Source organism: Haliotis rubra, unplaced genomic scaffold (assembly GCF_003918875.1).
Source record: "Haliotis rubra isolate DU_JTF1 unplaced genomic scaffold, ASM391887v1 Scf55, whole genome shotgun sequence".
NCBI lineage: Eukaryota > Metazoa > Mollusca > Gastropoda > Lepetellida > Haliotidae > Haliotis > Haliotis rubra.
Genome location: NW_025767246.1, coordinates 2,614,307 through 2,675,254, shown reverse-complemented (window position 1 = coordinate 2,675,254; position 60,948 = coordinate 2,614,307). Strand labels below are relative to the sequence as shown.

At 39.9% G+C, this 60,948-nt stretch overlaps 1 protein-coding gene across 2 annotated transcripts; it reads right to left on the bottom strand.

Annotated features, from left to right (window-relative positions):
- Positions 1 to 1,775: 1,775 nt before the first annotated feature.
- On the bottom strand, positions 1,776 to 52,075 carry LOC124253725 (QRFP-like peptide receptor). 2 transcript variants are annotated; one of them, XR_006892268.1, is made up of 7 exons: positions 51,069 to 52,075; positions 22,186 to 22,307; positions 20,379 to 20,502; positions 15,017 to 15,219; positions 7,919 to 8,048; positions 2,731 to 3,563; positions 1,776 to 2,612 (listed from the first exon to the last, which is right to left on the bottom strand). XR_006892268.1 is itself a non-coding variant. In XM_046687547.1 (6 exons), the coding sequence occupies exons 1-6, from the start codon at positions 51,309 to 51,311 to the stop codon at positions 3,174 to 3,176; spliced, it is 1,212 nt and encodes a 403-aa protein (XP_046543503.1). In that variant the 5' UTR covers positions 51,312 to 52,075; the 3' UTR covers positions 1,776 to 3,173. The 2 variants fall into 2 exon arrangements, 1 of the variants encoding a protein (XP_046543503.1); XM_046687547.1 differs by having other exon boundaries at positions 1,776 to 3,563.
- Positions 52,076 to 60,948: the final 8,873 nt, after the last annotated feature.

Below are 60,948 nucleotides of genomic sequence, written 5' to 3'. Positions count from 1 at the left end.
AAGAGAGGTACCTCCGTCATAAAGGAAGGGGGGTAACGTTTCTTTTGGCGTTTAGTGTATCTGTATATATGTGTTTTGTTTTGTTACAACAGTTAATTATTGTACAACAGTTGTATTATTGTACAACAGTTGTATTATTGTACAACAGTTGTATTATTGAATGCAGTTGACAGTCCAGAAATTGCACGTGAAAGTTATATAATAATACATGATATCTTCAGGTTTGTTCAATATTTTGGAGTCATATGGACTGAGTGCAATCAATTTTTTTCTAATAAAGTCTGTTCGTTAATTATCATTAGGTATTGCACAGACATGCCGTCATGTTATAGGGTTCCGGGTAGTCTATGTCATTGCCTTGGATTCCATATTTCATTTATTAATGGTGCTGTAACCATATGTAATCAGGTGTATCGTTCTGGTACCGAATCTTTGCATCATTAATTGAGCTGTGAATTTCAGGGCTCAAAAGAGTGTAATATAAAAACTGTACAACAAACAGCTAACTATCAGCGTCAATACTTTTTCATAGCATACTTCTTTTATATTAGGCTTGATATAATCAAGAACCAGTAAGTCAGGTTTGTGATATTTTATGTAATGTACCTGAATATGGCTTTGCTTTGCACTGGAAGACCACTTAGACAACTTGAAGGCAACGTGGCCACACCCCAATTGTGTATTGGTTTGCATCCCGGCGTTTGGCCTTAGGTCACTGCTATTACACAAATGGAAAACTATGGTGGCTGATATGGGCCATCGCTTTCTCGCCTTCGAATTCGTGAAATTTGCTTGTGTGCGGTTTTCATTTTCACACCACCACCACCCGACACACATCCCCAAAAAAAAATAAATAAATAAATAAATAAATAAAATAATAATAATAAAAAAGCAACACTGACAACTGGGTGATGCATGATGACTTTCAAAATTAATGGTCTACAGTGATTAATCGACCTTCTTGAAAACCGTCAAAATCAAGAACGACACCCCATGCACGTGCATTGGGCTACTGCGTTTTTCCCATGCGTTGTGCTTAGGGGTGATAATGGTAGTGAGAAATGGTGGTGCGTTTATAAGATGTCTGTCTTTGATAAAGTTTGTTAAAGCTTATACTTCCTATCCAAATTGAAAGTTCAGGTTCCCTACTTCTTTTGAAGAGTATATATACTACGTGTGATGAAGTGAGGTGTATGTTTGTTTACTCTTCAGTTATCAGTACTGTAGATACATCACCGAGATTTGAGCAGACAGACCGGTGGTTGATATTGTGAGAAGCGTTCCACGCCGTTGGGCGTTCGGTGACATCATAGTGACAAGAACGATCACTGTTTTAGTCGACCATTGCAAGGGGGGGTGAAGTAGCCTAGGTGTTAAAGCGTTCGCTCGTCACGCTGATGACACGAGTTCGATTCCCCACATATGCACAATGTGTGAAGGCCATTTCTGGTGTCTCCCAGATGGGAGCTAAAACGCCGTAAAACTAAACTCAGTCGACCTTTGCGAGAGGCCTACGTCGCTGGGGATGCCCCATCAGGATACCCCACAAAGCAGGTTCGAATCCATGGCCACCGGGAGAAACATGTAGGGAACCGGGCCCGAACCAAGCAGAGAAACAAGCCAGTGCTCACAACACCTTGCTACCCAACCGTCTACATTCGCCTGACGAAGTGATCGTTGAAAGTATAGATCACATTTCCATGTTGAATCAATTTGGATCAAATTGAAATATGTTTGTGAACTTTTCTTCACAAAAAAATTATAAACACATAGAGTTCATGAAGATGGAACTTTATAATGCTGAAGTAGTAACATTTGTCTCAGGTTTTCATGTTTATCACATCCTGGTACCTCCAAGCTTATCACATCCTGGTACCTCCAAGCTTATCACACCCTGGTACCTCAAAGCTTATCACACCCTGGTACCTACAAGCTTATCACACCCTGGTACCTCCAAGCTTATCACATCCTGGTACCTAAAAGCTTATCACACCCTGGTACCTCCAAGCTGATCTCTATACTAACAAGAAGGTACATATCTCCTGGCGAGAGCGTCTATGTTATATTGAGCAAGAAATGTATAAACAAAGTGGCACATTACAACATCTGCAACAGCATCAAAACGTATTCATGCATCGGACATCTTTTATACATTAAGAACAAAACTGTTTGGTCATGTATTCTTTAAACTGTTCAGCAAACACTTCTTTAAACTGTTCAGTAAACCCATATGTAAACTGTTAAGCAAATTGTTCTGTAAAATCTTCTCTAACCTGTTCGGTAAACCGTTCAGCACACCGTTCAGTAAACTCATCTGTAAACTGTACAGTAAACTGTTCCGCAAACCCTTCTGTGTCCTGTTCAGTAAACTTTTCAGTACACCGTTCAGTAAACTCATCTGTAAACTGTTCAGTACACCGTTCAGTAAACTCATCTGTTAACTGTTCAGCACACCGTTCAGTAAACTCAACTGTGAACCGTTCAGTAAACTCATCTGTAAACTGTACAGTAAACTGTTCCGCAAACCCTCCTGTTTCCTGTTCAGTACACCGCCCAGTACACCGTTCAGTAGACCCCTCTGTGAACTATTCAGTGAACTGTTAAGTAAACTGCTCAGTAAACCCTTATGTGATCTCTTATGTAAACTGTTACATAACCTGTTCTGTAAATCCTTCTGTAAACTGTTCAGTAAAACCTTCTGTGAACGGCTCTGTTAACTGTTCAGCGAACTGCTCTGCTAAGTAAACTGTTCAGTAAACCCTTCTATTAATCGTTCTGTAAACTGTTCAGTAAACCTTTCTGTACAATGCTCTGTAAATTGTTCTGGAAACTGTTCTTTGGGTTGTCCCTGCTGCATCGGTGATACATTGGGATATTTTCCATGCCAACGACATGCGATACCATTCCGCAAAACCGCTGCTTCACGAAACATTGGTCCTTGGACCATTAAACTTCCCCGATTCGTAGTCTCTTTGGGAATACTGAACACTGTATTGATGCAATAGGTCAAGTGTCTCTCTGATCAAGTTGACTTGTCGCCTGCTTCAAGAACAATGTCTCATTCATCATGAACCATACTGCAAATGATTCCCAAAGATCAAAGCGTTGCGCTTCTGTTATCTATGTCCAGTTTATGACCACATCACACGTCTGAAGCAATCCTTTGACAACGCTCATACAAATTCCGGTCTACAAGCTCCATAAGGCGACTCCAGTGACGACATCTGGACACTGTCTTGGGCACAGTAAGCTGCGTGTGACGATCTTGTCATTTGGGAATTCTGTCGTAGAAAACGACTCCTCCTTTGAAACTCCCTCCCCTTGACGCACATACACAAGGACTGGTAGAACGTATCTCTGAAGTGCTTCGACATGAAACCGTAGATAAAGGGATTCATAACACTGTTGGCGTAAGCAAGAAGGTAGAAAGTCTGCCTCATCGGCTTCAGGTAGCCGTAGTTGAGATGGTGTATGACCCGAAACGCTGTCAAGACGTTGCTGATGAGAATGGGGGCCCAGCAGACCACGAAGATGAGGATGACTGCTACTAGCATCTTAATGACCTGAAATTGGAAATAACAATAATATAAACCATTAATTATTTCCATTAATTGAAGGAAAATGTACAAACACAGTGCTGTAAGGCAGGGAAAGTTCTTCTCAATGTTCTAGTTGTATTACATTGATTTAGGTAAGATTCACTATTCAGGAGAGCATTACTATGTAATGTAAGCAGTGGTGGGGGTGTTGTAGATGATTTTGGTGTCAAGTGTAATCCGGATTATCCTGGATCAGTGAAGAATAATCCGGTTTGTGTGGAACTTTCTGAAAGGTGTTTTTACTGAACCAGAAGAAGCGCACGCCTCTATCATCTCCTATGACATCAAGACCAACGGTTTACCAAAGATCATATTTTCATATTTTGGCAGCTTTATCAGTATTGCGGGTAGTACATTAGTTAAGTATTCAGACATCAGTTAAGTATTGAGACCGGAAGGTATATCAATACGGAAGTACATAAAAGACTATGTTGTGTATGCCACAAAGGATTTGACCAAGACGAGTACCACTTCCTTTTAATATGCTCCTCTTATAGCCAGTTACGTGAAAATTATATACCCTCAGTATAAGTATCACTTATATCCATCTAAGTCTACGCTTAATATCCTGATGTCGACCAACGATTGTACCCTAAGTAAGAATCTTGCAATGTATATTTACCATGCAATGCCAATCCGTCGAACACTAACTTGAATGTCAACATTTGATCGAATTGTAACACTTGTCTACGACATGTAGATACATGTATGTAGTTTTGGGCCTACACTAACGGGATAAAGAATTGAATTGAATATTCTCAACAGTCAACACTGACTTTATTGCTATTTTCACCTATTTTAGACTTTATGCTGCTTTAAGTAATTGTTATTTTCACTTATTTTAGACTTTATGCTGCTTTAAGTAAATGCTATTTTCACTTATTTTAGACTTTATGCTGCTTTAAGTAATTGTTATTTTCACTTAATTTAGACTTTATGCTGCTTTATGTAATTGTTATTTTCACTTATTTTAGACTTTATGCTGCTTTAAGTAATTGCTATTTTCACTTATTTTAGACTTTATGCTGCTTTAAGTAATTGCTATTTTCACTTATTTTAGACTGTATGCTGCTTTAAGTAATTGCTATTTATACTTATTTTAGACGTTATGCTGCTTTAAGTAATTGCACTGCCATTGAATTCTGTACTGCCACGTTATTGTGCACCGGCTTTGAAAATGCTCACCATTGATTTCTAAACCTGGTTAATTGTTAATTAGAAAGAATTTAAGAGATGTGAAACTGTTAGACTTTCAATATAAATTTCTGCACGAAATTGTTTATACCAAAAAATGAACTGTTTAGACTGAATCTGGTGGACAATACCATATGTTCTTTGTGTAATGATTCTGTTGAGACCTTATGCCATGTATATTGGGAATGTGATGAAACCAAAACTTTCTGGAAGAAACTTGAACAGTGGATTACGAAACGTATCCAAACACTTAATTTGACAAAAAGTTTGATCCAGTTTGGCTTTTTAGGTAAGAACCCATTACTGAACCACATAATCTTATCTGCTAAGATATATATTTACACTTGATCTTTGAAAAAAACAATTCCAAAAGTTGATAATTACTTATATTGATATTGAATGTACATAATGTACTATATCTCTATTGAGCCCACTAGCTGCTATGTACACATATTCCTCTATATGCTTGTACCCATCATGTTTTTGTACTCATCACATTGGGAACAATAACACACAAAAAATAAAATAAATTTGTAAATTATTGTTGTTAAATACTAGCATTTCTATGTTGTTTGATGCTTTCGAAGTGAATTCATTGGCGTATAGATCTCTAGCTGAACGTGATTGAGTTTAGTTTTACACCGCTTTTAGTAATATTCCAGCACTATCACTGCGGGGACACCAGAAATGGGCTTCACACATTGTACCTTATGGCGTGACGAGGGATAGCTTTAACCAATAGGCTACCCCACCGCCCTCTTCCCCTCCCTCGAAGTTGGTTGTAACAACAATTATTAAAGTCTTTTAAAAAACAAAGGAAGAACCTGTCCGAGGGATCTGAAACTCCCGGACCGATATTTCCTGTCACATGGTACATTTATCCCGAAGCACGACTGGAAACATGTCACGCGACGCCGTGCCTGCTGAGCTGGACGTTCTCTGACATGGCATCAGACTGTTATTGGTTCGGGATTATTCAAGAATAAACGAGAACATTTCTGCAGATGCCCTCACCAAAGATTTCTTTACGAGTATTAGTGGATTCCGGTACGAAATGGTGAAGTATGTATTTTTACCCCTTAGTGAGTGATAGATCTGTCCTCACGTGTGTGAAGCCCATGTCCGGTGTCCACCGCCGTGTTATTGCTGGATTATTGGTAAAAGTGGCATAAAATTTATCTCACTCACTAATAAACCTGTCAAATAAACTCTGCAATATTAGATTTAACATGTCTAAGTTTCGATATACCTGATTCAGGGGAAAAACTATGAAGAAAGGTAACAAAGTACTTCTGAAGGATTTGTATACAAACGGTTTCTTCAGTGATCTGATAAATCCTGAGAAGAATATTTCATGATAATCAAAGGAATATAATCTGAGGTTTATGAATAATGGTAGTCAGTTCTTGATTTTGAGCGAAAATGGAAAAAGATCTACTGCAATCCAAAATAAATCTTGAATGAATACTGTATAAGATGCTTGATTGGCATTTTAGAAGACGCTACTTGATGAACATTGATGAATTTTATGGATTTCATCTTCTTTTTATTCTTTGATACAACGTTTCAGTGCTTGTTCTGGCCCCATCATCAGGTAAAAGCCCTGAAGCGTTGTATCAAAGAATAAAAAGAAGATGAAAAATTCTCTATGTTCATCGAATACTGAATACTCTACGACTCCAGGAATAATGAAAAATTAAATTGAAAATTTAAATTAAATGAGGTAAAAAACCTGGCGAAGAATGATGACAGATGATTGACAATGCCAGTAGATTGATGTTCATAATAAGCCCACGTTGGATTAAAACACTGACTTTACACCAATTCTACAATTTAAAAACGGTTTTGCCAAAGTTATAAAACTGGTCAAAACAGCTTAGGAATCAATCAGTCATATTATATTGACCGACGACAAGTAATACCAAGATGGTCAGCCATTAGGACTAATTTGGACATGAATCCGTACCAGATTGGAGAGTGCTCAAAGATGATACAGTTTGGCCAGGTTAGAGGTTGCCATGACTGGACTAATCACCGGTCATTTTGTCGGACCAGACTGATTGATTACAGGTTAGCACAAAATAGACACCCGGTGTCATAAGTGATTTTCAGTGATCCGAACACATCATTTTCACCCTATTTAGCCGTCAACGTCTGGTGGAAAATCTTTCGGTAGATAATCAAAAATGATATTTTCCTGATCTGTCGTCAAATATTCAATTCATTCTAAAAGCGGCATTTGACCGGGAGATCGACCTGGGGAATACATTGCAAGAGGTTTCAAATTTTATTGATCTGGCCCATAGTTTTGAAGATAAACGAAACCTTGCGTGGGCTTGTACCAATAAATAGATATTAAGATGTCATGCAAACTCCCAGATCCCGTTCCTCAACCCACACATGCCATTATACATTTCAAAATGTTTTTGGTTAGTCAGGTGTACTTGGAGTTTACTCGTTATTCCGAGGTGGCGGGTTCAAGCCCCAGTATGGGTACAATATCCTCGGCCATGATGTTATTGAATAATGCCAGAAGCGACGTAAATCTCACTCATTAACATTATTAAACAGGGTTGTTATTTCTAATCCAAATCCCAGACATAAAAATAGGAACAGATCACCAATGTCCTTTTCACAAAGACAAGAATATGATTTCCATTGTTTGCATCTCACGGTTCGATCATTGTTGTCAATGTCCTTTTCACAACGACAAAAATATCCTTTATGTATATATCTTACGGTTCGATCAAAAGGTTATGGCTGCAACGCCTAAATCTCCAAAAGTAAGTCATTCTGTACACATGATCCTTTTCTCATATCATTTCCGATGTATGTTTTCAACGTAACCGGAAACATTCTATTTTGCCCGGATAAAAGTCGTGATCATTCGTAGTCCTAGTAGTTGTTGAAAAACACATGTTCGGCAGTTGTATGGTGGTATGTGAGGGACATAAAATTGACAGTTTGTCTTTCAAAAACATAGATGTCATTCTAGGGAGAATTCAACATATTTGTTGGTTGTAGCAATAATTTATTCAGACGCCCACATTTATTGGTTAATATATGGTTTTAGATGGTGTGCTTTGACAAAACAGTATTATTGGAATCTAAATGATTTAACCTACCTGTTTCCTTGTGGCATCATCATCAGTGGAGAACTTCTGCTTCTTCATCACTGGGGTCTTTTCTGACGTGACGTGGTAGGGGCTGCTTTCAGTTGAAGGCGGTGACCGGAACGTTCCTGTAGCTAGAACTCTGCCAAATAGACAGTGATTCGTTAACACGTATGTAGTCCTGGACTAGACCCACCACAGAAACAATGACTACTGGATGTTGCCAACGTAAGACAGTCAAACGCCGATGCACCAGTCACTGTAACTGATGTAGACGTGCCTGCAATTATACTACTTTAGATTTGGCAACATTTAAAGTCCTCGAACTTTGCCAGTGGAACCGTCAAAGTGACTACTGTAGACGTGCATACAGTTAAACTAATATAGATTTGCCAACAATTAAAGTGCTCAAGATCCCGCCAGTGGAACCGTCGCTGTGACAACTGTTGACGTGCATACAATTAAACTACTGTAGATTTGCCAACAATTGAAGTGCCCAAGACCCAGCCAATGGAACCGTCACCGTGACAACTGTAGACGTGTCTACAATTAAACTACTATAGATTTGTCAACAATTAAAGTGTTCAAGATCCCGCCAATGGAACCGTCACTCTGACAACTGTTGACGTGTCTACAATTAAACTAATATAGATTTGTCAACAATTAAAGTGTTCAAGACCCTGCCAATGGAACCGTCACTGTGACAACTGTAGACGTGTCTACAATTAAACTACTACATATTTGTCAACAATTAAAGTGTTCAAGACCCTGCCAATGGAACCGTCACTGTGACAACTGTAGACGTGTCTACAATTAAACTACTACATATTTGTCAACAATTAAAGTGCTGCCAATGGAACCGTAGATTGTATATTGTAATGTGTCCTCCGATATGTAATACCTATCGATCAATACGATCCATCATAGCTCCCCAAACGTAATAAATGGCAACACTTTGGGAAATATGTGATTTTTTATACATTACATGATGTATGTGATAATGGTGTATAAATAGCTATAATTACATCAAACACACCCATTATTTCCTTCAATTACCTATATCCAGATCATAAACATATCTCCCAAGACATTAACATGAACCAATACTGAATAAGCAGATATTAATCATTTGACAACTGATCTCTTCTTATACAAATAAGCTCATCTTGCAGCTGAATACCTGGCGTCATCCCTATTTGATAATGATTCTTCAACACATGCTTATAATACTGTCTGAATCGTACGATCGAACCTACTTTAGCAGAGGCTTATGATTAATATGGAATGGGCTTAAACGCTTCTATTTGCCCAGACTACCTTAGATGCACTGATGTATTTGGTTTGGGTTGCACAGTTTATATCACCAGTGAAGGAGATTACAGTGTACTACTACAGTGCTTGCGAAATATTCTGCTACTTTTTTTAGTTGGGTTTAACAACACTTTTCACAGTATTTCAGCTCAAGCTGAAAACATATTATTTAACTGCCTTAAAACGCTGAAGCGTCATCACGTAATTATTCTGTGGAAGGAGTCTTCGACATTGTATTTCAGCTAGTGGTGTTCTGATGATCGAAAATCGATCGAAAAGGGATTAAAAATAATTATCAGTTGCAAAATACATATTTTCGAATAATCGGAATTTAGTTGTATAAGTATAACAAACTTGAATGAAGTAAATTAAATTAAATTTGAATATTCAGGATACTCATGAATGATAGTATATATATTTAATGACAGAGTAGAATAATCAAGTAATGAGAAGATGACAGAAAGTATTGTAAAATTTAAACACTTTTATTGTTTAATCACAATTCCAGTGTCTTTCACTGTATAACAGTATTAGTAATAAGAAACATTAATTGAAAAATTCCGGGGAAAACCCTTAAAATTGGTGATTACAATAAAAATGTATATACTTCCATAATAATCGATAATCATTCACCACAAGTCATCCGATAATCGACAATGGATTTGGGTTCCGATTCCCAACACTAAACAGACAATAAATGCCTGAGAAAATATTATACAGAACTTTTTTCAACCACTTTCTGTAACAAATAATATTTCAAAACACACATATTCAAATCTATCTAACTCCCCGATAAATGATATACATATATTATAGAAGGTTGTGATGTGGAGTCTGTGTGAAATCTACTTTTGTTTTACTTTAAAGAACTGGAATAAATGTGATTGTGATGATACTGAAACTGATTTCTACGATAATAATATCTAGACATACAAGGTTTACCTGAACAGACGTTGTGTGCCTCCATCCATGAAATATAGTACATCCAAAATGTAACAAAAGTGTGTTTGCTTATTTTTTACTGGTTGTTTCACACAATCAATTGATTGACGTCACGCACATTGACGTCACGACGTGCATCAACCGAGTCAGCGAGCCTAACAACCCGATCCCGCCAGTCGCCTTTTACGACAAGCGTGGGTTGCCGAAATCAAGTTCCAGCTCTGTTCTCCACGAGTCTGCAAAAGACCTACTTGGAATTTTTATATGGATATTTCTACTCTTGAATAATTAGTTTATAGGCACATCAAAGCCATTCTGTGTTGATTTCTCTTTATGACCATCCAAATTGGCCTTCTAAAAGTGACAATATCTCAAATAGCAATTGATTTTTGGACAGCTGTTTTGCAGGTATTTTCTCCAACACATTGATTGGCACATCAGTCCCCTGCCGTCGTGGGAGCCTTTAATTCACTATCAGGAAATATGCAGGATTATATTATAGATGAAATTTCCTTGTAATAGCCCTTCATTGGGAGCCATGTCATATCATGCTGATTCGTTTAAAGACCTAGAAATAATGAAGACAGTGTGATCAATGAATATGGCATGAAACGCAAGGAACAACGGACGATTCCTGGAGTGTATGATATGAATAGAAGGAGTATCACTGGCCCAGAAAAGGAATTTACTTGCTACTCAAAGATGAAACAGCCGTAATATCACTGCTCTTACAGAACCTGTTGTTTAAGATATAATTGTAAACATCACTACTCATAATGACTCTCATTTTCAGTATCTAATTAAACGAGAACACATGAAACGGTATATCTTCCCCATTCAAGCTAATTACAAATATATAGATACAAACGGATGCAAGGAGCTCTTGGAAGAGAAACTTTCTCAACTTGATTCACTACTGATGTGGATTCTGACATTGATTCAGCTTATTGTGTTCCGTAATGGCATCTTTAGCTGCAGGAGGTGGCATGCAATTATATAATTAAGTTTCCACATCTTGAGGTATCTTTTCGACACTGAATTTCAAGAGAACTCATAAATGCAAGAACGCTATCAAAGACTGTCATAAACAGGATCTGTGTTATTTTCAAACGTGTCTACAATTAAACTACTACATATTTGTCAAAAATTAAAGTGTTCAAGACCCTGCCAATGGAACCGTCACTGTAACTACTGTTGACGCGCCTGCAATTAAACTACTAAAGATTTGCCAACAATTAAAGTGCTGCCAATGGAACCGTAGATTGTATATTGTAATGTGTCCTCCGATATGTAATACCTATCGATCAATACGATCCATCATAGCTCCCCAAACGTAATAAATGGCAACACTTTGGGAAATATGTGATTTTTTATACATTACATGATGTATGTGATAATGGTGTATAAATAGCTATAATTACATCAAACACACCCATTATTTCCTTCAATTACCTATATCCAGATCATAAACATATCTCCCTAGACATTAACATGAACCAATACTGAATAAGCAGATATTAATCATTTGACAACTGATCTCTTCTTATACAAATAAGCTCATCTTGCAGCTGAATACCTGGCGTCATCCCTATTTGATAATAATTCTTCAACACATGCTTATAATACTGTCTGAATCGTACGATCGAACCTACTTTAGCAGAGGCTTATGATTAATATGGAATGGGCTTAAACGCTTCTATTTGCCCAGACTACCTTAGATGCACTGATGTATTTGGTTTGGGCTGCACAGTTTATATCACCAGTGAAGGAGATTACAGTGTACTACTACAGTGCTCGCGAAATATTCTGCTACTTTTTTTTAGTTGGGTTTAACACCACTTTGCACAGTATTTCAGCTCAAGCTGAAAACATATTATATTAACTGCCTTAAAACGCTGAAGCGTCATCACGTAATTATTCTGTGGAAGGAGTCTTCGACATTGTATTTCAGCTAGTGGTGTTCTGATGATCGAAAATCGATCGAAAAGGGATTAAAAATAATTATCAGTTTTTCGAATATTTTCGAATAATCGGAATTTAGTTGTATAAGTATAACACACTTGAGTGAAGTAAACTAACTATTAAATTTGACGATTATTCAGGATACTCATGAATGATGGTATATGTATGTAATGATAGAATAGAATAATCAAGTAATGAAAAGATGACAGAAAGTATTGTAAAATTTAAACACTTTTATTGTTTAATCACAATTCCAGTGTCTTTCACTGTATGGCAGTATTAGTTATAAAACACATTAATTGAAAAAAAACCTGGGGGAAAACCCCTTAAAATTGGTGATTACATTAAAAATGTATATACTTCGATAATAATCGATAATCATTCACCACAAGTCCTTCGATAATCGATAATGGATTTGGGTTCCGATTCCCAACACTAAACAGACAATAAATGCCTGAGAAAATATTATACAGATCTTTTTCAACCACTTCTGTAACAAATAATATTTCAAAACACACATATTCAAATCTATCTAACTCCCCGATAAATGATATACATATATTATAGGAGGTTGTGATGTGGAGTCTGTGTGAAATCTACTTTTTGTTTTACTTTAAAGAACTGGAATAAATGTGATTGTGATGATACTGAAACTGATTTCTACGATAATAATATCTAGACATACAAGGTTTACCTGAACAGACGTTGTGTGCCTCCATCCATGAAATATAGTACATCCAAAAATGTAACAAAAAGTGTGTTTTCTTATTTTTTTTACTGGTTGTTTCACACAATCAATTGATTGACGTCACGCACATTGACGTCACGACATGCACCAACCGAGTCAGCGAGCCTAACAACCCGTTCCCGCCAGTCTCCTTTTACGACAAGCGTGGGTTGCCGAAAACAAGTTCCAGCTCTGTTCTCCACGAGTCTGCAAAAAAGACCTACTTGGAATTTTTATATTGGATATTTCTACTCTTGAATAATTAGTTTATAGGCACATCAAAGCCATTCTGTGTTGATTTCTCTTTATGACCATCCAAATTGGCCTTCTAAAAGTGACAATATCTCAAATAGCAATTGATTTTTAGGACAGCTGTTTTGCAGGTATTTTCTCCAACACATTGATTGGCGCATCAGTCCCTGCCGTCGTTGGAGCCTTTAATGCACTATCAGGAAATATGCAGGATTATATTATAGATGAAAGTTCCTGTAATAGCCCTTCATTGGGAGCCATGTCATATCATGCTGATTCATTTAAAGACCTAGAAATAATGAAGACAGTGTGATCAATGAATATGGCATGAAACGCAAGGAACAACGGACGATTCCTGGAGTGTATGATATGAATAGAAGGTGTATGACTGGCCCAGAAAAGGAATTTACTTGCTACTCAAAAGATGAAACAGCCGTAATATCACAGCTCTACAGAACCTATTGTTAAAGACATAATTGTAAACATCATTACTCATAATGACTCTCATCAATTACTTACAACAGTTTCAGTATCTAATTAAACGAGAACCCATGAAACGGTATATCTTCCCCATTCAAGCTAATTACAAATATATAGATATAAACAGATGCAAGGAACTCTTGGAAGAGAAACTTTCTCAACTTGATTCACTACTGATGTGGATTCTGACATTGATTCAGCTTATTGTGTTCCGTAATGGCATCTTTAGCTGCAGGAGGTGACATGCCATTATATAATTACGTTTCCACATCTTGAGGTATCTTTTCGACAATGAATTTCAAAAGAGAACTCATAAATGCAAGAACGCTATCAAAGACTGTCATAAACAGGATCTGTGTTATTTTCAAAAGGATATAAAAAGCTGGAAATCAACCACTTTTAACTGACTGACTTTTTCTTAAACACAGTATATTTACTTGAAAGATGTAACAGCCAGAGAAGTGAGTGAGAGAGTGACTTTAGTTTTACGCCACACTCAGCAATATTCCAGCCATATGGCGGCGGTCTGTGAACAATCCAGTCTTGACCAGACAATCTAGTGATCAACAGCATGAGCATCGATCTGCGCAATTGGGAACCGATGACATGTGTCAACCAAGCCAGCGAGCCTTACCACCCGATCCCGTTAGTCGCCTCTTACGACAAGCATGGGTTACTGAAGGTTCATTCTAACCCGGACCTTCACGGGTGAACACCCAGAGAATTTCACCAATTTATGCCATAAAGAACTCCTTCCAGAGTAAGGTTTTAGGCCGCTTGTAGCAATATTCTTGCAATATAACGACGGCGGACACAAGAAATGGGCTTCACATTGTACCCACTTGGGGATTCGAACCCGGGTCTTCTGCTTGACGAGCGAACACTTTAACCACTAGACTGCCTCACTGCCCCCCTTCGGGAATTGAAACTGGTCGGTCTTCTGTACACTCTGCCAAGTTATGTTATTGCTCAGAAGGACATCCGCAGCCAACTCTTTCTCTGCTTGGGATACTGTTAAGACACATTTCCAATTTAACCCTCCAAACACCCATTGTCATTTATTCTTCTTAGGGAACAAAACATAAAAATCCTTTGAGACAACCCGCATCCAACTCTTGGTCTGCTGGGGATGCTGTTGTCATATTTCAAATAAATATTTCAACAAAGAATTAATGCTAATTGGTTCAACAAAAACAGGGGGCGGTGTGGTAGCCTAATGGGTAAAGCGCTCGCTCGTCACGCCGAAGACCCGTGTACGATTCCCCACATGGGTACAATGGGTACCCATTTCTGGTGTCCCCCGCCGTGATATTGCTGGAATATTGCTAGAATCGGCGAAAAACTAAACTCACTCACTCAACAAAAACATGTAAAGCATTCCCATCCCTTCCCAACATGTGATTATTTCATGCTTGACCCCAAGTAACTATACTCACAAGCCGCTCCTCATGGCCGACCTCCTGGTGGTCATTATCCACAGCTCCAGACAGATGCTGACATAAGCGAATGTCATGATGGCAACAGGGAACACAAGCATAATGCCCAGCATGAACAGTTCGTATAGACTGCTGTAGAGCGTCTGGTCCCAGTCCTTCACGCACCAATACCCCTTCCTGTACACCCCGACCTCCTTGTGGATCTACACAACAAAACACATCTCAGTGTCATCTGTAGGTTGGAGATTTAAAGGCACTGTACCATCGTCACTTGGTTGGTTTGTTGTTTAAAGCCGCACTCAGCAAAATTCCAGCTATATGGAATATGGAGGCGGTCTGTAAATAACTAAAATATTGATCGTGCGGCGTTGAACAAATTTGACTAAAAAATTCAAAGGTAAAACATGGTTTGAATGATTGACATAAGTGTTTCGATTTCTGGACTGGGTTGGTTGGCTTGTTTGACGCCGCTCTCAGCAATTTTCCAGCTATATGGCGGCGGTCTGTAAATAATCCAGTCTAGACCAGACAACCCGGTGATCAACAGCATGTGCATCCATTTACTCAATTGTGATACGATGTATCAACCAAGTCAGCGAGCCCGACCAACCGATCCCGTTAGTCGCTTCTTACAAGCATGGGTTACTGAAGACCGATTCTAACCCTGATCTTCACGGTTCGGTATGTGATACAAGAACACTATAAAAAGGTGGTTCGCTGGAACCAGCCAATGATATTTTGGAATTATCTTTCTTGACATAAACAGTGTTTATATGTGATGGTAATAGTATATATACTTATGTATATACTCTTTAAAGTAGGAGGCCTGTCATTGATACAGTATTCATGAAACACGTGGCGGTGGTGTAGCTTCGTGGTTAAAGCGTTCGCTCGTCACGCTGAAGACCTGGGTTTGATTTCCCATATATATACACATATACATATACATATACATAACATATAGTGAGTGTTTTAAGTGAGTCTAAACATTTGTTGGGAAATATATATTAAGTTTTGAGGAATTGGAATTTACAGTAACAACCTAAAAAGTTTAAAGTACAAAATTAATGAAGACTAAAACAGCAACAAGTAACGAACTGTCCTAATTCTTGTCCTCTTAAATCACTAGAAAGCTATTGCATTAGGACAACCTCATCGCGACCGAGCAATATCGAACAAAAATGTCATTAGGATGTTGTATTTTAGAACGTCATACTCCCACATTTTACCCCGAAGAAATCTCCCAGTACAAGAGAAAAGTCGTTGTTGCGGAAATACACATCACGAATCTGGAAACTGATACTAATTTGCTGTCTTCAATGATTTATTCGAGATGAAGCCATCGAGTTAAGTGTGGTAATTCGTGTTATTTTTATTTCCTAGTTAACACTGAGTGCCATTTGGAGTCTCGTTATCACTGTCGACACCTTGGCAAATTGATTAATTGATTAAAAACATTCGACATCAGACACCTAATAGCGCTGTTCTCACGAATCATGTCTTAATTATAGCTACCTACATTCATTTCTTCACCTTATAGAATCTTCCAGAGTTTATACAGTTTTGTAAGATGGAAGTCTTTATCCACAATACCGAGGAAAGAAGCCTTCGCTGACTTCTTGGTGTGTCCACAGAAAAAAGAAGATTTATTGATCTGAGAAAAATCGTCTAATATTTCGATACTTAATTTACCCTCAAAGGGTTTTTAGTAGTAAATAATCAGTTCAATGTGTCTTCAGCTCAGTGTATTCTTAGCCCTCGACGTAATTGCTAGCGGTTGTCTCATCAGGATATTTCGTTCCAGAAGCTGCTCCGTAATTTGACGAGAGGAAAACGGTTACAGCGGTTACATTGAATAATTTCCTTGATATGTATTTTCGGCTGCGATCTGGATAATCAGCTTCTGATCCGACCTTGATGAAGTCACATGCAGAATATCTCACTTGTTTGTTTATGTGAGTGTAAGTGACCGATAGTCGCATCTTAGGTTTGTTTGTTTGTGTTTTTTGTATAATGCCGCAGTTAACAATGTTCCAGCAGCGGTCTGTAAAAAATCGAGTCTGGACCAGACAATCCAGTGATCAACAACATGAGCATCGATCTAGGCGATTGCCGCATCTTGGGGTTAGTGAGTGAGTTTAGTTTTACGCCGCAGTCAGCAATATTCCAGCTATATGGCAGTGGTCTGTAAATAATCGATTCTGGACCAGACAATCCAGTGATCAACAATACGATCATCGATCTAGGCAATTGCCGCATCTTGGGGTGTTAGTGAGTGAGTTTAGTTTTACGCCGCACTCAGCAATATTCCAGCTATATGGCAGTGGTCTGTAAATAATCGAGTCTGGACCAGACAATCCAGTGATCAACAACATGAGCATTGATTTAGGCAATTGCCGCATCTTGGGGTTAGTGAGTGAGTTTAGTTTTACGCTGCACTCAGCAATATTCCAGCTATATGGCAGTGGTCTGTAAATAATCGAGTCTGGACCAGACAATCCAGTGATCAACTTCATGAGCATCGGTCTTCGCAAATGAGATACGATGACCAAATCAGCGAGTCTGACCATCTGATCCTGTTAGTCGCCTCTTACGACAAGCATGGGTTCCTGAAGATCAGTTCTAATCCGGATCTTCACGGATACAAACATGGACAGCTAACTTCCCGGCTGCGGGACATAAGACAGAGTTTGTCCAGTTTGTCAAGTTTCCTAGAGTCACGGTGGTCAGTGTCTTGGTTGCATTGTGTACATTGACGTGCTGATGAAGTACTGTATTAGGACGATATTCAATCTTTTTCGTTGTTACATTTCATCTTATCTTACCTCACACATAAATGTCGCTTTCTGATTGGCTGAGCGCTCTCCTGTTATTTTCAATGTACCCCGCTTACAAGCGAGTAACATTTCAATGTACCCCGCTGTCAATGGCAACTCATTTGGTACTTCATGATAGTAATTCTTTATCTCGAATAGCATTGAATCACGTATGATGAACGGAAATTACCGATGTTTTGCGAATGCAAATTTATGAAAGGGAGATAACTCTAAATCTATTTTTCTTGTCAGCAAAATCTAGCGATGGCTACAAAAAGATTTGTACCCGTGCTTCAAACAATTCAAAATTAACATTAAGGTGTTCGGTAAGATAATTCCTTTGTTCACCGTTCCTCTCAGCTAGGGCCCATGGGTTGATGTACCCGAAGAACATTTGATCAATTTTGCTTATATTTCAGCGAAAAGTGGAGACATACAAATGAAACAAACTATCGAGGGTACGTCAACCCAGTGATTTAGAACGTTCCCACATTTACTTTCCAAACTTCTACAGAAGCACATGGTAGCCACTGGTTTAATTTTTAGGGTGAAATTGCAAAACTATTTGTAGTACAGACATATATCGTCGCCTGAAAACCGGTGTTCTGTCCACTTTTGGTGAAAATTGAGTCAAGAAGATCAGGGTATGTTTTTCTGCATATTCAATCTCCATGCAAAATTTCACCGTGATAAATAGCCTAGAACTTGGGTTTATATTGTTTTAACTCCATAAAATAACACAATTTGTTAGTTCCAGAGTATTCTAAGTGGCTATTGGACCAATCAGCAAATCTAGTTTGATCACGTGACATGGAAATGGAACAGTATGGAAGTTATTATCATCAGTATAGACATACAAAGGGAACATTGGAACATTGCCTACATTTATGATTTATTTAATATAAATCGTAAGCTATGAAACTAAAACAGCCAAAATACAACCTAGTACGGGAGAGATAATTATACAGCAATCGCACAACGATGATTCAGCTCCGTTTCTGATACACAGAACACTCTGGTTCTGAACAAAATTACGAATCTCTTTCGCCAGGCGTTTTTCGTTAATTTCTTATTTATTTCAAGAACTTAAACATACTTTTAGTTATTTGTGCACAATTCCAAAGAATTTGATCGAATAGTTTCGAAAATATTGTTGTTCTAAACTTCAAGATCGGTTTTCTCGAAAATAGGATTTTGGGACCTAGAACACTTTGGTTTTCAGGCGACGATATGGTTCCGGAACACAGACGGTTTCAATTTGAATTATTGTCCATTATATCCAAATGTTAAAACCCGACTTAGCACTAACAGCTTCGATCTGTTATCTGCTATCTATCTAAAATCAAGATAAAACGACCATTATGTTTAAAGGTTGATGGTTTTAAATTCTGGAAAGATTCAAAAGCATTCAAAGTTTTGCTCGGTTTAATATCCGACAAAATCTCATTTGCCTTTATAACCAAAAGCCATCATGAGTATCCATGGATGTGACTTTCAGATGAAATCGTTAACAAGCGAGCAGTGCACAATAGACAAGGACAGGAGCAAGCTGTAGGCTGTACAGTTAATGTGATATCATGCAATCTGCTTTGAATGTTAAAGGTGAGTTTCTACAGGTTTGAGTTGAGTATTTACCTGTGATTTAAGACAGATAGAGACCTCGTGTCAGAACTTTATTATGATTACTACATTCTGTCGCGAGAACAAAGGTCCCGGTCAGTGCTTACGCGACAGTACGTTTATACCACGATCCAATACTGACATTGGTCATCTATCACTTGACTTCTGCATTTGAGCAAGTTTCGTCTCAATTTGTCGCTCAATACTTCGCAAAGTGGTCTATTTAAGTAACAGGATAGATGCTAGGGAGATATTAAGCCGCAAACATAGGGCGCTGCTCAGCTAAAAAGTTCTTTTAAAAGTTTTAGACTGAAGGTATGTTTTGTTGATTGTTATATCAGCAAGTTCACTAAATGTTCCAGCTGACAAACCAAACAAAACATTAGCTGTTGATATAGCTCAAAACTATGCGAATTGTTCTTAATTACGTGCTCGTCAATTGTATGGAACTTTAGAAAATGTTCAACAAATATTTATCAAAATGTGTATTTGCATGAGATTAAGAAATTTTGTCATGAGAAATCGCTACAATAAGTATTGTTTATTATACGAGACTGAGATTGGAAATGCTACATAAAATACAATATTTATGCAGTGAGAAAAACGTAAAATACAATCCTTATATGATCGGGGCAGAGAATACAATATTTATGTGAGCGAAACACAAAATACAACATTTGTATGCGGAAGAAACATAAAATACAATATTCATGTGAGAGAAACAAAAATTACAATATTTATGTGAGAGAAACAAAAATATAATATTTATATGAGCAAGACATAAAATACGATATTCATGTGAGAGAAACAAAAAATATAATATTTATGCCAGAGAACACCTAGTGATTTGTTTGTTTCTGAATTGATTATAAGGTGAATCCTGTAGGCAACTGGTGGCACTGTTTAAGGTTCATGAAGTTACTTACTCTTTGGAAAACAATGGGTACTGCAAGGAGACCCGACAACAGCCATAGCACAGCTATGACACGACACGCCTTGCCAACGGTACACGTATATTTGGCTCTCATCGGGAACATGATGGCGTAATATCTGCAATGACAACGAACAAACACATAAAAGCAATGTGGCAAAGTGTAATCAGCTATAAGGTATCTATATATCTGCAAAAAAATATGTCAAATCACAGCATTTTATCTTTCCCGGTTTTATTTTTCCCGGTTTCCATAGAAACGATTTGGACTTAGTCTCAAAGGGAGGGTTGGGTTTCGTTTCCGGAGCACAACTTGAAAACTTCTTACTATGTTTCAGCAAAAAATTGACAGATATATGAGGCAGAACCCTTAGTGGTGCCTTTTGCTATTTGCAATTTTTGTCATTTTATTTTTCCCGGTTTCCATGGAAACGATTTGGACTTAGTCTCAAAGGGAGGGTTGGGTTTCGTTTCCGGAGCACAACTTGAAAACTTCTTAATATCTTTCAGTAAAACTTGGCAGATATATGAGGCAGATCTTGACTGACTGACTGACTGAGTTTGGTTTTACGCCGCTTTTAGCAATATTCCAGCAACATCACGGCGGCGGACACAGAAATGGGCTTTTGACATTGTACCCATGTGGGGATTCGAACCCGGTCTTCGGCGTGACGAAACGCTTTAACCACTAGGCTCCCACCGCCCCAGGGAGGAAGTGGTGCCTTTGCTTTTTGCAGATTTTTATCATTTTATTTTTCCCGGTTTCGAAAACTTAGTCTCAATCATTTTTCAACAACTCGAACCGTTCAACAGAACCTGGCAGATATATGAGGCAGATCTTGAAGTGGTGCCTTTTGCGATTTACAGATATTGGCATTTATATTTTTCATGATTTCCATGGAAACGATTTGGACTTAGTCTAAAAAAATCAAGCTTGACTTTAAGTAACTGTCGGATGACTTGTTCTTTCAAATATGTGGGGGCCGGGGGAATATGTCATCTTCTGATGACTCTTGTTGTAGTGGTAGTGAGTGAGTGAATGAGTAAGTGAGAGAGTGACTTTAGTTTTACGCCACACTCAGCAATATTCCAGCTATATGGCGGCGGTCCGTAAATAATCGAGTCCCGACCAGACAATCTTTTGTTCAACAGCATGAGTATCGATCAACGCAATTGGGAACCGATGACATGATTGTGTGTCAGCAAGCCTGACCACCCGATCCCGTTAGTCGCGTCTTACTACAAACATGGGTTACTGAAGATCAATTCTTACGAGTCTTCACGGGTCAATAGTAGTAGTGGTAGCAGTAGTAGTAGTAGTAGTAGTAGTAGTAGTAGTAGTAGTAGTACATCGTACACTAAGTCGAAGACGTAAAGTAAAACGGGTCCCTTTTTCCTTTTCTGCACACACCAACATTACAACATCTGGATTCAAAATATTTCGCAAACAATAAATCAACAGAGTAATCTGCCCTACTCCTACACCCAAAATCGTATATACTATTTAATGATGGAATCACTCAATGCATTGTTTTGGGAACACATGTTGTCTTCATTCATAACTATATGTTTGAGTTACTGGTCTCGATCATATGTCTGAGGTTCCCGTCTGGATCATATGTTTGAGTTACGGGTCTGGCTTAACAGAAAGTGTTTATGTTGCACGAAAATAACGGTAAAGTATATATCAGTATCGATGCGGGTTAGCCAAGCAATTATTCCATGTCAACAGAACGTGGGTTGTATCGGCAATATGGAAACAATCTCAGTCGGCGATATCTCTACTGCGCAGTTGTACAAACCTCTCCAGACTCATGGCTGTCAGGGTAAATACGGAACAGATGGCAGACACATTCTGAAGATAGTGGACACTCTTGCACAGAAACTCTCCGAAGGTCCAGGTGAAGGAGAAAAAGGCTGCTAACTGCAACAGATTCAGATCCAGACACAGTTAATATCTAGGAAACTATCCTGTAGTACACAAGAATATACAAAATTACCTTCATCTTTAAATCTCTTCGGTGATACAGATTTACAAAATTACAAGTATATTTTGGCATTTACAGATTTTTAGAAAGAAAATTAACTGTGATTTTTTTTATGTGACTGTTTGTTTAGTGCATGGGGTTGAGAAGACGAAACATGACACATCCAGTTTGTTTATTCGCTCAGTGCAAAACGGTACACTACTTAACGGTAGGTTGTAAATAATCGAATCCAGATCAGACATTCGATCCATCGGTCGATACCACAAGGAGTAGGCACTGCCCATACCAAAGCAGAAGTTGGTAGGTTGCAATTACCATGTTCCCGCGGGGCTGGAAAATATTGATTTCATGAGACCCCATTGGTGATGATTCATGTAAGTATACATCTTAGCTCTTAATTAAACCGTACAGATATCATGCACCGAAGGGCTTCTGGGCAACAACTGTTGCAGTATTGACATACAACGTTCAGTTAAAACTTAATATTTTTCTACGTTTTAGAGATATTGGGCAGTTGGAAGATCAGTGTATAATTTTTCTGTGAGGTGAGGTGAGGTGAAATTGGGTTTAGCGTCGTGCTTGAGAATATTTCTCTCATATGACGACGTGCATGCGTGTGTATGTGTATGTGCGGCTGCATGTACTAGCCCAGACTGAAGCTCGTTTTATAGTGCTAGCCAACTGCGATACCATGCCGCAGTGAAGCATGAATACCCCACTCAGACACATTATGCTGACTCCGAGCCGACCAGTCCTTGTTGTACCCATTAATGCCGAGCGCCAGGCCCTTCCGCTCTCCGGGCGGACGCTCTAACCACTACACCACGGAGGCGGTCTTCTGCGAAGTGTCTTTTCTGTGATATTTATGTTTTAGTAAAATAAAACTTGTAAGAGTGTGTGGATATGAACACACTTTATATGCAAAAGGTAGCTCGAAAAATCCCCCTCCGGGTAGTTAGTGTAAGATGTTACGTTGATTATCACCATTTTTATGTAAGTAGGGACATTAATGTATCTATATTTGTTGAAGGAATTTTAGGACGTTTTGTGTAGATATTTTAGCTACCTTGCAATTGTTTTGGCTGGGTGAGCTGCAAACCTGCTCGTGTGGGGTTAAGCTATATTCCATATAAAAGTATGTGTTTATAAACCATCGTGACAGTTGTCATCAAAGACTGACTGACTGACTGAGTTTGGTTTTACGCCGCTTTTAGCAATACTCCAGCAACATCACGGCGGGGGACACCAGAAATGGGCTTCACACATTGTACCCATGTGGGGATTCGAACCCGGGTCTTCGGCGTGACGAGCCAACTCTTTAAGCATTAGGCTACCCCACCGCCCTGTCATCAAAGAGCGATGATCCCATATTGTAGGAACATCCCAGTTGGCACAAACACAAACCAGGGCAACGTATTTGTTCACATAAACATATCGTGAACATCGAAATAGGGGAGTGCAGAGGACGTCATTTCCATCCCTGCTACGTCAGATTGGGAAATGTCCTCCATATGTCTACCTTAACAGCCTTTGAAAGCTGTGCCGAGGGATTTGATATAGTTATCATGATCAAACAACTCTTGAGGAAGAGTCATTTGACACGCTTTGAAATCTTCGCAGAAAGAGCACCATTGATTGTAACTCTATCGCTAGTTGTGAAATATAGACCCAATTTGGACGCTTTTCTGAGACCTCCAATTTAGTTACCGTGATCAAACAACAAGCAGGGTTGCGGGTTGTAAAATATAGAAACCAACTCCTGGAGCTTCTGGAATGTTGCTCAACGACTGGCGGGTTGACTTGGGTAGCTGAAGTCATCCCTCTTGTCATACAATCTTTTCGTGAGTTCTTGTTATTGTGGTTCCCGACCCACAAAGCGTTCGTAGCGCTACGGCATTCGCACTGGTGGGGAACTTGGTTACAGTGACAGTGGAGTGGTTGTGATTTTTGCGACGGAAACTTTGTGATATGTCACAGAGTCTTTGTGATTTTAGCATCAGCAAGGTAAGGGTAAGGTACAATAAATGGCCTGTATACCTACAAAATCAATATTTCAAGAGAGTTGAATTCACATTTACTTACAGTAGGTTTCCATCAGTAACAAGTAAATATGTGTTGTTCTGAAAGTTACTGATAATTATGTAAAACCATTAATTGTCACGAAATTCATTCTTTTTGATAAATACCGGTATATTGTGACAAATGATCCCATAAAGAAGTGTAAAAATAATACAAAGTGTTCCGTTTAGAGATTATCCTCTTTCATCATAAAGCATGTGCTGTTTTATCAGCGAAAAAACCCGAACATATTAATTCCCATGAATTGGTTTAATGTCACAGAAACTTTGTGAATACGAAATTGATGTAACGGAAAATTCCTTCATTGTCATTATCTATGCAACATATTGACGTGCCCCAATAAATTACAATTGTGTAAGATAACATTATGCGGTGATTTAAAAAATACGACCTAAAATAACCAGAAGGGTAAAGCTATAATTACCATTTCGTCTTGTCAAAACTCATCTCAGTGCAAAGATTCTGTGACACATTGCAAAGTTTCCGTCGGAAAAATCACAAAGACTCCACTCTCACTGAAACCAAGTTCCCTACCAGTGATTCGTAAGCTTATGGTAAACTATAGAGTTACGACAGGTTGTAACGTTACGAACGGTTTGTGTGTTTTGACACTGAATCTTTTTGCACTGATCTAAATGTGAAAGAGATAAGACTATTGCTTTTCGGGAGGATTTTCGAGTCCTGGTGGATGCATCAGTTGAAAGGACTTATTTATTTCACCAGTATTGGACGATATCAGACGATCTGTATACCTGAAGCTGCAGTTAATCTTCTTTAGCAAATACCATGTTTGAATTTTAACAAGCTCAACAGGCCTTCCGGTTAATACGCTGAAGAAACCTTTCAGCATCAACTGATACCAAAGGCGAGGCTTGTTTTTGCCGAAGTGTCCTATCTGCAAATTCCACATATATGTTATCAGTCAGGAAGTCCAGAATTTCAGATATTCCTTTTTCAGCCTTAGATGATATTTGCTTTCATTTTGCACAAATTGGTTTTAACCTCCTAGGAAGAGCTCTATCTATGGTACCCACGTTTGCTAATAAAAGCCTCAGGGCATTGGGTTATGAGTCAATCTTGTCTAAAATCCTATGGCCCATCAAAGCAAAGCATTGATTGTAATAAGTAATGGAAATGGCTCCAATCATTTCTAGAGGGATAACTACCCTTAAAATATCGCCAGTTTGGCTGATCAGTAATCTGAAAAGTAGGAACATGGTATCAAAGAGAATTTGTTCAGTTATATGTTTCAAGACAACAGATTACATAGAAAATCAATAGTCCTGAAAGTGTTAAACCATCAACTCTACAGTTTTTGTTTGGTTAACATATCTCGAAATATATTCATGAACCAAGGTATACATTGACATAAATCCTAAAATTGCCCAGGAAAGGTAAAACTGACAGAAAAGTAAGCTAGTCTGGAAAATGTCGTCGCTTTTCTATCGCGCTAAATGGCTTTTAAAGTTCTGTAAATAATAGTGTACTTGTTTGAGTGTCCTATATAAATGCAATATCGATTATGGACTTGAAACTTCCGTTCATGATGAAGTAAGTTAGGTTAAGTTCAAAATATTCATTAAACGGTTAGAAATTGCCAAAATAATGTTCCCTGTGCTAGGGTTAAATCGATATTTTACAGACCACGAAGAAAATGGCAATTACTCGAGAACTTATACCCCAAAGCCAGGTTGCTTTTCAAATCTCCGTCTGACAAATGATAACACTAGATCTGAAGGTTACCTCGATTCATTCAGAGTTTCACCAAATCCTTTAAGGGATTCAGGCTAATGGGAATCAACCTCAGTGTTGAGGGTTATTTTAGGTTTTCGAATCCTTCAAGGAAAGATTCTTTTGCACTGGCAAACACTTAGTCATGTAACAGGTTCAAAGAAACGTTTAACTTCTGTACATTCTCTTTTATTTTATTTTTCTTTCCTTTATGTTTCATTCATTGAGAAAATTACTGAAAAGGTACCTGCTTCATAAACGTTATCTGTTGTATGCAAACGATATGTCCTGTCATCTCGTCTTCAAACCAATCAATGTTAAGGTTAGGGACGTTTAAATCATGATATGTTTCAATATAGAACGATTCTGATGGGTTATCGGCAGCCTTTGTATAGATCGATACGTGATCTACAAATGCAACCACGCCTATGTTCCTTTATATGAAAAGGCATACTTTAGAGAAATCAGCAGACAATTCTATGCTTCATTTTAACTAAATACAATTAAGATTTCTTCAAGTACATGTTACAATGTCCACGATTAAATATTTGATATTTTTTCATATTCATAACAAACACTAATCCGTACAATGATCAATTACTGAAGCGATTGAATATGTCTAACCTACTTCCAAACAAATTATGTAGCAGTCAGTTAAATGTCAAATGTAAGATATATATGAAATCTGGGACAAATCAAACGACTTTACTATTTTACTTAGTTAATACATTCGATTACTTCCATCAAGTATCTAAAGAAAACCCCCACTTTCTTTGTGGATTTCGTGATTTTAGTTATTATAACATCCTTAATGTTGCTTCCTGATTCTTGTGCATACCCTATAAAGGTTGATGTTCACTGATGAATTGTTCAAATGTATTGTTGCAATTAAATTAAGTCGAGAAACGTAACCAATTCCAGTTGGTTTTCATAATGGAAATATGATCCGATAAATGCTACACTTGTAGGAACAACGATGCAAGACGTACCAGACAACCTTTGGTATTTCAGTCTGGACAAAATGATTTCGCCCGACAAGCCACTGAAGCACCAACAAATAAGATGTATCAATGCATTAAATGAGCTCCTGGATCACGGCAGAGCGATTGAGAGGGTATTGGTGTATTTTGCAGGAGGACTAAGTGTTCACTGCAATTTGCTCCAAATATTCGATTTTACTCAACGAAGTGCAACGCTGAAGCTGTGTAAATCCTAAACAAAACAATCACTGTGTTGACACAGTATTTGCTGGCTCTGAAATTCCTGTCGTATGGATTGTGAAGGACGGAAATACAAGAACACACGTTTCATCTACTGGTAAAATAACACGGTAAAACGTGTTTGGTAGATGAATAATTTATGAAATAAGTCTCGGGGGGGAATGTCTGTTTTTAACTTCCCCTTGGGGTATAAACTTTGCTCACAGTCTTTGACAACGTTTTTTTTCCATTGCCTCTCATTTAAATGGCTAAAGTAACGTTGAGGCCTAAATCGGGAACCCTGACAACAGGATGCTGGCTTGAGACCTCTTGTACAGCAATATTACCAAACACTACATAATTCAATCAATCACATACAATCAAATCTGCAAGAAACTAAAGGACTCTTGACTTTTGCCCTTTCACATTTCCTAACTTTAAATTACTTGCATTAAATATTTAAGAACGCATTGTTTCCTCGTCGTGTTTCTTAATTGTATATTTACAGAACACATTTTGTGATAATTGAACCTTTGATCTCTTGTACGCCCTAAAGGTCAATACGATGCATGATTAAATGTTATCAATGTGACTCGGAAATGTTTATGAATAACATAGAACGTTTGTTGTCATAATCCCTGATGTTGAAATAGTGTTCACGTAATTAACTTGACTATTTCTGAGATTGAAACATTTTAAATATTTTTTAATTTTTTATTTTCATTGCGTTTTGGACTTGGTTGGGTTTGGATTGGTTGTTGTTTTACGCCGCACTCAGCAATGTTCCAGCTATAGGGCACCGGTCTGTAAACAATTGAGTCTGGATAAGACAATACAGTGATCAACAGCATGAGCAGCGATCTAGACCGCCTCCGTGGTGTAGTGGTTAGAGCGTCCGCCCGGAGAGCGGAATGTCGCGGGTTCGATCCCCGACCGCGTCATACCAAAAGACGTTAAAATATGGTACTTGTTGATCCCTGCCTGGCGCTCGGCATTAATGGGTACAACAAGGACTGGTGGGCTCGGAGTCAGTATAATGTGTCTGAGTGGGGTATTCATGCTTCACTGCGGTATGGTATCTCAGTGGGCTAGCACTATAAAACCAGCTTCAGTCTGGGCTAGTACAAGCAGCCGCACCTACACATACACACGCATGCACGTCGTCATATGAGCGAAACATTCTCCAGCACGACGTAAAACCCAATTTCACCTCACCTTACCAGTAGCGATCTACGCATTTGGGAACAGATGACATGTGTCAACCAAGTCAGCGAGCCTCACCCCCGATCCCGTTAGTCGCCTCCTACGACAAGCATGGGTTGCTGTAGACCAATTCTAACCCGGATCTTCACGGGTTTTGCGTTTTGGAGAATCAACATGGTATAATTGTCCTTCTCAAATATTGTGGTGAATATGAAGAAAAGCCGGGTTGTGTTGAGGGTTATGGTTAATCTTTGAGACTCGAATTTAGTTGTAAACTGGCTAGACACTACAATCTCAATCTTTGTAGGGAATTTTACTGGAGCTTTGGAATCCATTACAAAGGAGGAATTAGAATTTTTCATATTTTTTAAGTCCAATTGACAGTAAAACTGTATGTGTTTTTCCTGTTGTTTTTTATGTGTTTTCTTGTTGTTTATTGTTTGTTTGTTTTTTAGGTTCTTTTGTATATCTATTCCTTAGTACATATACTGGTCTTGTGTGTAGCATTACTTCATATATCGCTTAATATGTATATTTATTATATCGCGAGGCTCACATAATGTCATCGGTGTCATTACTTGATATGTCAATTACACAAGTGGTTGATGAAACAATAGTGTAATGATGATAACATAAAATTGTAATATGACCTTCTCAGTGGGAAAATATAATAAAATATTATAAAATATGTGCTGGCTCTGTGAGTGTTTTGTTCTTTGCGCCTAACAGGCAGCATGGCTGTATACTCCCCAGGGAGTTGAACAAGTATCGGAAAGTACGACAGTGTCCTATGGCCGGGGATAGTAATGTACGTAGCGCCGTGAGCGGGCAAAGTGCCTGGATATGAGCGCCATATAAGCGGACTATTACTATTATTATTAAAATATTTATGTGTCATTATTCATATATGTCACTTTGGCAACACAGCAGCACTCCTGCCATACAACAAAACTCGGGGAACCGAAAATAGCGTCTTCACCAGACAAAGTGATGGAAGGTAATCCAATTATGTTTCTACTGATTCGGTTGAAACTTAATTTGATAAGCACTGTGAACTACGTCCGTTGCTTACGAAGGCAGAAATTCTGCTGTCACAGTTAAACGAGTTAATAAACACGAACGTCTCGACCAGACAATCAGGTGATGGAGGCTAATCTAATTATACTATTGCTGATTTGTTCAGGATATAAGTTCATTGTCAATTACGTCCGTTACACACGAAGGCAGAGATTCTGCTATCAAATTAAGTTACGGTGGAGTTGGTGATTGCAACTCTCTGTTGTATCTGTTACGTGTCTGCAGACTATGGGGCCAATCATTTCATATTTTAGGGCGCCTTAGGGGTTCATCGAAAATAGAGAATTACATCAGACAGACCTTGAAAATCAATTGTGCATCTGGCAATTAAAAATATATCTGGCTTTGCAGATGCAAACAAAATCCCAGCACCTCCCCCAACCCCCATACACCCAACCACCAACCCATCCCTCACCACCAACCAAACCACATCACCCCTATAAACATGACATGATGGATCCCTATATGTGAATTTACTGATTACGTTTTTAGTTAGACATGACAGGTCTGCTGGAGGTTTGATTCAGCGTGTCATTTGTAAAATATTATTTGAATTTAGAAACAGTTATCAAAATGGGATAGGTTTTGCAATTGATTGCGCCACATGAAGACACCAATATGTTTTCATTCTGTTTGTTTTCTTCTTCTACCTCCTGTTGCCTTCAGGCTGAGATAAACTGAAGGTAACACTATGTTGCCATCAATTAAACGGTTCCGCTGTAATGAAGAGGTTCTTTGAAGTGCATTACCGGATATCAGTCAGGCACCAACGGATCATTAATATTATCAATATATATGGCTTGCTGGGTGATTTTCAGAATGCCTGTCGTTAGTTGTCAAAGATCCAATTTCTATATGAATGGACTTCTGTCTGTTGTTCAGTGCAGAGTTATAACATGATTGGATATGACAGTTGTATGGTGTTGTGTTATAACCGTTGGTGTAAATCTGTCTGTTGTATAGTGCAGTGTTATATATGTTGTGTGTGTTAATGCAGACCTTGGTGTTGTTATAACTCTTGAAGGCAAAATAAGTGTTGACGACAGCATTTCTGTTACACAGTGTCATGAATGTTGTGAGAATATGCCTGCCGTATGTGTAGGTGTTTTTTAGTTACTTTCAACCTTTCTGCAATAGAACTGGAGAAAAGTTATCACTTTAAGAGACTCTATCCTTGATGGTTAATCAATACATTGACGGCAATAAAATGTACACATGCTTGGCTCTATATCATTAGTGTCAAAATCTGTATGAAATATAGTTCAGCTAATCTTGAAAATGTAATTATAGCTTCAGCAATGATAATTTAGCTAAGGGTGTGTCCATCTGTAAATATATAGACAGATACTTAATACTATATTACTAGTGAGTGAGTGAGGTTTTAGGGCACTATCACGGCGGGAGACACCAGAAATGGGCCTCACACATTGTACCCATGTGGGGAATCGAACCCGGGTCTTCAGCCATTAGGCTACCTCACCGGCCCTGTTCCAACAGAAGTGGTGATGCTTGATACTGTTGACGTATTCAGTGCGTACTTAAATATTCTTAATGACAACCCCATTTTCGAGGCAGATTGTAAAATAAATTCGATTTGCTTGGACATTTTAATTTCTTGCCACGTGTACAAATACTGAACTTAACAACAGAATAATGTTAGATGTTTGTGACGGTGGAAACAGAAACAGGATTTCGGACGGTACAATTTGTTAGTCACTCGTATACTGAGTCGTTAAGTGAAGTTTGATCTTCTAATCACACAGCAGGATTAAAATATTTTAATTCGACATTGTAATGCTAATAAACCATTTTAGATGCGGTTGGTATAAATGTAAATTCTAGCACGACATGGTGTGATACTCGATTCTGATTGGCTGAGAGCTCATCAAAACCGTACTTAAATGGCAGTTTAAGACCGCTAATTAAAGTGACCGATTCACCGCGTATGAATACAGACGAACTCGTTGACCCTATATTGTTTGTAAACAAACATGTCGGACATCGGCAATTTCTACCTCGGCAGCATCTTTGGTGTTTTTGAAGTAAAAAGCGAATGGTTTGAAGAAGAATTTCTTGACCCTAATCCCAGTGAAGAAACTACGAAGCTGGAAAATCCATCAGCAGTATATTCAAACCGGGTACAGATCTAGCGGGCATGACGTCGACACCAAACGTCGGCCCACACGTCCTAACCTGACCGCTTCCGTCCCGGCCGTAATGCCTAGTCCTTCCACTTCCACTGTCCATGTATCCCACATGAAACGTGGCATGTCAGGTCTTTTGTCAAATTGGGAATAGTAGGGTGGTTATCAACAATTATTTCCGTGAATAAAGTTAGCGGCGACTAAACTTAGCGAGTTCACGACTTGAATTGGGGCGAGTCGACTGTCATACAGTAGGGGGAGATCGAAAAATTCGCTTTAGAAAAATCAAATAATTGTACTTGCTCACAGTATAAACTTTTTTTCTTTTTGTGTGTTTACGCTACTTCTTACAAATACAAGCATACTGGTTCCTGAAATAATGTATTTATGTTGTTGAAAATGTCATATTTTGTTCATTACACAACCTGTCCCTCAACGGGACGATTCCAAGCGATTTCCAGGAAAAATGCCCCTTGCGCGCCAAACAGTTCGGTTTTAGAACGCTTATCAGTTGTGCTAGAATGAAGATAAAGCTACTCTGTTTTAAATTTTGCGGTTAAACATTTAGCGGTCTTAAATCAACGATAAAGGACCGCAAAATTGAAAACAGAGTAGCTTTATCTTCTAAATATACATAACCCACGAAGTTATCCTGTGGCATGCTCTGATACATCTCATGATGTATACCCATTGACAAGAACTTCCTGTTTCCTCCCCGTTCAGTATCTCCCAACCAACATAGCAGTTTTCCATTAACACGACATTGGCTCAACATTTGTACAAAACCCATGGGCCACACCCTTCGAAAGCATTTGGCACGACACAAATAATCACTTAGGAGAATGTATTCTCGTCAAACAAATTTTGGTGTACAAAAATACAATATTTCAACCTGATGACAAGTTATGAAATGGCTCGTCCAAATGTAAAAACAACTTATCCAGTAGATAATTTTCAGTATACTACTTGCGCATGTTTGAAAATGTCCTAAGGCATAATGTAAGTGAAATGGGTCTCTAAATAACCGGAAGAGATCTCCAGTTCTTAAATTCCAGTTGCCAGTTTCTAGTTCCATGGGAAATTGTCCGTGTAATGGCATACCGAGTGAAATAGATAATGGCATTGTAATTGATACTGCAGTGTATAAAATAGCCTATGGGTAATACCATCTGGTCCGCTAGCTTTATCACTATGTAAACACTTCACAAGGTGTGTAATTTCATATCTGTGTACAGCAAAATGTCCTATTAAATTAAAGGGTTTATCATATCACAGAGATGTTTCTTCGGCACCCACGTTTGAAACTGAGAGAAAATAATCATATATAGCCCAGGTCTCTTCGTTGTGTTAAATTACTGAAGGTAACCCGAATCCTCCGTGACCAAGGAAGGGATGACAGGCAGGTGAATCTGAGCCTTATATCATTTAACATTCCAGTTGTTATATATCTGACCTTCTGTGTTTAGTAAACCAATTAATTTCGCATTATACTGAATCTCATCCGTTTCCCTAAGGTTGTTAAAATGTTTGATTTTTACATGTCCTATTGTTTTTACATTTTCCTTTTTCGTTTATTGTATAGTTTTCCTGTTTTTAATTTTCACTTCTTCCAGAATATCACAATATTAACGGATGTACATACTTTTAATAGAGTGAGTGAGTGAGTTTAGTTTTACGCCGCACTCAGCAATATTCCATCTATATGGCGGCGGTCTGTAAATAATCGAGTCTGGACCAGACAATCCAATGATCAACAGCATGAGCAGCGATCTGCGCAATTAGTCGCCTCTTATGACAAGCATATTCGCCTTTTGTGGCAAGCATTTGAAATTTGATTAAAAACTTAAGTTTGTTTGAAGGAATCGGGGCCACGTAACGTGGGCGTATCTTCACCCGCAGATGCCACCGTCATAAACACAAGCAAAGGCAAACCAATTTTCCACCTGAATATCACGGGAGCATTAGGAACTGCATCGGAGACACCTTTGTCACCAAATTGGATATTTCGATATGTCTACCATTAATATTATTGAAAGCAGTAGTGAGTTCTTGAATCGTTTAATACTGATCAACAAGAGTGAGTGAGTTTAGTTTTACGCCGCATTCAGCAATATTCCAGCTGTATGGTGGCAGTCTGTAAATAATCGAGTCTGGACCAGAAAATCCAGTGATCAACAGCATGAGCGTCGATTTTGAACAAGCGTCGCATGACCCTCTGTGAAATCTTCGTAGAATGAGCATGCAGAAGAGGCGACAAGGTTGGTATGTTATTGATGGTCAACAGACACTCAGCAGCGTTGAATCCAAGGTCTTTCTCGCTTGCCATTAACCTAATATGTCTAGAATCACTCAAGCACAAGTACCAGACCCACAACTGAAATCAGAAGGATCTTCACTTTCAAATCACAAACCAGAGTCCTTAAATTACGACCGCCATTACTTCAATTCAAAACCGAAAATTAGTTTCTACAAGATGGCATTATGTTCAACGTCTACCCAGTCGATGACAACCATGACAAGCATTGACCACAAGTGACAAATGATTCAGAAATTGACCAATGTCCGTAATTCCGGACAGTCTCTCCTCTAATCGGTGTGTGTCAATAACGACAAGTGTCACATGCTGATGTTGGCTCCAGGCTATTGATAAAGCAGTGGCACTGACGTTGAGTATTAAACAGATCGACGTCTTCAACGAGGCGGGCACAGAGGTCGCCTCTGGGTCAAAAGCTGACAATAACCAGCATTACATTAACCAGCAACGGCAGATGCGTTCTTGGTTGTTTATTGATTAACAAAGTATATTTTAAACGAATCGCACTGGAGTGTTGAGACCAATAGACGGGACAGAGTCACAAAATAAATACATTTGCAGGATCTGTATCAGATTTGGGGCGATGGGGTAGCCCAGTGGTTAAAGCGTTCGCTCGTCACGCTAAAGACCCGGGTTTGATTCCCCTAATGGGTATAATGTGTGAGGCCCATTTCTGGTATCTCCCGACGTGATATTGCTGGAATATTGCTAAAAGCGACGTAAAACTAAGTTCACTCACTCACTAACGAGATTGTTTATGAACTCCACATCAAACTGATCACTTGTCGCCGTGAAGTAATGAGTGAGTGAGTGAGTTTAGTTTTACGCCGCACTCAGCAATATTCCAGCTATATGGCGGCGGTCTGTAAATAATCGAGTCTGGACCAGACAATCCAGTGATCAACAGCATGAGCATCGATCTGCGCAATTGGGAAGCGATGGCATGTGTCAACCAAGTCAGCGAAACTGACCATCCGATCCCGTTAGTCGCCTCTTACGACAAGATAGTCGCCTTTTTATGGCAAGCACATGGGTTGCTGAAGACCTATTCTACCCCGGATCTTCACGGGTCTCGCCGTGAAGTAAACTACGTTTGTAACGAACACCCGTATAACGAAATGACGGATAAAACGAACTGTTTAAGGCCCGGCCACTTGCTGTATTAGTAGAAATAACGCGCTACGGTTCTCACGAACTAAACTTAGTGGTCCCTTTATGACCGTTTACTGTATTTGATTGTTGTTGTTCAGCACTAAGCATTATTCAAACTGTTTGTAAGCAGTTTGTAAATGATCGAGTTTCGATGAGCAAATCCAGTGATTGACATCATGAGCATCGATATTAACGGATTTGAGACGATGACACGTGGGTCCGGTCAATCGTCTCTTGGGACAACCATGGGTTGCTGAAAACTAATTTGGACCTGTTTCTTAACGTGTCCATGGTGATATACCCGTTTCAAGGATCGTACTAACTTCAGGAAAGTCTCTCTCGCTCTGGAAATACGAAAATTATGACACTTGTCTCGTAAAACGCCAAATTCTCGCCCTAACGTATGCCAAAAGCGATCCTTCATTATCCCAGTCAATGCACCACCGAGCACTGGAGGCGTGCTTGACTAATAATTCATTAGCAAAGTTAGGTTTCTATTATAGACTCCAAGAATACACCAGGTGCTGGTTGATTATTGACTGACGTTACTGGCTCAGCCATCGTTTTGCCCTTCCAAGAGGAAAGATCTGCGATCTGCGATCGTTTCTAGGAACGATCTTAGCGCAGAGTCGATCGTAAGTGCCTTGTTTAAACACATTAAATTTACGATTGTCGTAACGCTACTCACATACTTTACCATAGTGAGTGAGTTTAGTTTTACACCGCTTTTAGCAATATTCCAGCAACATCACGGCGGGGGACACCAGAAATGGGCTTCACTCATTGTACCCTAGTGGGGAATCGAACCCGGGTCTTTAGCGTGAGGAGCGAACGCTTTAACCACTGTCGCCACACTTAAAGTGACGACTGTCGCAGCGCAAAGACGATCTGCCATACTTTATTACGTAGTAACTACAGCAACAGTATTAAGATAATCGTAGCGCCAATACTGTAACATACCCTGGGAGCATATTGTAACACAGAATTAGTACAGTTGTAGAGCTAATACTTGCTACAGTCGTACAGATACGAGGATCGTAACTCCCATACTTATTATGAAGTAACTACAGCAACAGTATTAAGATAATCGTAGCGCCAATACTGTAACATACCGCTGGGAGCATATTGTAACACAGAATTAGTACAGTTGTAGAGCTAATACTTGCTACAGTCGTATAGATACGACGATCGTAACTCCCATACTTTAATGTAGTAACTACAGCAACAGTATTAAGATAATCGTAGCGCCAATACTGTAACATACCGCTGGGAGCATATTGTAACACAGAATTAGTACAGTTGTAGAGCTAATACTTGCTACAGTCGTACAGATACGACGATCGTAACTCCCATACTTTATTACGTAGTAACTACAGCAACAGTATTAAGATAATCGTAGCGCCAATACTGTAACATACCGCTGGGAGCATATTGTAACACAGAATTAGTACAGTTGTAGAGCTAATACTTGCTACAGTCGTACAGATACGACGATCGTAACTCCCATACTTTATTACGTAGTAACTACAGCAACAGTATTAAGATAATCGTAGCGCCAATACTGTAACATACCGCTGGGGAGCATATTGTACACAGAATTAGTACAGTTGTAGAGCTAATACTTGCTACAGTCGTATAGATACGACGATCGTAACTCCCATACTTTAATGTAGTAACTACAGCAACAGTATTAAGATAATCGTAGCGCCAATACTGTAACATACCGCTGGGAGCATATTGTAACACAGAATTAGTACAGTTGTAGAGCTAATACTTGCTACAGTCGTATAGATACGACGATCGTAACTCCCATACTTTATTACGTAGTAACTACAGCAACAGTATTAAGATAATCGTAGCGCCAATACTGTAACATACCGCTGGGAGCATATTGTAACACAGAATTAGTACAGTTGTAGAGCTAATACTTGCTACAGTCGTATAGATACGAGGATCGTAACTCCCATACTATATTATGTAGTAACTACAGCAACAGTATTAAGATAATCGTAGCGCCAATACTGTAACATACCGCTGGGAACATATTGTAACAGAATTAGTACAGTTGTAGAGCTAATACTTGCTACAGTCGTACAGATACGACGATCGTAACTCCCATACTTTATTACGTAGTAACTACAGCAACAGTATTAAGATAATCGTAGCGCCAATACTGTAACATACCGCTGGGAGCATATTGTAACACAGAATTAGTACAGTTGTAGAGCTAATACTTGCTACAGTCGTATAGATACGAGGATCGTAACTCCCATACTTTATTATGTAGTAACTACAGCAACAGTATTAAGATAATCGTAGCGCCAATACTGTAACATACCGCTAGGAGCATATTGTAACACAGAATTAGTACAGTTGTAGAGCTAATACTTGCTACAGTCGTATAGATACGACGATCGTAACTCCCATACTTATTATGTAGTAACTACAGCAACAGTATTAAGATAATCGTAGCGCCAATACTGTAACATACCGCTAGGAGCATATTGTAACACAGAATTAGTACAGTTGTAGAGCTAATACTTGCTACAGTCGTATAGATACGGCGATCGTAACTACCACAGAACGTGACTACCACAGAACGTACAATTACGGCAGTGGTATGGCTGACATTAAAACCTCCCATACTTTAACACAGACTATGATAGTCGTAGCACGAAGAACGTGACTACCACAGAACGTACAACTACGGCAGTGGTATGGCTGACATTAAAACCTCCCATACTTTAACACAGACTATGATAGTCGTAGCACGAAGAACGTGACTACCACAGAACGTACAATTACGGCAGTGGTATGGCTGACATTAAAACCTCCCATACTTTAACATAGACTTACGACAATAGTAGCGTGCAGCGATCGTAACTCATAGACCATAACTAGGGACTTCCATATTATAGCATAGACGAATTCGATCAGTTAAAATTGTTGCGTGAACGCAGGCCTAGCCGATATATTCGCTTTTTTAACTACCTTGAGTCAACCTGGCCCATTCTCGGTGTGTAATTAGCTAGAGCCCCCAAAAGGTACTGTTTTATTGATAAACGCCACAACGTTTGAGTAAGTAGAAACACAGTTGCCAATATCCCCGATCGACCAGGTCCGTGTCTTACTTCACATGCAAGTATGAGGCATTTAAATAAACAGTTTTGCAGAAATTCTGTTACACCCCTGGAAGCAATCCAGCAGACGTATATTCACACTCACAATTCAAACCCCCAGCTCTAATTATGGGGTTATCTAGTCCTTGCCACTTGAAGCAGAATCACGAAATATGGTTATAATTGATTAACAAAAATATATATCTGTATGTGCCTTAATGCATGCAGTAATAACGAGAAAACAAGCCATTTCGGCAATGAAAAAACAATTGCACTGTGCGCTTTTGAAGAAATATCCTTTTCTACGCACACTAGGAACTAGGTGTAAAGGTTAATTCTACATCTGCACGTGCAGTAAAGTAGTAAAATTTAATTTCATTGTACGTCAGGCCGTAAACGAGCCCCACGTGCAAAAATAATCGGGATTTGGAGTATAATATGGTGGTGTCCAATTTAAAACAAACCCACATTGAAAATACGTGCAGAACCAATCTCCACTCGATATGCACGTGCACCAATACTGGTGAGACGTTTTTCTTATTTTGTTTACGAGTTAAAAGGAGTCACAAGAGCTTTTTTTCTGACACGATCCTGCGCAATTAAAATTACATCCTCAAATAGAATGTGTTCATTATAGTGCCTCTTCTCTGAAAATATTTTTTATGCGTACGACCATAATCGATAAAGACAAGAACGTGGCCATCTGTTAAAGCACAATTAAAGAATTGGAGGGTGAATTTTGGTTTGGAAACTATTGGAGGGCTTTGTTCAGTATTCTTGAGGCTTCTTCGTGAACGCACGTGACCAATCTTCAGCTAACCTGACTTAGTGGGAAAACGAACAGCCTCACCACTTTGGTCTTGACAACACACCAGAACCAAAGGTACTGCAGGAAACCATTTTAAACTTCACCATCACGATTCCAGGTTAGAACTGGTCTCCCGCAATTGCAGTCTAAGCTAACATGTATTCATGTGGTCAGGCTCGGTGACTCAGTTGATATCATTGCATTCTAATCCGACGGCGTGGATGTTCGTTCACAATATCCACCACTTAATTTATGAGTCCATATGTATATTAATCATACGTAGACACCATGCAGCTGAGCCGAACATTGCTGAGCACGGCGTTAATAACAGGCTAGTAGTGATCGATTGTTGTTCCACGCCCACTCAGCAATATTCCAGCAATATGGCGGCGTGCTGTAAATAATTGAGTCAGGACCAGACAGTCCAGTGATCAACATCATGAGCATCGATCCACATAATTGGGAGACGATGATATGTGTCAACCAAATCTGCGAGCCTGACCAGCGGATCCCGTCAGTCGCCTCTTACGACAAGCATGGGTTGGTGAAGACCAATTCTAACCCGGATCTTCTCGGGCACACCAAACTAACCACCAAAACCAGTACTCGGTTACAGACGTACGATCGTCTCCGAGGAGTCGTGGTAACCATGGAATGCTGATATTGTTAATATGATCGGAACAGGCCATCCGAAATTCGAGTGGGGCTGGGTAGTCAGGGAAACTTTTAAAATTATATTGATTTGTTCCAAATCGAGCTGAAATATTCGGTTGTTTTTGCAAAATTATATTTAGAACAAAATCAGTTCAAACCAGCATCACAAACACCCGACGTCCCCACTCATCAGCCATCCCCCCCACCCATCCCCACCCCCACCCCCTTAACCGAGAATAATGGTGGATCACTTAGTTTAATGGTAGGGCTAAGTCACACTGTGGCAAAAAGGCCATTTCAACTATATAGTGTTGAACGTGACGACAGATCATGGTGACTTGTCTTGTTGTGTAACATATACTTGTCGATAACAACAGATGTGGGGACATATGCACTATTTGAACTGAACAGCTGATATTGAGATTAAACGAAAACTTTGATCCAAGGAGTAACAGCTGCAATTTGTCACCGCGGACTGACAGAAATGTCTCTTTATAATACGCTTTGTTTGCAATGGATATTCAGCAATCGGCATCAGATATGTTTTCGTTGCATTCTATTTTAGATCTGCGTGATTTTGACGTAAAGAACTCTGACAATCAGTGCCTAAAAACTTTAGCTGGCTCGTAGTGATATTTTAAATTTGCGTTTGTGATAACCGACGACTTTAAATTTTTAAGATAGAATGAGATTTCCAAATACTGATTGAAATAAAGTAAGGCCCTAGTCTGTTATCCGCGTGGTGATTCATAAAGTTCGAGGACACCGTGATCAAGCTAGAAGATTGTGACTGGGGTTAAATTAAACCCCTTTGGAATCCGCAGGGATATGTTTGTCCATCCTTTTCTGTCAGCAATTTGAAGTGGAGCTGTCAAAATACACAAAATAGAAAAACACACTTATACACGTACTTCTCAGTTTTGAATTCTGCCGGAAATTCTCTTAGACAAAACATAGTATTTTTTCATTCAACAAACTCTCGAACAGTTTAGCACGGTCTGCTTTTAATTTGCAATTTCAATTACATTTTCGGATCTGAAAATTCAGTATTCTACATGACCATATAAATTAATAATCAAAGGTTGACCAAACATATTGCAAGTCTACATCTCACACAACGTTTAATTCTTTTGACAATTCGCGTCAAACAATATCCTGGGTCCCGATCTACATAGCCTGTCGTAACTCTATAGTTAACCATAGGTTTGTGAATGTCGTAACGCTACGACCGTTTTGTGGATCGGGGTCCTGGAGACTATTGGGTTAAGTAACAAAATTTTTAAAAACCTCTAGCAGAGTTGACTGTTATTGAACGTAATAATTTCTGTTTATGACGTCATCCTGAGGATGACATCGTCTTATATTTCGAAATTTCCAAAAGATGTGACGTTGTTCCACTTTAACGGGCATATCAGCTTTAAACATCGCTAAAGCGGAACGCTATGACATTATACGATCTTCTTACTGATAGGTGGATTGTCTAATTACTACATGTAATCACATGGCCTCGGAGCCCTGAAGATATGGGCTACTAAAGGGCGGGGTGGGTTACTAACTTAAGGTTACCGACTGAGAGAGAGGGAGACGGGTAGAGGGAGAGAGACGCATACAATTCAGGTCTTCATCAACTCATGCTTGACGTAAGAGGCTGACTTGGTTGATGCACGTCATCGTATCCGAATTCAGCAGCCCATCTGCTCTAGGAAACTTGATAAACAGGACAAACTCAGTCTTATGCCCTGCAGCCGGGACCCTATGCTTAGCAGTCCATGTTTGCACCCGTGAAGAGAATTGATCTTCAGTAACCCATGCTTGGCTTAATAGGCGACTAACGGGATCGGGTGGTCAGGCTCGTTGACTTGGTTGACACATGTCATCATATCGGCATTACGTAGATCGATGCGTATGCTGTTGATCACTAGATTGTCTGGTCGAGAATAACTTATTTAGTGATAACTGGAATACTGCTGAGTGCGGCGTACAACTAAACTCACTCACTCAATCACCTTCAACTCTCTGGATTCTCGGGGCGGTGGGGTAGCATAGTGGTTAAAGCGTTCGCCCGGGTTCGGATCCCCCATGGATGCAATGTGTGAAGCTCATTTCCGGTGTCCCCCGCCGTGATATTGCTGGAATATCGCTAAAAGCGGCGTAAAACTAAACTCACTCACTCCAGCTCAAACTCAACCATCCAGTGATTGTCGACATGCATGGTACTATTGTTAACGTTGAATAGTTGAACAGTTGTAGCTAAATGTGACTCAGGTATTTGACCTTTACAACGCCTTTTATTTCACCGGCGCCAACGGGTATAACGCTGATGAACTCAGACTTCAGAAAGGTTACGGGATTCGAACTAACAATAACCGGATTGTGATACTCCTAAGGGACGTAACTTTCCACACGAATTCGGCGCATTAGACGACTAGACCATATGCTTCACCGACATTTATGGGCAACAATTTTCACAGGGGCAATGAAAATGAAATTACCACAACCTAGAGTATTCTGATTGAGTCATTTAGTTTGCAATTAGTCTGGCCACTCAACGACAACATCATATGGTGTTATTCGGTCTGAAACGTCTACCATAACGACATCCTATGGTCACAGCAGAGCGAGCAGAGCGAGCAGGGGTCTAGAAACACAGGGTTTAGTTTTCAGAGAATACGAGGGACAGTCAAAAAGTAGTCGGCCTCACCTAGTAAATGATACAAATGCAGCTGTTTTTATGTTTTATTTTTCTACATATCATCTGTCAACCTCAAGCAAATTGGTTTTGCTACGTTACGATCCCCATTTTGTTTGAAATTTTATCTTGGTACCCCCCAAAAGCGCAAAATCTGCAATAAATGCTCCACAAACTTCAGGTAACAAAATATGCAAGAAACATTTTGTGTGTTTGAGATAGGTAGACGTCCGCTAGAATCAAACTTAGATATTAAAGTGCATAAAAAAGCAATTTGAAAGTACAATCGCTTGTTAAAGTGATTCGCCCTTCATGTTTACTGAAATAGCTTGTTATGGAGACACTACCCACCCCCTTTCAGACGACGAAATCATAAGGACAAAACTTATTCTAATGTTTTCACTTTTTCACACATGATGCTAAAGGTTCAAAGTAAATACTGAATGGTCACACAAGCGTCAACTCTCAGTATATTGTAAACAGGGCCAGCTTGAATATCTGGACACAATGTTTTTGAAAGACTAAAATGGGTGTGTCCTTACAAAACAGCCCTATCTAAACATAAATCAAGCAATCCAAATCTTTGAATGTTGATTAAGACGGGAAGTCATCCAATACTATACTAACATATTTTATATGACATTATCTGAGGGCATACCATTATCCAAGAGGTACTAAATGACGGATCGTTTTTCATTTTCTGCATTTTTTCTAGAAATATTATACCCCAATGTGTTGTGATGACTAATATCTCGTTAATCACATTACCCACATATGTGAAGTTCTTTATACGGCTTTGCTAATCATTCCTACAAACTAAAATGGAAGCTTTTCAAACATTGAACATGGAGAATATAGTTAGGCCGATTACTTTTTGACCGACCCTCGTACAATACTTCTTCAAAATCCACTGCATAAATATGAAATGATGTCTAGAAATGCTTTAAAATGAAAGCTGGAGTGCACTGATTGTAGACAACCATCTCATGGTCAAACTACATTTTTAGAACTTACTTACTAAAGGTTTTTCACTTACATACACCACGTTCCTAAAATACCTGCCACGTACTGATGGTTGCTGTTTCGAGATGAAGAGGCCAAAGGAGTAAAGTGAGTGAGAATTATTTGACATCCCGAAAGCGAATCCTTTTACGATCTGATATATATAGCTTGTGATGCTGCCGAGAGTTGATCTAATACCGAATGGCTATCGAGTTGACTGACTATCGTGCAGTTTCCGTGGACAGAGTGAGTGTAAGTTGTAACCGCTTTTAGCAATATTCCATCAGTTTCTCTGGATTGGAGGGCAACAAAACGGGCTTCACACAATGTACCCATTTAAGGGTTCGGGAACTCGAATCGGGAAGGCTTTGACTACTCAGCTACCCAGTTTCTCTGAGCTTCGGTGAAGACGGGTTTCACATACACAGCAACCATTTCGTTATTGCAGCTTTAATTCACTGATTTAGAAAAAGTGAAAATTTGATTGTCAGATGGAATGCATACCTTTTAAACCCTTTTAACATTTCCCCCTACTTGGAACTTTTAAACCACAGCCGTGATGGTGACAAAAAGGTGTTGACTACAGGTCAGCAAGTGTGAAAACAGACGGTTGTTTCTGATTTATCTATACACACGAACGCAAGATATTAATAACCGATACCAACCAGTGTTCAAGCTGTTCTCCACCTACAACCACGACTTAATTAGCATACTTCACTGACAACACAACAGCGGAATCAATCCAGAAGAATTATGGCGGCAGGAACGTTCTCCCAACCTCAACACGACGTGTGAGGACATTCTCGATGTGGACGGGGAGTAATTGTTCTAAACATGGCTGTGTGTTCTATATATGTTGAGGCAGCCTTGTGGGATTTTCATAACCCGCATGTGACGTCATTGACACCGAGGGACATTGTTAGTTGGCTCCTGTGTATTGATGTGGTGGAAATAATGAAGTACTTCCATTCTGCCGTAATCCCCACAGAAAATGGCGTCAATACTGCACTGGGATTTACCCCAGATTCTATTTCCACTCTGACCTACAAACGCATAATGACATTTATCTAACATCTTGGAACCGTTACCAAAAAATATTCTTGCGCAACATCACCCCATTGCTACATCTACCTGCGTCCTATCTGAATCTTTGTATAGAAATATAAAATGGTGCATCAGCCGTGCCACTCTGTATGACAAGGAGTGAGTGAGTTTAGTTTTACGCCACACTCAGCAATATTCCAGCTATATGACAGCGGTCTGTACATAATCGAATAAGGACCAGACAATCCAGTGATCAACAGCATGAGCAGCAATCTACGCAATTGGGATACGATGACATGTGTCAACCAAGTCAGCGAGCCTGACCACCTGATCCCGTTAGACGCCTCTTACGAAAAACATGGGTTGCTGAAGATCAATTCTAACCCGGATGTTCAGGGGTATTATGACAAAGAGGGTTTCTTTCTTTATTCAAGAATTTCCCCTCAATATCAAGCAATGTATCATTAACGTCAGGTAATAGAATTAACCTTTCTCAATTGCCTTGGTATTCTGCAGCGGAAATATATAATTTGTTAACAAGGAAGGTTTCTCCAAGCAGGTTTAACATCAAAGGTCTGATTACGTAATTCCGGAAAGGTTATGTTTGATTTTTTAAATATTAATAAATTCCTGGATGTAGTTTGTCATCATTATGCGGGAGCAACGATATTGTAATTACATAAATCATAATTAACGTGTTTTCACAATTGTGTTAGTAGTAGGGTTCAGGCCAGTGAGGCCACGTTTGTCGTTGTCGTGAGCATATGGTGTCACTGAATTTAACTGACAAATTCACTTATTCCTAATTGTACGTTTTATATACTATGGAGTGAGTGAGTGAGTGAGTGAAGTTTTACGCGGCTTTTAGCAATATCACGGCGGGGGACACCAGAAATGCGCTTCACACATTTTACCCATGTGGGGCATCGAACCCGGGTCTTCGGCGTGACGAGCGAACGCTTTAACCACTGGCCTACCCCACCACCTCATGTACTATGGAACTTGTGTTGCCAGATGATTCAAGCTATTACTGGCGTTGATGTATTGATTCATACTTCAACAGGAACACAAGATAGCTGCTATAAGAAGAAAACCAGTGGGCACAAATCGTTCTTACGGTAGTCGTAACTTCGAGTGAGTGAGTGAGTGAGTGAGTATGGTTTCCCCCGCTTTTAGCAATATTCCAGCAAAAGCACGGCGGGGGACACCAGAAATGGACTTCACACATTATACCCATGTGTGGAATCGAACCCAGATCTTCAGTGTTACAAGCGGACGCTTTACAAGGCCACCACACGGCACCCAATACTTCGAACGCAGACTAAGAAGTTACGCGGTACTAAGATCGTTTTGTGGAGCCGAGTCTGCAAGAATATATCCGCACGTTACTCAATCAATACTCTCTGATGGTGGGGTAGCCTAGTGGTTCAAGCGTCAGCTCATCACGCCGGAGGTCTGGGTTCGATACGCCAAATGGGTACATTGTGTGAAGCCCGTTTCTTGTGTCCCTTGATATTGCAGGAATGAGATCTGTTTATCACTCACAATATTCAGATCGATAATCAGAGATCAATAATCGATCAATAATCGATTGTAATTGTAAACCCACAAAACTCATGTGGGCAAAAATGGGACACAATCAAACAGGCACCGATTAATACCACGCTCAAGACGATTGAGGATACTTCCTGCTTTGACACACACGCGAATATGTTGTTTAAATTGCAGTTTTACGAGTCAGGATATTGTTTATATTTTGATTTAACAAACATAACAATAAGAAACATACTTCCTAAAGTTATATATGATGTTTCATTTTTTATGAATATCGATTAGTTTCCTGAGCCAATCGATAACCGCTTACGCAAGCGAGATCGATCAATTGACCTATTACTCGATCAATCGCTCCAGCACTAGGTCATGGAATATTGCTAAAGGAGGCTCAAAACCCCACTCACTCACTCTTTGGCATTAATGTTTCATTTTTGACTGTATCTGAAACTGAACTGGTTTAAAAAACGTTTATGAATGGTGTTACTCGAAACCTTGTCATTAACTATATTCATCCAAACTTTATTGTGTCGAAGTTGAACGGATCAATGTAAATACTTCGAGTTATTCGAGGTTCGACACAGCGTCTAACAAATGACTTAAATAAGGAATAACCAAGGACCCAGCGTTTACTTCGAGATAACAGTAGTAGGTTCGACACAACGGTGTTTGATTGTATATACCCTAAACTTGAGTACAGTGAAGAGTGAATATTCTGACTGCAACGAAGAATATTTGTAACGTTCCCGGTCATGAATTTTTAAACATTTTCGTTAAAATTAGTTATTAGTTCAGCTGCAGTTAAACAATGATTTGAGAACATCCCATCACAGTTCTCTCCAAGCAACCTTTCGCAAACCTGACCGACCTGTGAAATGGCTAGCAAGAAGCCGGCATAATCAAATCAGAAAGCCATTTTCTGGAGCATTAAGGAACTAGTTTTAAAACGTCTATTTCCATTTCCCGACTGAGCTTGGAAAATAGCGATCAAAAAATAAATCTGAACAAAAAACCCATCCTAGCAGGTCTTTTAGATATCCGACATTGTAAGGCAAACGCAAATTCACCGTGTTGTTTTTTATATAGGAAAGAAACGTTAGGCAATCATATTACACAGATTTATATCTACCTAACCATTAATTATTTCTGCAACAGTGAGTAAAAAGTAATCTATGGCTTGGTAATGTTGTGCAGAAATAGACTGGTCTAATGTAGACGGGTAAAAAACGCATTTACCTCCACATGATTCCCACAATGATTGAAATGTTCTAAATTTGTGCCCCAAAAAGCCATTTGCAAATTTTTAACGATAAAAAGTCTTTAATGCGAATCCACAGTTGTGTACTATGCAAGGTTTTTGCTCTTTAAGCCAGACCAATTTTATTTCTGTAAGAAAAAAAATAAAAATAGATTTTACCCGCTCGAAAAATAAAATCATAATGTTAACATTTACGGAGCGAGACTTCGAATATGCAAGGCTGAGTTTGTTGGACACTAAAACACCGGTATCTGTTCTCAGAGACTTTTAACTGAATTATCTAACAATATTTGTGTTAGAAATCAGTGCTTCGAGCACCTTAGCGAGTGTGAACTTGAAAAACAATGCCTTTGAAAAACTCATGTGGGTTTTTGCTTTGACTGGTGATTTTTTTCCCTCCTGCCTTTAGGTGTTCTGGTGACAAAAATCCGTAAAACAAGAAATAAAATTGGTCTGGCCTTAAGTTCAAATACAATTATAGTTTAACAAATACATTGTAAACCATGTTTAATTATTTTTTGAGTGGTGCCTAAGCCCCAGAACAGTTCATATTTTGGATATAATTGCAATACTAGTATATCTCTTTCTTTAAATGATAGTCAAACATATCAGATCTATGGTGTATATATATTTGGGTGTTAACGAATAAATCGTTATTGTTGGGTGATACATAGAGGATATGAGTGTGTTTAGGTCCGATGATTATTGTTTTACGTTCTCTCATTGTATTAGCATATATTCCTGATTCCAGATACTGGTCACTCTAAAACACACAAGTGTGATAACCTCTTTACCATATGACGAGGTGCGATCGGGTAGCCTAGTGGTTAAAGCGTCCGCTCGTCACGCTTTAGGTCTGGGTTCCATTCCCAAAATGGGTACAATGTGTAATTCCCTTTTTCTTGATTTCCCCACAGTGAAATTGCTAGAACAGGGGCGGATACAGCTTTTGAGAAGGGGGTACAGTTCATTTTCACCTGAGATCAAATGGATACGCATACGATTTAATAAACTTCCAGCATAAAAATCACCCCAAACCCTCCCTCACCCCACCCCCACCCGCCTATGTAGATTATTTGCTAAAAGTGGTGTAAAACTTAGTCTCAACCATATAATGACATGTTAAATTCTGTTATCCCATTATTACATGACGTCACAACGTCAATCTGACACTGAAACCAGTCAATTGTACTTCAACTGAAACTTGTCGTTTAGACAGTGGCCTATCTGCCCTCACGTAAAATCCAATTGCCTGCAGGGAACGTTTCAATATCCGTGATCTCTTTTTTCAGCAATCCTTTGTTCATTCTACTAAAGTAATTTCCTTTTGTCTCCTCGAGTAATTGTCCTTTATCAAATGAAAGCTAGGTAACGTCATGTTTTTTAGACATCCTGGACAGTTATAATGTTTCGTAATGGGATTATGGAATACAGTCAAATATTCCACAGGCACAAAACGAAAAACAGTTGTTGATAAGTGTCGACTGAATGCACATCTTCTTAATTCGACAAAAGATCCAAGTTTCCGACATAAAGCACCGGTTTGATCGACTTTGGAACAGTTACACAGACCGTCCTCTTTAATGTCTTCGCAAGTTATTTCTTCAAAGTTCACTACGTTTTTTAGACCTCAGTCGCCTTTTAGATACCGAATTTTGGTAACTTACAGTTGTTTTCACAATAAATATTATCTAAATAATTTCCCGATCGTCAATTCTGATAGACAAGAGCGACACCGTAATTGTAATTACTGAATATTTGCACACGTGTGAACCGCCCCAGCGGATATGATTTTTATGTTTGACTTTATCCTGCCGAGATACGTTCCTATGGTATGATAAATGCGAATAAATACGGATTGTGTTTATAGTAAACAACGTTTACATGGCTTCACACTTATAACGAGTGAGTGAGTGAGTGAGTTAGAATTTAACGTCACCTCGGCAATATTTCAGCCATATCACTTATAACGAACTGACGGACATAGTTCACAATTTAGTCCCAGCCTCTTGAGGTATAACTTAGTCGAAATGTGTGTAACGAACTATGGTTACAAGTAACTAAAATACCGGTGGCTTTTAGTTGCAAGACCACCTCCGTGGTGTAGTGGTTAGAGCGTCCGCCCGGAGAGCGGAAGGTCGCGGGTTCGATCCCCGACCGCGTCATACCAAAAGACGTTAAAATATGGTACTTGTTGGTCCCTGCCTGGCGCTCGGCATTAATGGGTACAACAAGGACTGGTCGGCTCGGAGTCAGTATAATGTGTCTGAGTGGGGTATTCATGCTTCACTGCAGTATGGTATCTCAGTGGGCTAGCACTATAAAACCAGCTTCAGTCTGGGCTAGTACAAGCAGCCGCACATACACATACACACCCATGCACGTCGTCATATAAGCGAAATATTCTCAAGCACGACGTTAAACCCGATTTCACCTCACCTTTTAGTTGCAACTGTAGGTTACTCTACTTAAACCCCCTCTTCTCTGGTCGCAAGCTAACTAATATCAACCACAGACACACACAGAGCATTCAAAGAGCACACACACACGTACACACACGCGCGCACACACGCACATGTGAGCGGTGGGGAAGCCTAGTGGTTAAAGCGTCCGCTCGTCACGCCGAAGACCCGGGTTCGATTCCCAACATGGGTGCAATATGTGAAGCCCATTTCTGGTGTCCCCCGCCCTGATATTGCTGGGATATTGCTAAAAGCGGCGTAAAACCGAACTCACTCACGTACCTTTACATCTCCTGTAATATGAGAATTTGATGACAAGACAACAACGAATGACAAAACCAAGCATGAAAACTGATGTAATTTGCAATAAGCTTTCTTGCAGCCATTAAATGTTTTTGATGTTGTTTTTCGGAAGTAATTCTTGAGCTTTTTCAATTTCTGGTGTCCCCCGCCGTGATATTGCTGGGATATTGCTGAAAGCGGCGTAAAACCAAACTCACTCACTCACTCACTTACAAACACACGGTTGAGTAAGTGAGTGAAGTTTTACACCACTTTTAGCAATATTCCAGCAATCATTGGGATACGAATATTAGGAATAGGATACATGTACAGTTATGTTCGCAATGCAGCTGAGAGTGGCTGTTTATCAGCAAGCACAGATGTTCGTTTAGAATAATTACTTACGCCGTGATATTGGTGTAATTTAGTGCTAAAGCGGCGTAAAACCATACTCACCCACTTACGTCGTGACGGTAGTTTGAGAAAGGAAAGGTTAGTTCAACTTCACAGTACACGAGAAGTGAAGGAAAGGTTAGTTCAACTTCACAGTTCAACTTCAGAGTGAAGCGGGTTCCCACAGGTGACCAATTTACTTGTTAACGATCGATCAATGCAGTGAATATTGATTATTCTATTGTTTATCAACACACAGTGGTCTGAGATGACTTAGATAACATCATAATGATCAATATGATTTTTCATTTAGAGTGTCTCACAACCTTGTCCGTATCTCTATCACTACCAGGGGCGTGGGGTAGCCTAGTGGTTGAAGCATTCGCTCGTCAAGCCGAAGACCCGGGTTCGATTCCCTACATGGGTGCAATATGTGATATTGCTGGAATATTGCTAAAAGCGGCATGAAACTCACTCACTCACTTTCACTACCAATGTCTCTCTAACGCTCTTCCTCAACCTCAAGTACATCTTACCTTTACGGGTATGCAAATGACCACCAACAAGAGGTCAGCTGACGCCAGGCTCAAAAGAAATGTGTTGGTGATGTTGCGCATGCATCGATAACGTAGGATGGAGAAGATGACGAGCACGTTGCCGAGCATGCCGCACATCAACATGAGACTGTACAACGTGGCTACCGGTATCAACTCGGCCAACGGCACCGTCTCCACCGACGACAAATAGTCGTAGTGGTAGTCATCCGTAGTGTTGTTCATTGTTGTTTGCGTGACAGTCCCTTTCACTGTTAAGTCCTTCTGGCCCAGACTCCGTCAACAATATCCCGTTGTGTTATTTCCTAACAGTTGAACCGACGTCCTGTACGTCACACATGAACTGGTCTTGGGATCACAACATCTGTCGATATGTGTTTTACCAGCCGTATACACATATATTCTGTAAAATAAAAATGTACGGGCGATTCCCCAAATCAATGAGTTAAAATCACGCACTCACTTCCTTTCAATTCCGGTGTTGTACGACTCCGACGAATCCAGTGTGAATTAAAACAGGTAAAAAAATTTAAACATTCTGGATCTAAATCGGAAAAGACTTGGGTGGTGTTTTAGACCGATCCGTTGCAAATGCTTCGATCTAATCGACATGTAATAGTTTTCACAAACAAAAGTCAATTCCAGTGAAGATCTTCAAGACCAGGTGTAATTTTCCATTTCGATTTGACGTTCCAGTTATAGAGCATGTTTAGCTTGAAGATTCAGATCTGTAGAAAAACTCTGGTGAACGAGACACGATCAGAACGTGTGTGTACTTGAAGCTTTACTGTCAGTGAATGGTTCTCCGTCAGAAGGTCCCCGGTGTGGTATTGACGTTGTCAGTAGGGTGCCCTGCAGCGTCCTCGACCACTCCTACTGCAGCTCTGGTTGGCGTTCCCTCGCGGTCACAGTTACGGAGGAGGCTGTGTTTCAGTGAAGATATCTATCGGTCCAGTGATGGTTAGTTAACACATGTCGGTGCACACTGCCGTCAGTTTCTGTAATTAGAATGAAAAAGTGAATACATCGCACTGAAACTTCACCACTGATAGGCTGAAGTTCAACAACGGGTCATATCTACATCTAGAGATGAGAGAGAGAGAGAGAGAGAGAGAGAGAGAGAGAGAGAGAGAGAGAGAGAGAGAGAGAGAGAGAGAGAGAGAGAGAGAGAGAGAGAGAGAGAGAGAGAGAGAGAGAGAGAGAGAGAGAAACAAAACTCACCAAACACACTAGTAAAGTAGTCACATACAATGTACATACAAACATACATACATACATACATACATACATACATACATACATACATACATACATACATACATACATACATACATACATACATACATACATACATACATACATACATACATACATACATACATACATACTTAACAAGAGATGTTAAGAACACTCTATCAGTACACATAATCTGTCAGTTATATATTTGTCCCCTCTTACATGTCAATATCTGATCTAGCAGGTGTGATTAACTATAGACAGAAATTGGCATCGATCACATATTCGCGTTGTAACAGTGAACCCGTGAAGATCCGGGTTTTCTTCACCAACCCATGCTTGTTATGAGTGGCGACTAACGGGATCGGCGCTCAAGCTCGCTGACTTAGATTACGCGTGTCATCGTATCCCCATTGCGCAGATCGATACTCATGATGTTGATCACTGCATTGCCTGGTCCAGACTCAACTATTTACAGTCCTCCGCCATATAGCTGGAATCTTGCTGAGTGCGGCGTAAAACAACAAATAAACGAAATCATGCTGTAACTACCACGCGGTAAGAAACTAGTGATCAAAAGAAACCATACACGAATATATAAACATGAAACAAACCAACAATGGTTAATTCAATGTTGCAAATTTGATTTGGGTTTCATAGTTGTGTTTTGGACATTAAATGTGCTGAGTTTTGTTGACCGTTTTCAGCTTTGTGCGTTTTAATAACTTTTGTAATGTTTCGTCAAATCCTTTTCTCAAGCATATACATTTTTAATACATGTAAGAGACGGGATCACACTTTCTCAGTAAAAGTACAGATTCTAGTACTTCTAGAGTTGAGGTGGCTGAGTGGGTTAGACGGCTGACTTTGTGTGCTGGCGTAAGGTGTCTGACGTGTGGGTTCGAATCCCGAATGGGAGTCAACCAGACAAAAGTACTAGAATTTGTACTTTACTGAGAAAGTGTAATCCCAAATATAAGGTGTGTTACATTTTACATCAATGGCATTGAGTATTCGTATACTTTTTAGCCGGTATATATAACTTGAACCTACATGGTTTTGTTAGTGTCCTGTAATTTCTCGGTTTATTTGGCTGTGTAACACTACAATATTCTAACCATATGACCTCATCCTATAAAATGTCCAGTCATTTCTAGGCTTGTGCCAAAGATCAATGGAGACAAAGACAATTAAAATTGTGTTAGGATCAATGGTAATTGATGTTTTCTGGCGCTATTTCAGAAACGGATTAAGCCCAAGATCCGACCTTTCACAGTCTGTATAGTCTAGTATACTAAGTATACTAGAGTATACTAGAGTATACTAGGCATCATCATTGTGAGAAAATGTTCTCCCGGGAGCATTTTGTCCTTATTGAACAGAAATTCTGGCGTAATTGTTAAACACGTGTGGCACATTCTTCAGCACATGGCGATTCGATGAAAACACGATCGTTACATGCAATTATATACCCAACATGACATCAATAATGTGTGAATTAATATTTTATTGGCTTTCAAATATGCTGTAACCCAGCATCGTTAGCGCATAATGGAACTGTTCATAATTAAACATCACAATATATAATCAAGATCGAGTTATTGGAATCAAATTCAATACCCTGTTGTATGTTCTAATAATGTCGCTGGTACAATACAGTCCGTTCGTTCGTTCGTTCGTTCGTTCGTTCGTTCGTTCGTTCGTTCGTTCGTTTACCTGGCCACCAAATCCGTTCGTTCGTTCGTTCGTTCGTTCGTTCGTTCGTTCGTTCGTTTACCTGGCCACCAAATCCGTCTGGTCAACTTGCATGACAGTGATCTTCTTGGAAGCCCTATTCCCAGCGTGAACCTGACGGGGTGGCTAGTAAATCATAAAAATGCCCTTAAAATGCCCAATGATTTTTATATCCATTTTTCATTTCCTTCAAAGGTAATCTATAATTTGTGATAAGAAGTATATTTCATTCGAAATAACTAATTCGAAAACTATCATAAAAGCAATATCCACAATCTCAATCGGTTCCAGCAAATGAAATAACCATTGAAATTATCCCAGTATATGTGTCTCACTACAAACTTTTGATTGAACAGTCATATATCGGCTGAGAACTCTCAGTGGATGAAGTTGAAAATGGATACTGGGATGTTTTGTAGCAACAGCTTCACAAGGTTTTCAACATCACAGTTCACATAGTTTATTTTCTGTCAAAGAGGCCACATGCCCATAGGACAATGGTTTTCAACATGGCTCTCAACGTAGCCATGTTGAAAACGCAACTTCCGGCCATTCTTTACCAGACATTGAAGTGGAATTTCAGAAGTTTAAATTTGTACTATTTGGGCACGAGAAATTGATTTAACTTTTGAAATTAGAACTTATCTCCACGGGTATCATGGGTATCTGACACTTAAGAAGAAAATGTGAGACTTAGACAAATCTGAATGAGTTAGGTTGACTGAACCCCGCTTTGAACATTGCTTCATTTGCATCACGGCTTGTGAAGTGGTTGTTGGAGGAAAAACGAATTGATGCAGGTTATAAATGTTTATGCCTATCGTGAAAATAACGAGGACCATATAAGTAGGTATTCGAACCACATATCTGCTTATCCTGGCAGGCCTAAGGGACGCGACTCTGCAAAGATTGAACGGTCCCCCAACCCCAACTCTCATATATTCTAAATCTGTTTGATATTTGATTTAAATTACGGCTAATTAATCATAGGCTATACGAGCGGCATATGTATTCTTATTCATAAGTACAGCTGGGTAGCCTAGTGGTTGAAGCGTTCGCTCGACACGCCAAGGACCCGGGTTCGATTCCCTACATTGGTGGAATATGTGAAGCTCATTTCTGGTCTCCCCCGCCGTGATATTGATGGAATGTTGCTAAAAGCGGCTTAAAACCATACTCACTCACTCACTAAAGGTGCAGTTTCCAATTATACCCTGTGGTCTTGTACACGTACAGCGACCATTCCTAATATTGTGACCCGGAAGTAACTATTAGATACTGATCAAGCTCGGACGGAACATCGAATCCTAAAGCCGGACAATGATTTCCTCGGCTCCGTCATCTTGCGTGTGACATTTGTGCCTTCGCTGCTTAGAAAATTAGTTACATTAGATATCTCAATCCTCTTGATCCTGGGGTTTCCGTTACGCTATCATTGATTGAAAGATTGTTATCGAGCCGCATCCGAAGGCAGGAAGACCTAAACTGACGTGAGTTGGAATTCTGCCCATCTAATGATCACCTGTACGATTATACGTACTTTGCAACTTAAACATTTTAATTACGTAAATATTCGAATAGTGTCTTTGTTACAGAAAGATGTTGCTCGATGAATTGAATAATCGATGGCAGCTTTCAGTCACCCGTGGGCAATGGTTAAACAACTAATGATTATAATCATCCGCATACTCTGCAGGTCTTACCTGACGCTCTCCAACAGCACTAGGTAGATTGTTCACATATTTTCATTTTACAATGCAACTGATCTTCCGCAAACTAATGGGATCGAGTGGTCTGGCTTGATGATATGGTTGGTGCATGTTGTAATATGCAAGTAAAGTGGTTCTATGTGTATCCTTTCAAACATTGGAGTTTTTGGACGAGAGGCGATTGTTTACAGACTTCTGTTATGTCGCTTGAATATTGCCGACAGCAGCGTTAAACAACAGACAAACAACGCCATCATTTCAATGAATCATGAGTGGGTAAATCATAATTTACCATGAATCGAGTATCTTCATCGTAGAATGTTTCTCTTTCAGATAGATTAAGATGTGAGCATGTTATTTACTCTCACAGATCAATCAAAATTCATTCCTTACATTCCATTATATATAGAACGTTTTCGTACTTTCAGACATCCCATCGTCGCCATGGTGACAGTGATATATGTTTCAGAATATTTTCCTCTTCTTTATAAGAACCCATTATAGAAATGAGCCGGTTTTGACAGAGACACACACACTAGTCCCATTAACGCCTTCCAACTACTTGATTACCGACGACGTCATCAACTCTAGGTACCAAGCGTCCACGTCCAGTCTCGTGTGAACTAGATACCGTACATTTACACATATACTGAGTTACTGTCAAATATCAAGGCCAACAATGTTAACGATGTTTAAGAAGCACTTCGCACTTTTTTTGTGTGGAGCATTTGCAAGGTTGATGTTGGAACTATACTACCCATCAAAAGTTTAGACTCACTAGTGTAAATGTAGCCTCTTATTTCAGTCAACTGTTCTAAACTTGATTTTGCCAAATATTCAGTTCAGTTTAAGGGTACTGTTTACACATGAACTAATGCATTGTAAAACAAATTCGTAACGTTGAACAGATTATTGTCATGAGTTCAGTAAATGATGAAAATCAGTGAAAATTGGCGAATTCTTAAGAAAACTTTACACCAAAACGCAGCTGTTCACATGAACGATATTTGCACATGCTTTTTAGCAATTTGATGCATGATCCTCTTACAATTCATCTACATAAAGTTTGCAGTTGGCTCCCCCAAGTTAGTGGAGAAATTCATCTCCGATGTAACCATATGTATATGTATAACATATAGTGAGTGCTTTAGGTGAGTCTAAACTTTTGATGGGTAGTATATGTTTATTTTTTCGTTGATGCCCTTTCCTTTAATCAACTGAGTACTCGACGTTCAACGTGGGACTAACTGTAAGTGAAGATATATAACATTCATCAACAAACCCTATACCTGTGACTATTGATGGGGGGATTGTATATATAGAAGTACCGCCGCCATAGGTACCCATGACTGACGGGTCATAGGCAGGAGGTACCAACGCCCAAGGAGTGCAAGAGTCACCTTAAGTGAGGTGGGAGAGTGTACCAAAGTCAGACGTGTTCAAGAGCTGTCTCCGCCTGGAAATAATGGATGTATCTCACCTGACGGGAGCAGCAGGTACTTCCTTCGGAGAATCAACGTCTGATAGGTACAAGAGTTAGTGAGTGTGGTTTAGCGCAATATTCCAATATTATCGCGGCAGGTAACACATGAAATGGGCTTCATACATTGTACTTGTATGGACAATCGATCCGGGTACTTCGGCGTGGCGAGCAAATGCTTTCCCCAGAAGGCTTCCCCACCGCCCCTGTAGGTGCAAGAGGTTACGTGCCATACGGTAAAAGGAGCTACTATCTAGGCTACCCCACCGCCCTGTAGGTGCAAGAGGTATACGTGCCATACGGTAAAAGGGGCTACTATCTAGGCTACCCCACCGCCCTGTAGGTGCAAGAGGTTACGTGCCATACGGTAAAAGGAGGGCTACCCCACCGCCCTGTAGGTGCAAGAGGTTACGTGCCATACGGTAAAAGGAGCTACTATCTAGGGCTACCCCACCGCCCTGTAGGTGCAAGAGGTTACGTGCCATACGGTAAAGGGGCTACTATCTAGGCTACCCCACCGCCCTGTAGGTGCAAGAGGTTACGTGCCATACGGTAAAAGGAGCTACTATCTAGGCTACCCCACCGCCCTGTAGGTGCAAGAGGTATACGTGCCATACGGTAAAAGGAGCTACTATCTAGGCTACCCCACCACCGTTACGTGCCCTGTAGGTGCAAGAGGTTACGTGCCATACGGTAAAAGGAGCTACTATCTAGGCTACCCCACCGTCCCTGTAGGTGCAAGAGGTTACGTGCCATACGGTAAAAGGGCTACTATCTACGGGCTACCCACCACCGGTGCCATACGGTAAAGGCTTATCTAGGCTACCCCACCGCCCTGTAGGTGCAAGAGGTTACGTGCCATAAAAGGAGCTACTATCTACCCCACCGCCCTGTAGGGCTACCCCACCGCCTGCCATACGGTAAAAGGGGCTACTATCTAGAAGCTGTAGGTGCAAGAGGTTACGTGCCATACGGTAAAACGGCTACTAAGGGGCTACCCCACCTATCAAGAGGCTACGTGCCCACCGCCCTGTAGGTGCAAGAGGTTACGTGCCATACGGTAAAAGGGGCTACTATCTAGGCTAAGGGCTACCACCGCTACCCCCCCTGTAGGTGCAAGAGGTTACGTGCCATACGGTAAAAGGGCTACTATCTAGGCTACCCCATCTAGGCTACGGTAAAAGGAGCTACTATCCACCGCCCTGTAGGTGCAAGAGGTTACGTGCCATACGGTAAAAGGGCTACTATCTAGGCTACCCCACCGCCCTGTAGGTGCAAGAGGTACGTGCCATACGTGCCATACGGTAAAAGGAGCTACTATCTAGGCTACCCCACCGCCCTGTAGGTGCTACGGTAAAAGGAGCTACTATCTAGGCTACGGGCTACCATCGGTAAAAGGGCTACCCCACCGCCCTGTAGGTGCAAGAGGTTACGTGCCATACGGTAAAAGGGGCTACTATCTAGGCTACCCCACCGCCCTGTAGGTGCAAGAGGTTACGTGCCATACGGTAAAAGGAGCTACTATCTAGGCTACCCCACCGCCCTGTAGGTGCAAGAGGTTACGTGCCATACGGTAAAAGGGGCTACTATCTAGGCTACCCCACCGCCCTGTAGGTGCAAGAGGTATGCGTGCCATACGGTAAAAGGGGCTACTATCTAGGCTACCCCACCATCCCTGTATCCCAGACGCAGGGCATATTTATAACATCAAGGTTCATACATTACACACAAACTGTTTCTGGTTCAGATTTGTGCACAGGCCATTTATATATAAAGGTATGGAAGTGGTACTCAATTTACTGGCCCCTATAATCAGAGTACCAGTCATTTGTTCACGGCCTCTATTCCCATACCTCAAGCTTGTCAGCGGCGAAGTGAAATTAGTGCCTACTAAGTAGTCATAATGGCATCAATTGTAGCCGACCAAAGGAGTACATGGTAGTTGCGGCTAATGTCTGCTTCTGCTGTCAGGGTAATTGCGCTCTTTTCGGAGGCAGCGTGAATGTAAAGATCATGTTATATACAGTAATTATCTGTAGATACATTAACAGCTAACATCTTCCGTCCGTTGTGAGCGACTGACACGAAAACTGATGGGGAGAAAGTACACTGTTTGTGTATTCATCGTGTATTGGTGTCAAGTCTCCACAGCCATCTACAATCCCACCATTACAAAGGAGCTACTATCCCTGGCAGATGCACAGTGTACCCATGCTTAATGGCAGACGGGCCCAATAGATTCTCGTTGGAGAGGCTCCACTGTCCCCAGATTAGCGTGTCATCAACCTACATGTCATACAGTGTCATCTTCAGGATGCATTCCGTCAGTGCTACCAGAAAGTTGTATCCAATACAATACATCTTTACAACATATGCCTTACATTGCCATCTTCAAAGTACCATTCCGTTCGGTGCCCTCTTCAAGTTGCATACCTTCCCGATATATGCCTTACTTTGCCATCTTTCAGGTTGCATTCCATCATTGCCATCTTCAAGTCGTATGTCATACAGTAGTACATATTAAGAATAGATGCCTTACATTGCCATCTTCAAGTTATATTCCGTTCAGGGCCCTTCAAGTTACAGGCCATACATATGCTATACATTGCATTCTCCAAGTACATATTGTGAGTTCCATCTTCAAGTAACAGGCCAAACAGTAACATCTTCATATCATATTCCATACATTGCCGACCCGTGAAGATCCGGGTTAGAATGAATCTTCAGTAACCCATGCTTGTCGTAACAGGCGACTAACGGGATCAGGTGGTCAGGTTCACTGACTTGGTTGAAACATGTCACCGGTTCCCAATTGCGCAGATCGATGCTCATGCTTTTTATCACTGGATTGTTTGGTCCAGACTCGATTATTTACAAACCGCCACCATATTGCTGGAATATTGCTGAGTGTGACTAAAAATAAACTCACCCACTCACTCACAATACATTGCCATATTCAGATTACATTCCGTCAGTTCCATCTTCAAGTTACAGGCCATACAGTAACATCTTAATAACATATGTCATACGTTGCCATATTCAAGTTGCTTCCCCTTCAGTGCCATCTTCAGGTTACATACGAAAGGGTGCCATCTTCCAGTTACATGTAACACAATACAATTGAAGTCCTATTATTCTTATGATCCTCGCCATTACATGTTGTTTGTCGTGACATCACGGAGCTGCAATTAATGTGCCTTTGGTGCATAATTCTGCCACACTAACCAGTATTCTTCAAAGCAACGCCCAAAGACAATTGCCTTGCTGGGGATTCCAACTGACGCACACGAAGAGATGGAGCTGTTTGAAGCTGTTTGGGTAAAACTTTCATTGCCCCAATGAGGGATAGAAAGCAATGAAGAGATTTCAGAAAGTAGATAATAATCCTAAGAACTACAACGTGCAGTGTCACATCTTCTTTGACCGATAGAAGCGGAAACGTCGGTCCATCAACTGCATGGCTCCAATACCTCAACATGATGAAGGGATCGAGTTGCCGTCAAACTCGGCATGGTAAAAGTAGCTATAATTGGTTTATTTTGAAACAATAGCTCGTATTTTAGCAATTCCACCGAGTAGACAAAGTGTTGGAGACGCAGATAGGTAGCTTAAGGCGTTGGCTTCCCTCCAGCGAAGTCATTCATCATCCCTCTGAAGCCTGCAGCGTCTGCCAACAAGGTGGCTCTCATCGTAGGTAGCTAAT

Excerpts from the sequence above, each read along its gene's own strand:
- LOC124253725 (XM_046687547.1), bottom strand. The coding sequence starts at position 51,311 with ATGAACAACACTACGGATGACTACCACTACGACTATTTGTCGTCGGTG. Across the intron at positions 20,503-22,185 it reads ACAGCCATGAGTCTGGAGAG|ATATTACGCCATCATGTTCC; the intron begins GTTTGTACAACT and ends TTGTCATTGCAG. Across the intron at positions 15,220-20,378 it reads TACCCATTGTTTTCCAAAGA|ATCCACAAGGAGGTCGGGGT; the intron begins GTAAGTAACTTC and ends TTTGTTGTGTAG.